The 72089-nt window shown below is 34.4% G+C and overlaps 2 protein-coding genes across 5 annotated transcripts; both read right to left on the bottom strand.

Moving 5' to 3' along the window:
- Positions 1-12734: 12734 nt before the first annotated feature.
- Positions 12735-21035, bottom strand: DTWD1 (DTW domain containing 1). 4 transcript variants are annotated; one of them, XM_032195081.1, is made up of 6 exons: positions 20969-20986; positions 20421-20600; positions 18622-18926; positions 17454-17597; positions 16331-16604; positions 12735-13324 (listed from the first exon to the last, which is right to left on the bottom strand). In XM_032195081.1, exons 2-6 carry the CDS (start codon positions 20494-20496, stop codon positions 13095-13097), a joined length of 1029 nt encoding a protein of 342 aa, XP_032050972.1. In that variant the 5' UTR covers positions 20497-20600; positions 20969-20986; the 3' UTR covers positions 12735-13094. The 4 variants fall into 4 exon arrangements, with proteins under 4 accessions (XP_032050972.1, XP_032050974.1, XP_032050975.1 ...); XM_032195083.1 differs by lacking the exon at positions 20421-20600 and having other exon boundaries at positions 20969-21035; XM_032195084.1 differs by lacking the exon at positions 20421-20600 and having other exon boundaries at positions 18622-18903; positions 20969-21035.
- Positions 21036-44326: 23291 nt separating this feature from the next.
- Positions 44327-71869, bottom strand: FGF7 (fibroblast growth factor 7). The gene is made up of 3 exons (XM_032195210.1): positions 71571-71869; positions 45250-45353; positions 44327-44713 (listed from the first exon to the last, which is right to left on the bottom strand). The coding sequence occupies exons 1-3, from the start codon at positions 71854-71856 to the stop codon at positions 44519-44521; spliced, it is 585 nt and encodes a 194-aa protein (XP_032051101.1). The 5' UTR covers positions 71857-71869; the 3' UTR covers positions 44327-44518.
- Between the last annotated feature and the right edge of the window lie 220 nt (positions 71870-72089).

The following is a 72089-nucleotide window of genomic DNA, read 5'->3' as shown; positions in this document are numbered from 1 at the left end:
GGTAGCCATGACAACGGGTAATGGCCACAAGACAGAGCACAGGAAGTTCTGAACCAAAATGCGAAAGAACTTCTTCACAGTGAGGGTGATGGAGCACTGGAACAGGCTGCCCAGGGAGGTTGTGGAGTCTCCTTCTCTGGAGATATTTAAGGCCCATCTGGACGCCTACCTAGGCAGCCTGCTCTAAGGAACCTGCTTTGGCAGGGGGATTGGACACAATGATCTATCAAGGTCCCTTTCAACCCCTTCAATTCTGTGATTCTGTGATATGCAGAGATAATGAATGAAATGAGTTTCTGCAGAGAAATTGATTCAAGCCAGTACCTATAACTTTTTCAGTTCACTTAAAACATAACAAAAAGAAACAAGGGAAACTAAACAAAACCTGCCAAGGATGAAATATAATTTTTAGGGTTTAGATTAAAATGCCTCTTTGTAATTGAGTTCTCTCTTGTATGCCACTGGTATCTGAATTTTGTTGTTTTCCAATGTTGGTAAGTCAGAGAAATGTGAAAAGCTATTTGGTGTTTCAGGAGAAATGAGTGGCTGCTTTTATCTAACCATGAGGTTTTTGACAATTTAGATTGGTCTTTGTCAGCCAAGGTAAAGCATACTACTGCTGGCAAAATAAAAATGCTTAATGAACAAGGGAAAAATATCAATGTTATTGTAATAAGAATTCTGCCCTTAAACTAGCAGAAACTGCCACGGCTGCTTTGAACAACAGACAACAGAATCTTACCTCAACAGAATGAGGGCAAATTACACCAGCTAGGGAGTTGAGCCACAATGTTATCTTATTTAAATAAACTGCTCACAGAAAATGTATTTTCATAAAATACGGAAGAAAAAAAAAAAAAAAGCCAAAAGATCAGTAAGAATTTAGAGTTTTTTTTTGTTTTGTTTTGTTTTTTTTTTTTTTCCCCTGTTTTTATCAATTTGGTAACAATATAGACATTTTCTTAAAAAGATGAGTAAAGATGAGATTGGGACGTTACTCTCTTTATGTTCCCTCAGTGTTCAACAAGAGAGAAAGTGGCTCCTTCGATACTGATTGAACCACAACTTAGTTATTTCAGAACAATCCTTACTTTGCTGTTAATATAAGTTCTATTTGCCTTTAGATCTAAATCCTTTTTGTACTCTGTATATGTGCAGTACATATGACGGATGGTCTCAGTGAGTGATCTGCATAGAGCCTTCTGTGTTGAACAATTCTGTCAAGTACATTCTCAAGTAGTATTTAAAAGATAGAGGATAACGTAAAGAAATTTTTTCAATTATTTCAATCCTTTCTCTCTCTCCTTATAAGAATATCTGTTACAGGCTGTTTAAGTAGTATTTCTAGTAGCGTTTCTTTGGTTTTCTCCTTGCATCTGGTACACAGAAACAAGACTGCTTCTACACTTGCAGATTTTTTTTTATTATTATTATTTTTTTCAGCTCACTGCTCTTTTTCCCTTTTCTTGTTTTCCTGGTTTGGTATTCACACTGTAGCAGGGTATATGCCAGGGCAGAAACTGCTGTACCTTGTGATGTTTCAGAAATGGACAAGATATAGTTTTCCAGTTAAGGCTTAACACATTATCAGCCTGTCTTGTAGTCAAGCTGTACTAAGTAATTAAACTTGTATTTTCTTATGTATTTTCTTCCCGCTTAAGATTTGTTACTTTGCAGTTTGCCTAGATTTGATTAATTAAGTAGTAGTTTTAATAAATGAGTTATTGAGTAATTATTAAAGAATTAAAAAACAAAATAAAAAGAATCAAATGTTTTGCATAGATAATACCTACTGCATTTTGCTTGGTATGCATAAAACATAATTTTTCATAAAATATACTGTATTGGTAACAAATTTATTGTATTCATATAACATTCTGAAATACCACAGAAGGATGTGTACACTCTTGATGTTGCAGTAGTTGCTGAGAATCATGCTACTGATTTTACTGGAAAAGGAACTGCAGTTGTTTAATGAACGCAGAGCATCATTCTAGCAACCCAAATACCATCAATTTTTTCATCCATTTTTTTGTTGATGGATATAGTAAGGTTTTTTTTTTTTTTTTTTTTTTTTTTTTTTTTTTTTTTGTTCTCTTCCCATTGCTGTGAGGTAATTTCTGACAGCTGTTTACCGGAACTTTTGTTTATGCATGGATGGCTGAACAATGATCTTGAATTGATATGTCAGAATGTATAAGCTGTTAGAGCAAATTTGTTACTTGAATAAGCAACAAGATACTAGGACCAGACAGTATTCACACAGACATACTAAGGGAACTCAAACATTAAACTACTGAACTGTTGTTGAGGGTATGGTCTATTGGTTAAGAAGGTTTGGAGGAAAGGAAACTAGAATGTGATGCTGATTTAATAATGACTCCAGGAGAATGAACAGAACTACAGACCATCAAGATCAACCTTAACTGTGAAAATTGGTTTTCACTGTGCAAACTGAAGAAAAAAAAAAAAGTGGAATTGGCAAGAACATGGATAAACATGCTTGGCGGAGAATCACTGCTGCTTTTGCAAAAGTCACATTTCACAAACCCACTAACAGTTTGATGGATTTGATGAGTATGAGGATAGTGGTGATCTAGTTGATACTGTTGGTACTACAGTTCCAAACTAAGACTTTTTTCATTAGTAGAGTTACACTAGAAATACACCAACCATTCATGAGCACTGTGGCTTGAGGTTTTAGGAATTACTAGCAAGTTTTAGAGCTGTGTTCTACCATCTTAACCCAAGCTGTGGAATCTCTTTGATTACTGAAAATGTTAATTCCTGGACATACAATTGATTGTGTGTGAATGGAGTAGTTCTCATATGCAGAGCAATTGAACTGAGGAACTAAACAAAATAGGGATTGTAGATTTGAAACGTAAGTGAGTAGTGTTGAAATAAACTACATGTTATAACATCATGGACGTCATCCTCAAATTCCACATATGCACTCTATTTAGCCTCAAATGTGCCTTGTGTAAGACTGCCTCTTAAATCTTTAGTGTTTATTTTCATATCTTACACAGAGAATGCACAATTTTTTTTAATAGTTTTCATTAGCACATGTAACTGCCAAGATTCAATTCTAGATTTGAACACCAACAGATGGACCTAATTTTTTCATTTAGATGAAACAACAAACTGTCATCATTTATTGTATGCTTGATTAATGTGCTTTGGTGTTGTCTTGATAACTTGAAGCAGTGGCTTTTCTTTCATAAATAATACATTTTGTAATATACTTCCTTTTTTTGTCTCAGATACAGATTTGGCTCTGAGTGTTAGTGCAAGTGACCCAGTGAACTCAGCAGCACAGGAAGATCCCAATTCTATTATTGCTGGAATGCCAGTACTGGAACTCTGGAAAGCAAAAAAAGGTACTAGAAAACAGTGACAGAACTCATACATTATTAGTTATGGGATGTTTCTTCTCACAAGGCAAGTGCCAACATGTAGAAAGATGAACAAGAAATGTCTTTTCTGAATTGATGCCTCATATGGAAGATGAATATATGTAAATGCAAGTTTAACTGAAAATGTCCATTGCCTACATAGAGAAGGAAGAACATCACAGCATCCTAGGATCTTGGCCACTTCCATAGGACCATTCATATGATGAACAGCTACAGTATTGCGTATTGCCTTTCTTCCTTGAGTCTACAGTGTTATGATTTCATGGACTTCAAGAGACTCAAGATTGTCCTGTTTCTTACCCCTTATATTTTTTTAGTGGGTTCTCCTTTCAAAATGAGCAAAATCACTGTTAGGCTGTGTCCATATTAGAAATTATCGTGCATTTAAGAGTTTGGCAGAATAGTTTTACTGTCAAATACCCTGGCAGCTGCTCCAGTCATTAAGTTTAAACCAGTTCCCCAGATAAAGTAAGCCATGTTACAGGAAAAGGGAAAATTTGGGCAATGCAAAGATTTCTACGCTATGTTCTTTGCCAATGCAATTTTGATGGAAAAGAATGCAAGCATTTTTGTACTCTTAACTGACATAGGTATGCAAATTGAAGCTAACAACTCTAAACATACTTAGACTTGTGTGAGGTTAAAAGAGGAAGTACCACAATCCAACTGCTTCAAGAAGTAGATTGAGTTGCTTTACATGAGTTTTCTGAAAATTGAAGCTGTATCAAGTTACTTCCTTGTCTGCTGTAACTATAATAATAAAAAGACTGCAGTATTGCTTTTTCCCAAGGAAAACCTGTGAACAGAGAAAGCTAGATAGAATGTTTCAATTGCACACTGATCACTCTAAAATACAGTTTCAAGTCAGCTGGAATTCATGATGCGTTTGGCAAGCAATTCAGTCATGAAACTAAATCTCTGAAAATTTTTAAAAGAAAGAAAACTTTTCTGATGTTTTTGAAATACAGTATTTTTAGTTAGCATTAGCAACAACATTTGAGATGAAGTATGTGGTTTTAACTTGAGCAAACTTATTTTCTGGAAGCCACAGTAGTATCCTTTTTCAGAAAAGATGCTGTATATATATATATATACACACACACACTCATATATATATATATATATATATATATATATATATATATATATATATTTAAACTGACAAAGAGCCTGATTCTGCACAATTCATTAGCATCTAACTCCAAAGCAAATACAGAGTTTCAGAAATTGTACTAAGGCTGATCTTTAGGCTGGAAGGATACAATTCAAGCTTGGTTTAAAAAACAACAAAACACATTGATTATATGAGACGCCTAAAATGGTGTACATCCTAGGAATGTTTTATGCAATTCAGTTTTTAATTGAGAAAAATTATGGAACTCAGCTTCTTTAACTCATTGTGGACTCAGGAGTCCTAAAGTATGTTTGAAACCAAGACTTTTAGACATTAACAGATATAGACAGAAATTTGATCAGAAGTTATATCCAATCGATGTGATAATACACTGAAGATTATATTGAGACATAAAATGTTGTTTGTTTGTTTGTTTGTTTGTTTTTTAAACAAAATGAAATGTAGCACAAAATGAAGAGTCTATGTCATTTACCTTGCAGACAACTTGTTTTATTGAAGTTGTGTGATATCTAGATCATGTGGACAAAAATGCATTCTTGCAGAGTAAAGGCCAAGTCTTATCTCAGTTTATAGGACAGAAGGTATATTATGAAATATACAATCATAGTAATAGTTTTTCATGCTGTTTGTAACAAAATTAAAATATTGTAAATACTAGCATAAAACCAGGAATTTGTAAACTAGTAAAATATTGTTAGTCAAAAACCAAAGCATCAGAGAAACAGTGTGTACTGGGTTTACGTGGCAAGGTTTGGGTAGCAGGGGGCCATAAGGGTGGTTTCTGTGAGAAGGATCTAAAAGCTGCCCCATGTTTGGTAAGGGCCCCACTGTTTTCCAGAGCTGAGCCAATAAGCAATGTTGTTTTGCGCCTCTGTGAGAGCATATTTAAGACAGGGAAAAAAAACGCTGCGCCACACAGCAGCTGGGAGAGCGAGAGGAGTGAGGAACAGCCTTGCAGGCACCAAGGTCAGTGAAGAAGGAGGGAGAGAGGTGCTCCAGGTGCCGGAGCACAAGTCCCCAGAGTCCTGTGGTGAGGACCATGGTGAACCCACTCGTGGGATTGTCTTTGCCCAAGGACCAGGGTATACCTGGTGGGTAATGCAGAAAGATGGGGATATCAAGTGTGTGCCTCAGGAAGATTTAACACTGGGAGAAAATTAATCTGTCGTCCAAGTTATGTGTTGTAGGAGGACACTGCAGAACCATGACACAGTGTAACACTGGTTTGATTATTTTATTATTCATTCAGTAGTCAAAAGGCAGCAATGCAAACATCACCATCCATCACATCAATTTTTCATAGAGGGCCATGCATTTGCAGATTCACTATGGGCTGCCATGAACATGATCATGAGACAGATGCATTTTCCTTAACATCAGAGTGGGTGTGCCCTTGCTCCTTTGTCCTCTTCTCTGATAAGCAAATGGTGGATTGTGACCCATTGCATTCCTCTGTGCAGGTGATTCAGAATTTCTGTGTAATTCAATGCTTAATTTCTTTCATTGCATTTTTATTCTTGAATTAATTTGTCATGACCTGTATATCCTTTTGGCCTCTTTTGGCATGCCCTGTTATGCCTGGATGTATGTATTTAACTTTTTGCCTGCAAGGAAATACCCTTTTAACCCCTGTCCAAAGCTACAGTGATAAACGTTTTTGCAATGCCCAGACTCCCAGCAGATTCAGGGCACAATGTCTCCAGTCCCTGCAACAGACTGATGTATGTGTAGTGCCAGAACCCTGAACTGTTTGAAATGTACGCAAGATGTTTTGTTTTCCACGTTATGGCATGCCATGTCCATGAGCTGAACAGCTGTGCCTTATCATGAATGGATGATATTGGCCTCTCAGTTGTTGGGTTTCATGTGGGTTCAGCTGAGTTAGAACTGAAGTAAAATCCCAGTCACTCTGTCAGCATGCTAACAGTCATAATACCCAGTCTGCATGAATGTCATGCCCGGTTTGCAGGAATCACTTGAAGAAAGGAAGATTACCTATCTGAAATTGGCGGTTCTTTGAGAGGTATTGGTGTGCAAAGTCTTTTTGAGTTCATATATTTTGCAAGACACAAAAGAAATACATGTATATGCTTTCCAATAGCAGCAGAGCAAAAAAGGTTCTGATTTAAGCCATACTCTATATTTACAGTTGTGAATGCACAAAGACAACACATCTCAAAGACCTTCAAATTTGTAGGAAGTGTTCCTTTATAATTTAACAATTTTGAAAACCATAATAACTGCTAATTAGTACTAATTTCACAAACTAAATATGCTTGCATTTGTTTGGGGGAGCAACTGATTAGTGTTCTTGCTGTATTCATCATAACTAACTAGTCTTTTTACCAGAGAATGATACACTCAGAGGCATGAATTAACTGAATTTGGGAATATACATGTTCAAGGAAAAGTCAAGAGGTGGACAGAAGACACATGAGGAGAAAAGAGACCTGCATCAAAGGTGTTCATGTTCATGCCTGGTATTAGTCTAAGTCAAGTGCTTGATGTTTGAGGCACTGTTATATTGGTACTGGGGCTTCATAATTTCATAATTATAAGATCAATACCTTTCATTCAGTGAGTGATATATATATTAAATCAATATTCTAGCTTGAAAGTCATTGCTACTGTATCTTCTTAGTGATTTGGAGAACAAGTTATAAATGGTTAGCTCATTCTAAGATCTAATGACCATCTATTAGCAGTCATCAATGCTGATATGTATGAACATGCAATGTAGATTTGTATACCCATTTTATCTATTTAATTTTCTGTTGAACTTTTAGTGTAATCTCATTGTTCCAAGTATTTTTATGTAATTCAAATAGCTACAACTTTTTATTGAATCATGGTCGAAAAGTTGCAAGATAAGATTTTTGCGCAGTTTCCATTACTTGGAAGATTCCATTAAGGTTTTTTAAGAGAAACTTCCATAGTTTGTTCTCGGGTCAAAACAAAAGAAAAACCAAATGCGCCCAATAGTATGCTACTACCACTGTAACATGAGTTTGTAGATAATTATGAATTACTGAGTGCATTTTTTACACAATGATGCATTTATTCAAAACAGATATTATGTTGTTTAATGCAGCTTTTCTATTTCACAGTGATGTATCTTGCAGGTCATCTGAATCATCTGCATGCAGGGAGCTGTTTTCTGCAACAGTGATCAGCTTTTTTCCCCAAATCCAATGTTTAGCGATGCAAAGGAAATGTGATACTTCACAAGACAAGAGTAGGGAACTCCACTGGGCTCACTAGCAGTGATAATCAGAATGGTTAAAAGGTATGAAATATCACTTGTTTTCAGTGTATTGTTTGGAGGCATATCCAGCACTCTGCTTGTATACAACTATTTAAAAAAAAAAAAAAAAAGCCCATTCAAACTTTACAAATGAATTCCTAGGCAGGCTATTCATCTGCATGCCTCAGATATGTGACTGTATCTAATTAAAGTATATACTTGTTTTCTATATGTAACAGATTATCCCTGCATCTTGCTATCTCTGATACTTCATTTTTGCTTCATCTTTCATGTTCCCTAAGACATTAGTAGCGTAGGAGAAAATCTGTAGCCTTTGTCCCAACATATTTATCACTAGAAATGAGATACATGCATAAATATGATTATATACATATATGTATACTTCTGTATAGCTCTTCTGTTCCTGTGTTGGAAATAGAAATTTTGCCATCAGAACCTTTGAAGTAACACTTAGCCTTTAGGTTCCATGCTGGATTCAACTGTCTTATGGGACCAATATTATATAAGCAGAGATGTTATTCTGAGACTTAACATTACAGGTGGGGAAAGTGGAGCACATGGGATCATGGGTAGAGTAGTAACTCAGTCTCAGGAATACTGATAGGTTCTGTCTGCTTTTCTGTGTTACGTTTCTAAACGTTCCATTGCAACACCACTGGTCTGAAAAGTTAACAGTAAAGTCATAGTTGATTTGAATCTGATGATATCACCACTATTGCTGAGGTTAGACAAAGATCTCCATTTTCAGTGATGTGAGAATACAAAGTCTGGTTTGCGTTACAGAAGCAGTTCCCACCTCCTGCTGCGACACTTAAGAAATATTTTTTCATCTGGCAGGTAGTGGTAAAGAAATCACACTGTTATAGGTGTTTTTAAAGTTTAATGTGTTACACAACTTAAATTCTACAGCATCTGATTTCTCTTCAGAAGCCATCTAAAAATGGCAGGAATACATATATGTGATCACAAGTGAACAGGAAGAATGCTGTATTTTTTTCACATAAATACTTTGAATGTTGGTATTACTAAGTGTCACCAGTCAAAATCAGCATTCTTACTAATGACAAAATTTGAAAGCATTAGGATTACATTGAAATAATGTCTCTTGAGACAAGGGATAACATTTTAGAGATTATGTTGAGTCATTCATTACCTTAATGGTAACCTCATATTCTGCTTATCAATAGATCAGCACCTTAATGTCATGTAATCTTTTCATTTTAGTGGGAAAGCTTTCCTGTTTTAACATTGCTACAGTCACCATTAAGCTTTGTTGCAAAACTATTTGGATGAATTCAGCTGATGCACAACTTTTTGAAATACTTTGATGCAGAAGTTAATGGTACCTGAGAGTGTAGTAACTACATTATGGTAAGAGATGGGAAAATACATTTTTTTTCCTCCCCTTATTTTGGTACTCTCAAAGACAGGGTTAGGTGGGTGGATTTTCAGGCCAATTTCTGTTTTATACAATCTTTGCTTACTAGGAAAGACATGATTTTTAAAGCAAAGCATTAAGACAAAAGCCTGAGTGTAAATACTGAAACTCAATGTAAAAGGAAGGTAAGAATGGATTACTTCATAACTGTGCAATTGGAGCTAAAGAAGCCTATGTGACATGTGAAAACCTAATGGACTTGACCTGAAAAAAAATTTCCAGAAGCAGTGGCAAAGGACTTAAATCAGGTAGGATTACAAGTTCTTTGGAAGGTTTTTGCTGTAGATTCAAAGTTGTCATCTCTTTTCCATCTAGGTATATCTTTACCCAATGCACTGCCATGACCCTTTATTCAACCTAGGTTTGGATGACTTTTGTGCTGCCTTCCAGGAAAGGAATTGTTTTCTGAGCTCCTTCTTATTCATTTTGAGAAAAGGATTAAATCTTCCCTCTGACCAAGCATACAGGCATGTTAAAGTGAAACCACTTCACGCTCCTGGCCAAACAAAGAACAATAATACCCACAATAAGCAAAAGCAGATGGCTTCAGTGGCAGGAAATGAATGAGCCAGACTGCAGGTAAAATGGCTCTCTGAACACATCTCAGAGGTTTGTAATGACAGGTTCTTTGTTATCTGGGGCCTCCCCACAGGAGGCCAGATGTCTTCTGTTGTGAAGAGAGATAGATAGAGATGCTCTTCCTTTTCCTCCCCCTGTAACTTATGGCTGTTTAAGTTACTGCTAATGGAAGTAGAAGCCTGTTTTCCCCCTTGCTCTCTGATGTTTTTGGAAACAGACGAGATAGTTAGTGAAGGGGTATTCTGATATGAAAGGAAAGGCCCAGAACTGGCCTTTACCTCCCCATGACCCTCATTTTAAAGAACAGGGAGGTCAGTGCTGCTAATTGCACTTGAAAGGATTAACCACTTGATTGCTTTCATTTGGTGGAACAAAACCATTTGTTAATCTAACAGCTGGAAAAATGTGTAAGAGGTATTGAGACATTTTCAGTGTGAAGTGGATGACTTTGTTGGTTTGGCTTGTACCAGTTTTGAATTTAAATAGAAGTTTTAAATCTTTTTAGAGAGGGGAGAGCAGAAGAAGGGAAAAGTACATCTGCTGCTCAGACAGAACAGATTTGCAGCAGAAGTGACAATAACTACCTTCCTGCCCTTATAAAAGGTTATCACAGGAATCAATAGGCAATTAATTATGGATATTAGATGTATCATTTGGTATGAGAAGAACCTCAGTGTAATGCTAGAGTCACAATGGAAGAAAGAATCTGAACGCAGTTCTTGGATACAGCGTCCAGATTTAAAATCTCTTCTGTACATTGATTTCACCCGAGAATTAAAATTAATTTGCTTTTGGAATAGATTCTTAATTCCCATTGCTCAAATAAAGAGGTATACAAAACTTAAATTTGGAAGCCATCTTTAACGGTATGAAACTGTTTTCCAAAAGTAAAAACGAACAGCTTATATAAGCTTTTATCTGACCTCTACTCCTTAAATAAAAAAACATGTTTTCAGGGAAATATGTCTTGGAAGTAACTTCCCCTTCCCCCAAGATTTTTCTCTCTGGTTCTTGTAAAACATTAGGTCAGTGTGTTCATTTTATTTTTGTTCGCTTAATGTGGGTGAAAGTTTCCTCCTCAAGCTTGTGTGATTTAAAATCAGTTGCATGATTTTTAAAAAATATTACAGCAATCTTTAATAAAAGAACAGATGGAAATGTCAAAAGACTATCAAAATTCATACCAAAGGAAATAGTATTAATCAATGTAAAAAGCCAAAATAACCCAGTAGTAATAACTAAATGAATAAGAAATGTGTTGTTTCAATAGCACTGAGACATGACTGATTTTTCTCACTGCCTGGCATATGAACTCACATTACAGTTGTGCCATATATATATCTATATATACATGCACACAAACACATATACAATTTAAGTGCTCTTTTTCTGACTTCAAGTCTGTGTTCCCTGTAGTCCTGTTGTAGTTCGCATGCTTCATATGTACTCATATAACTTAACTAGCGTTTCTTCTTGCAAACAGGGGAGATGTGTTTTGGTTTTCATTGAATCGCATTTTTATATGCATTTACTTGTGCAGATGCGATTACGAATCCGAAGATAAGTACAACTTATACAAAGAGTATATAATCTGTAGCTTGTTTTAAGCAATGTTTACTTTGATTTCTTCAATATTTTGAAGCATTAAAAAAAAGCATTGAATCAGTTGTTTAAGCCTGTATGGAACGCTAAGTGTAAAAATAGTTTCTTGAAGTTTTTTCAAGGCAGTGTTTCTATGTTTACCAGGCTGAGAGGGTACTCTCCTGGAGAGTATACTACAGATGGTAATATAGCCAGATTTGTAGAGGAAAACAATCAAAGACTTTGCAAATTTTGTTTAAAAAAAACAAAATTTTATTTTTAATCTGGGTCACTTTGACAAGATTTAGTTTTTCTTCAGTAACAGTATTCCAAAATATTTATCCATCTTACATTGTACCTGTAATCAAACATTTTTTGCTATCTTAAGGCTAGAATTTTTACCAACATAAATTTTTGGCATGATAAATTTAGCATGATAAAATGTTATTTATAAAACTCTACTTGTAAAGGTGTAACTTAGGTCTTTTACCTCTGCCAGTATTACCTGTACTGATAGAGCCTGGCAAAGGCACACACACATAACTACATTCACACATGATAACTCTGCCAGCAGTGCTACACATACCAACCAAAATTAAAATCAGCACAACTGAAGTTTTATTTATGCTGTGCAAATCTGCATTATTACTGCAAAAGAAGTAACACTGCAGATTCATGGTCTGCCTAATTTAAGGAAGTCCTGTCAGAAATGTTGCGGTCAGAACCACCGTCTCTCATATTTCTTGTCTCTTTAAATTGCTTTGTCTTAGGTCCTGCAAAAATATCTACATTTTCAGGTAACTCCAACAATGCAATGAGCCCTTTCTGCTGCTTAGAATACAAGCATGTGGCTTCTACAAAATTTTACTATGATATGCCATAATGACAGAGGTTAGTGTTTCCCAAAATAATAATGTCTATAATAATCTTACTTAATAAAAGCTTAAATGCTGTTTGAAGAAGCCTAAAATTATCCAGAAGTTGAGAGTACTCTTAATATAACGGTATGTGGATGGCAATACAGCAATCATGTGCTGTGATTTGTGTACACACGCACAATAATGTTTAAAGAGATGACTCTTTTCTATTACTAGAACGATTTTCCACAGTTAAGTACATCATCACAAAGTGCATCAATTATACTCTGTTCACTTAATGTTGCCTTTCATTTTTCTGCCATTCCCTAACCCCAATTAAGTATCATCCTAATCATTTCAGTAAGGTTTATTGTTACAAAACTGAAATCAGACTTACTGGGTAAAACACACAAAGCATCTGAAACAAAATTAATAATAAAAAAGCTAGCATGATAATTACTTTTTTTTTTTTTTTAATTAGGGAAATCCTTATGGGATGAGGGCCAAGTACTCCAATCTCCATCTCATGAAATACTCATTGTGATTAGCAATTAGCAGATGAGGTCTGAGCTTCAAACACAGTAGTATTTAGTAAAGCATGAGTGTTTTAAGTAATTTTAATCAGACTGCTCATCTAAGTAGTTCTACAGTCTTGTGTGTTTGACATGAGGTCTTTTGCTTGCTTTTGAAGCAGCATTATATCTATTTCTAACAGTACAATCTATTTCCACATTTCAGTAAGATAAAAATAGTTACATGTGTTCAGTTCATTACAAAAGAAACAAAATAAAATGTTACCTATAGACAGAGACATCTTAATTTATTCTTTTCCTTTACAACACTTGGCATTTTTAATCATTGAGTACATAAATGAAAAGAAAAAAAGCAGGTTATCATATTGTCCCTTGTAGTTCTCTTTCAAAACCTCCTGGTGATAGTCCACAAAGAAGTAATAAATTGCTTCTATCGTGGAAAGGTATGTATCTGGCTTTCCTTTCTGATGACGCCAAAAGCAAGTTTTCCTTGTTTTCAACTCGACTTGTAGCAACCCTATTAAGAAAAAAATACTGACACGTAAGACAAAATGGACTGGTAGACAGGATGTCAAGCAAAGCCTTCAGTTCTTCTGGTTTTGGCTTTGCTGCTAGCCTGCTAGATGCCTTAATGTAAATAATTTCCCTCCCTCTACTGTCATTTTTGTTTGAAAAATGAGGGTGATCATTTTATCCTTCTTCATGCACCACTCTGAAATTCGATGAAAGCGCTGCAAAATTTGGTTACAGTCCCCAGACTTGCAAGTAAAACCTACAGGATATTATTTTGCTTCTTTCAGCCTCACAGCATTTAGGAAACTGCAGTTTGGATGCAGGGTCTGATCGGATGGCAAAAGTGAATCTCACACCTACAAAGACTTAGTATTCATAAAATGATTAACTTCATCTCTTGCAAAGTTAGTAACTTTCTAGTATAAAACAATCTCTGTCAGTTTTGCTGAACTCAGAGAAATATCTGTTTGCTAAAAGCCAGATTCTTGTAATTAATGTTTGTTAAGTAACTGTAATGTCCCTGGGATTACTCAGAAGAAAGAATGACAGAATCTGGTCATTAATTTTATTAGAAACTAGACGTATTTCCACTTGAGATGAAAGCAGGAAACTTGGTGTGTATGGCATATGATTTTTTTTTTTTATCTACTGCAGTCTGTAAATGTTTTTATTAATCAGATGAATTTTAAACAATTATCTTCATTTTTATGCTCCTTAAAATGCATATACTATTTAAACCAAAAAACACTTTAATATGTAATCACTCTGTATACAGGGTGGACAATGAGATAAAGAAATAGCATATACACCAGGCAATAATAATATAATTGTGTTATAAAATTTATCTGTTTCTAAACATTAAAATCAGATATGAAGGTTGTGTCATGGGGTGGCTTGGTATAAGTAATAGTGTAAGTAAAAACATTATGGTCTGTGCTTGGAGGTTACGGACAGGTAAGTTTGGACAGAAGTTTCAGTAAAGTCCAAATGAAAAATAAGGTAATCTAATTATTGCATCTTATTTTACTATACACAAGTATTTTATACGTATGTATAGTAAAATAATAATATGTATACGTATAAATTATATTTGTTGTTTGTTTCCCTAAAAAGGTTTAATTCCATGCCTTTCCTTACTTTGAATAAGGGTAGCCCTTATTCCACTATGCATGAAGGAAAAGAAGTGAAGTCTCAGACCTAATCAAAGTGAAAACTTTCATAGAATCCAGTGAAGTTTTCACTTCAACAGCAGTGAACTGAATTTAGGGGATGATTCCTCTAGTGTAAATTCCCACCTATTTGTGGTTTGAATATAAGCATAGGTTCACTGAAGTCAAAACCACTGATGCTACTGAATGTAACAAATGCACGATCAGTTACTTTCAAACACAGAATTCTAGGAGTTTTAGAGAAAAAAAAAATAGAGGGGCTTAAGGATTACAGTTTACTAAGCATGTTTCTGTCATCTGTACTGTATCTGTATAGCCAAAGGCAATGTTTTCTTACAAACACTTGTTGTTCATAAGAAAGTTTGAACTACTGGGGAAATCAACATGTTGGTTTTGCTTTTTTAGCAACCACATACTTTAAGCTCATGAGAAATGAATATTTCTGTGTATCTGAGATCAACCAAAATGGTAATACTTTTAAATCTGGTTAGATACTGAATATAACCTACATTCCCTTACAAAATTATTCTCCTGTATCTTCTAGCAGGCAATACCTTTTCGAGTGATCTTCCACCTTACCTTACACCTCTGTTTTTTCCCATATGCTGCGTCCTATTATCACAAAATAGTCCCTGTGCTCCCTCCACTGTAATAATAACTGAATGCTTACAGTTTTGTTAATCCTGCATTAATCATATTTAGTCACTTATTTTACATCTAAGAGACTTATCAACAAAATGCATCTAAGTTATAAGGCTTTCATATGTGCTGAAGCCTCTCTGAGCCTTCAGTCACCTCTTTGTCCCTACAGCTTGTATATAGTGGACTGGGACATTGACTAGTTCAAGAAACCCTAGTGCTGGTAAAGGCTACCACTTTCTTGAAGAAATGAAAGCAAGCACAGAAACTTAAAAAAGCAAACAACAAAAAAATAGATCTATGATTCAGCCTTGTACAAGAGAACAAGCTAATAAAGTAAGACATTTTGCTAATACAAAATGAATCAAATTTACAGAAAAAATACCAAAGCAATCTGTTCCTGTAACAGCCATCTTGATGTTGCCAATATGCTTCATCACTCTCATGAGAAAGTAATTATTAACATTAGATGCAACTGTTCCTCTTCTGGTCTAGTGATCACTTGTAATGAAATAATCAATCCTAGACATTACCAACTTTCAAGTATTTCCTGCTTTTAATGCAACTGGTTTGGTTTTGGTTTCTAAAGATACATTATACCACTTTTCCAAGAAGATAAAAAAGTATTTTTTGTCAAAGTTTTTAAGGCTATCTGATTTTAAGATTAATGGACTCAATTGCTTTTTCTTGCAGTACGATTAGCTAGATTTACTTCATATATGAATGCAGGCTTACAAACCACCCTCTTTAGTTTAGTTACCCCTTCTCCTATCACTACACTCCCTGACAGAAAGTCCCTCTCATCTTTCCTGTAATCCCCTTTTAGGAACTGGAAGGCTGCTCTTTCCATACTGTTCTGTCTTTTCCAGATAGAACAACCCTAACTTTTTCAGCCTGTCTTCACAGAAGAGTGTTCCAGCCCTCTGAACATTTTTGTGACCCTCTTCTGGACCTGCTCTAACAGGTCCATGTCTTTCTTGTACTGGGAAGTGCTGCACATGGGTCCCACCAGGGCAGATCAGAAGGGGAGAATCACCCCCTTGACCTAAGGGCTACACTTCTTTTGATGCAGCCCAGCATACGATTGTCTGCATTTATAAGATTTGTATTATTTGTTATCATCTTCATATCATTTATGATTTACATACACAGGTATTTCATTAAACCATTACTATAGCAGTAACTACTTATTTATTTATTACCTTGAAGTCGTTCATCAGTTATTATTTTGTTAGTTTGATTCCAGGTACTGTCAATAAATATTATTTTCTTCAGTCCAGTGCTTTCATTCCTGTTGCTTGCGATAAATTCACTTAGGTTTTCTTCTTCTTTAGGTTCTATTTTTGCTTGCTTAAGAAATGGCTCTCTGGAACAGTCATCGTCATTGTCACAAACAGCTTTCTTACTGTGTTTTTGGAGATGGAAAGCAATATCTTTTACTGAAACTGAATTGGAGCCAGGAAAGATAAGTGCTATCTAAATGAAGAAAACAAAAAAAATCTCAGTATTACCAAAATCTAGTATGCTAATAGAACACTAGGAATTGTTTCACTGAAGCACTGAAACTTTCCATCCCCACCCACAAACATTAAGTAGAAGAGGAGAGTATCTTTTCAAATATTGTAATATTTTAGAAATATTTTATCTTTTGTCATCTAAAAGGATAAAGGATGGTATTCAAATAAAGAGTAAAGACATCATACATTTTTAATTAAGTGTCACATCTGTGCCTTTAGTACCAATTCTAATGCTTCTGTACAAGTTTTTTCATCAAAGACAACGAATGGCGTCATATCTGAAGGAGCTCTATTTCACTTGTTGCTGCAATATATGGGGCAAGAAGGCCATAAAGAACAGCTTCTACCTTGATTTCATTCATAGATTCTAGATCAGAAGAAATAATCTTTTCTTTCCTTCTGTCTATTGTAGGTCCCACAAATGCTTTACAACAGAAAGTGATTTGCTTTACTTCATTTTTTTTTTTTCAGTAGCTTCTTGTGGCATTCAGAATCTGTGGCTTGGAAAGCCCAGAATATGAAGTCACTGTAGTCTCTTCTCATTTTTGCCTGCCTTGTCCATTGTTCTTTCTGGTTTTTTTTTTTTTTTTTTTCATCTCTCTGCCTCTGTACCAACTATTCCTTCCTTGATGTCTCATTCCTTGAGGAAAATAACATCTCTTTGAGATACATACACTTTTTTCTTTTCAATGTAGTCAAATAATAATGGATTGGATGTGTAAATCTTAGATTTCAGATTAACTTCAATTTAAATTAGCATATAAATGCAAGTTAATATCTCACTTGTTATTTATATGAAATTTCTTACTTCATGTCTTTTTTCTTTGTATTCTGGAATGCAAGGGTATTTATAGATAGTAACATCATCAGGTGCCAGGAGCTTAGCATGTACAGCGGTGCTTTTGCCATCTGTTTCATTTGGGTGTTTAATAATGTCAATCTTCAAAGGTAACTACAGTAAGAAAGAAAAATATTTATGATCACATATGTATACACAAAAGCTTATACAAAATCCAGGAGAAATCCTATGGGCAGGTAATTAATGTATTTCCTTTAAATAGTTTTACCATGATACTTTTAAGTCAATTTAGAACTAAACTAGAGACAAGCAACAAGACTCACTTGTTACTTTCTCTCAATTCATGTAAATACCTAAGTACGCAATGAATGCAATTTGGAACACTGCAACAGTAGTGTGGTTAAAAGCCCTAGAAATAGGATCAAATGATAAACAAAATACGGGCTTAAGTTTAGCAATATTATGATCCTAAATATGAATACTCATCTGTATTAGGTATTCAACTTATCACAAAAACAGCCATTTAATTGAAACATACCTAAAGCCAATAGCTCCAATTTCCATAGTACTTCTAAAGTTCTTTCACAACACTTTCAGAGTAGTGTCTTCAAAATGCATTTTAGTTCCTAAATGATTTTGGAAAACATATATCTATCACCTTTGATGGTTTCCCCAGATATTGTAACTGAAGATTGTTATGCTTATTTATATTTTAAGAGCGGTTATCTGAATTATAACCATGACATTTAGATATGCCTTCTAGCACACATTTTATGTAACATTTATTCTTGTTTATGAACAAATAACACTTTTGTTCACAATGCATGGTGTTCTGGCCAGTGTTCTTATAAACTGAAGAATGAAGGTAAAGAAACTTGAAAACTAACTGTAAACGGCCATTTGCATGAGACATTGAGTGACTTCAGCTTATCTTCTATATATTAGGTACATAAACATTTACAGGAAGAGTGGAACATTATCAGTGCTTGTACATGTAATTCCTCAAATACAGTAATTTTATCTAACTGCAGCTTGTTCATATATTACCACTACTGTGTTAGAGATTACTGTTCATAAAGATTGAATCAGAAAAGAAATAGTCAGGGACAGTCTGTTCTCCATCCCTGGTAACTAAAAGGCACAAGAATATTAGAAAAGATGCATAAGAAATATTAACCTTCACAGTCGGAATTTCTTTGGTAGGGACAGTTTCAACAGGAACAAAGCATGTATAACAGTAAAACATCCTTGAACTATTGCATCGTGGGCATTTTGATCTCCCACTTTTTTGTGCCTTTTCAAGTACTTTATGTGATGCCAACTGTAATTGTTGAAGTGGGTTATCTTGAAATGATGATGGAGTCTGCGATTCTAGACTTCCCAAACATTCTCTATTTCTTTTTGGTCCTTGAGCGTTTTCTTCATTCAAAAACGTAGATGAATTTAAAGACATGCTTAGCTGAAACAGACGATATGATGTACCTGTTAAATAAAAATCCATTATACTACGCACAAATTTATAGGAAATGATTCTATATGATCCTACTTAACAAAAAAATACTTAAAGGTATTTTCTATAACAGAAAAAGAAAAAATAATCTGGTTCACTTATTATAGTACCAAGAACTTCAAACAGATTTCAGGAGAGCATAATGTACACAGCTAGAAAGAACGTGAGCTCCATGTTCTTAATGTACATGTACATACATTCATAATTTTACCCAGATAACTAATTCTGTTCACTTGTGCAGAATTATATTTTTTTTCTGTTGGTAGGACCTGTCTAAAAGCTTGTAAAAGCACTGGTTGACAATTGTTACCTGCATGAGCAGTTCCATTACTTACCAGTATGACTACTGACAAGGAATTAAATGTCTACAGGACAGAAAGCCATAAGAGATAAGTTAACTACACAGACTTGGATCTCTATGCTGAATTTTATTGTGTATGGGCAGGCCAAACTACCTGAATGAAATCCCTCTTGACAGAGCTTTGTGAGATAAAAGAAGCTTTCCAGGAGCAAGGCTTGAGGCTGAAAAAATTTTTGCAAAAGCAAACACATGGCTTTGGTACTCCGTATCCTAGATAGTAAGTGCTGACAGTCTAGATTCATTCTGCAGGTTCATATTGATTTAATAACACTGACAGAATATTTTTTTTCATGCTTTCTTCATGACATTGTCTCACCCTTTGAGGCTGGCGTAACGTTTTCTCTGTGTGCTCTGAATAACATATCAGAATCTCAACTGTATACCTGATCCAGGTGGAATCAGTATTGCTTTGTGCAGAGGTTTGTGTTTTCAGGCACAGCTTTAGTGAAACCCTTTTGACTAGGTTACTCAAGGTCTTCCCTGGTCTTCAAAGCAGTCCATATTCATGACCCTGAGCAGCCTTCAGCAGTTATGAACTGCCTTCTGCGCTTGGTGCTGCACCATTTACAATGAAAGCAGTCATCCCTCATATTTGCTTATGGCTACTTTACATTGCCTTTTATGTCAGGAATCACGCTTGTGAAATGATCTAACAAAACAGTTATGCTTGACAAAAACAAACAATAATTCCTGAGATGTGATCCAAAATGAATTGTTTAGATAAAAACAAATGTAATTTACTTGACATACAACAAAAACAAAATAGCTAATTTCCATTATAAATTTAAATTAACTAATCCCAGAAAAATTAGTTGCTATTTTCTGGTAAAAATAAATACTTATGCATGCATTGGTATCTCCCCCTGCTCCAGTGACAAGCTTTAACTTTCGAAAGATCAGGGATGGCCATTACAATAAACACCAAATCATACCAAAAACACCAAAGCATACAGATTCTTTAGTGCAATTTGCCTTTAAGTATCTCAGAGAAAGCCAAGGGAGAAACATCCACTATGTCTCAGTGATAGCTTGCTGTGCCTCTACTAACATGTATAATTATCCTCAAGAAGCAAAAAGGCCCTGTAACTTGACAGACATTCCCTACCTGCAAACCGATTCTTTTTGATAGGATGCCTTACAGAACTGCAGCGTTTAACTGTGATGCCCCAAAACACCTTCATTGTTGCTACTGATAAGAGCTGTGCTGTTGAAATGGCACGGGAAAACCTCTGTTGTCTCAGAATAACAGCTGTTCAAAATGTTACTTCACAATATGTACAGCAGACTTCTCCAAAGAAGGAGGAAAAAAAAAATAAAAGAAAAAAAGAAAAAAAGAACAAGACAACAATGCAGTTTACACCATCTGTAAGATCCAAATCCTGATTCAGACAGCAAGTTGCAAGAATGCAAATAACCACTCCATCTGTAGTTAATCTCCAAAACCCGGGAAATATCACTTGCGGGGGTCTCCCTCCGCATCCTGCTTGCAATTCGGAATTTAAATCTCGCAGGTTTTTTGCCACCGCCTGCCCCGGCCTCGCGGAGGCCGCAAAGGCCTCGGAGGGCGGCCGTGGCCTGGAGCTGCCCCGCGCCGCGCTCCCTCCCCAGCCCCGGGCGGCGAGGTGCGGGCCTCGGCCCCGCGGCGCTCCTCACCCGCGCAGGGCCCGGCCCGGCCCCGCTCCGCGCCTCGCCGCTCCCTCCGCTGCGGCCTCCGCGGCCCCCCGAGGCCCCGGAACGGAAGTGCCGGGCTGCGGCAGCCGCGGAGTGCGGGGACGTAAGGACGTGAGCGGCAGGGCGGTGGCGGGGAGCGGTTGCTAAGGGGCCTTAGCAACGGCACGCGCGGGCCTGTGGGCAGCGCGGTCTGGCTGACAGACTGTCTGTCTGTCTAACAGACTGATGGACTGACTGACAGACACACTGACTGGCTGACTAGCTGTCTGTCTGGCTCACTGACTCCTTCCCACAGAACCGTGTCCTCACTGCGGCCTGAAGTTGTGAGGTCTTCGCACACCTCCCTGGCCCTTCATCTGCCTCCAGCTCAGGGCTTTGCCCCGTTTCTTGTGAGCAGCAGCAGAGCGGGACCATCTTAGCAGCCCAGACGCTGAGGTGTCGTTTTTAACGGCCAGGCCTCCTGCCCTGAACGGGCTCTGCCCCATTTCTATGTTTTGTGCTAAAAAAACGTGAACAGAAACCACACACATCCCATTACCTGCAGCGAGAGATTTTTTTTTTTTTTTTTTTTTATTCCGGGGTTTTGCACTCCCTATGAAATTGACACCCTCGTTTTAATCGCCGTGAGGCAGTGTCTCCAGGGGAGGCAGTACTGCCCCGTGGGCTCTGGTTGCTCCCTGGCACCCCTGCTTGTGGTGGAAGGTTTTGGTCCCTTGTTAACTCCTGGAATGCTAGTTTACTTCACTTTTTTTTTTTTTTTACCCTGAACTTTTTTCACCTAGTCTACTTAAGTAGTACTTGTGGTTGACACCAAGCGCTGAAGAATTTTGCTGTGGTATTTCTTTTTTGTTGTTTTACGTTTCTCTCTAAACAGGGACTTCGGACCTTTTCCTTGGAACTCTTTGACCTGATTAAGGATGTTGCTCTACAGTAACATCCAATATTCTGTGTTTAGTAACTGAATTTTTAGGTTGAAATGACTGAACTGAAGCAGTAATTTTGGTGTAGAAAATATTTCTCTTGACTCGGTCAAATAAAGTTTGTGATATATTAATTACAATAGCCTTAGGGGAAAAAATTAACGTTATAGGCAGATTTCATGCCAAACTTTGATCTCAGTTACATCCCTAAAACCTCATTGACCTCAGTGGTATTGCAGTCAATGGCAGAGGATATCTACCAGAATTCTGTTATTTGTTTTGCTTTGAGTTGATTTGTTTTTCATGCTAGCAGTATGTAATACATTGCAGTAGTAAGAAAAAAGTCTACCTTTCATGATGCATATATTTTTTTCTTCTCATGCTGTGACAACACCTCTTGATATGCAGTTGTTAATTATGTTGGAATGACAAATGTTTGACACAGAGAAGACTTTTGTAATAGCTTCTAAAATTCTTTCTTGCCAAATTATTTATAGTTGGTTTTACTAAACATCCTATTTCCTACTTTGCTTAAATGATTTCCCTGGATGCTTAATCCAGAGAGGAGCTTTTTGGGAACAACAGAGCTCATCATTTAAAGGCTGGATCTGAAATCTGAATTACTGCTTTGTATTTTATACTGTGCAGTTATGTGCACCTGAAAGCTCTGATATTAACAAAACAAAACCATTCTTCAAAATTGTTGTTATATTGTTTCTGTTTCAAGTTCTTAATTTCACAAGTTATTAAAAATATGTACGTATATATATATTTAAACAGGTATTTCTCAAATTTGGTTTCTGCTCAGACATAGTAACAGTGTAAATTTGTGTTTGTGTTTTTAATTGTGCTGAAATTGGGATATACTAGTTGACTGATTTCATTAAGACTTCTGCTAATCTGCTTCCCTCACATTGCTTGCAACTCCTGAACAAAAACTGAATATATAAAAACAGCACGACCAGGTGATGGGGACATTCGCTTTGTGTGTGTGTGTGCATTTTATAAGTACATTAAAAATATCATAAATATTTTGTGTGGAGATATTTAGAAGAAAATGGAAGTTTTGCATCTATGATTATTTTCTATGATTACTGAAAAACTGAGTATTTTTCACATTTTCAGCATGTTTCTATTAAGATTGTGGGGTGATTCTTCTGTTTATTGCAAGAAATGACCATGAGCATGCTCTATGTAAGCTACGGTGATTGCTTTGACTGTCAATTTTAATTATCTAAAGTTTAAATACGTGCTGATATGTGTTATCTTAGTTTTTTTTAAGGCATTCTGGCAAGGACAATTCTTACCGTATGTCAGTAGAAAAATGCAAAAGCCTCCTTTGACTTTTGAAGAATTCTTACAGTCTCAAGGTTTGGTGAGTCTGAGTGCTTATTATTTTAACTACCCATGTGTATGGTGAAGTGAATGTGCAGGAGTGGGGTCGTGAGCAAAGCCATGTGAATATAAATATTGAGAACTGAGTTTGAACATAGATTGTATTTCCTAGACCCTCAGGCAGTGGAAACTAAGAGGTCTGTAGAAATGGCAAATCTTCAAGAGAGCAACCTTTCTGTTGTTAACTTTCCTTTTTCTCAAAGATAAACCATGGAGAAAATTTTTGTCTGCTGTATAGAAGTTTTGTACTCTTGGAATCATGCTTGAGTGATGACACAGACCCAAGCTTTGCTTAAAATATTTGATTGGTCCACAGCATTACTAACATAACACAAAGTCCTGAGTCCTGAGGCAAAACATTCTGATGAGTATGACAAGGGGAATAGCTAGTTTTGTTTTTTAATGAGCTTTCTTTGTTTTCTTGTACTGATAAGACTGTTAGGAAATCTTTCAATATGACTTTATATTTTGTTAAAGAATTTAATGTAATGTGGATATCAGTGATTCTTCCAAATTACATTATTTTTGGAGGAAACAGAAAATTCTTTTTGACCTACCTACATTATTTGCAAATCAAAGCCTCACTCAAAGCCTTTAACTACAGAACTATGAGAAAAATTGATCTTCTGCATCGAACCAAAAATTTTTTTCTTACAGAAACAATGACACAACAATGTGTAAAAATATTTTGACAAGTGGAACATTTCCTTATAAGAATTTAATTTTTATTTAAAAGACATGTTTTTAAGAGGAGCAATCTTACATTAAAAAGATGAAACATTTTAATTAGGGATAACATCAAAACAAAATATGATTATGTTTTAATTTTCTAATTGGTTTTACTTACCTTTCCTTTTTTACACTAAAATGAACACGTGTATTAACAGTTTGCTTTCCGTTTGATTTGGGGGTGGTAGTGGTGAATAATTTGTCTTGCTGTCCTACTATTATGATAGAACATATCATTGTCTTTCAGCTGTATTAGAGGTTTTAAAAACAGATTGACTACTCTGTATTAACGCTTCCTAAGTTATTTCAGGAAAGTAACCAAGTTGATGATTAACTTCAAAAGACTACTACTGGTTTCAACAATTTGTTCTAATATTTAAGCTACTGGTTTAAATTCTTTGCTAGACCAAGGAGCAGAGTTTCTTCTTATGCTTCCAAGACTGTTCTCAACAGATGGAAGGCATTACCATCCCTTCAGAGAACTTAAATTGAACGTGATTTTATTTGTCTGTTTAGAAACATAACAACCTTTTTTTCCTTCAGTTATCTCCCTTTCTAACTGAAAAGTTATAGTCTTTTTAATTACTCTGTGTATGCTCTAATGGCCTCCCTGGCCTATTTCTGTTTTTCTCTCTTTTTGAGATGATATAATCACCTCTGGATGCAGGACATGGGACAGGAGGAAACTGCAGTCTATGTTAATAATGTTGCCAACATTAGAAGTTCTTATGAGATATACGTAAAATGCGTTTATGCCAGTATTACAAATCTTTATTCAAAATAAATTTCACAGGTTTTAATCTTTTAATTTGTATTATATTCAAAAATAACTATTTTTACTATGTATCGATTACAGAACAGCTGGCCAAGGTGCGTCTCTCTGGATGAGCCTCATTCTTTGGTGGATAAGTTACAAAAAGACTGTTCCTTCAATGCTCTATCTAAATCTCTGTATGAACATGTTCCATTGAACGTCAGCTCACTCTCAGATTTGGAGAACAGAATAAAATCATGCATCACTGATCTAAAGAAACATGCTGAAAAAATATCTTCATTACAGTGTGGACCAGCATATCTAGAGGAACAGCTTATTGACCTTGAACAGAGTAACAGTCATTTTATATTTTTCAAATAGCAACTATAGTTAGAAAATGAGGAAAAAAAAATCTAATACCTTTAAAAAGCCTACATAACTGGTGATTTCTGCCTACTTCTTGGAAACAGCTTGGAGTAATAGCCAAAGAAATTAAGACTGCATATGTAGATACAAATTGGAGGTTAACAGCTTGCTAAATTCTAGAAATTTAAGTAAAATAAAATGTGCACATTACAAATTTTCTAGGTACTATTTAAATGAAAGGTGCTGTTCCAGATCATTGTTTTCAGCTTTTCCTCAGTTTGTAAGTGTGAAGTGTTAAATTTGTAATTAAAAAAAAATCTAATAAGCTAAAGTTCCAGTTCTGCCTAGATCTTATGAACATTTTGTTTCATGCCTAACCAAAGTGACTACGAAAACATGTCATTCTCCACAGATGTTGGTGTTATAAAGAAAATATGAGACATATAGAAAGATAAAAATAGGTATTTTTAAGCTTTCCAATCATTCCAGTGATGCAGTGGGATGATACAGTGTGTTAAGTTTTATGCATGTAAACATTTAGATGTAGATCCAGATATTTGAAAAGTCTTTTCCTGATTAAATTTTAATCCATAAAGTCATCAATCCAGACCCTATTTCTAGCTAAAACTTGCCTTTTTTTTAAAGAGATTACTTCTGAGCAAACTGATGCAGAAAAACTACTGACTCGGACAAGTGAGATGCAGAAAGTGAAGGTATATTCTTATTTTTAATTCTATTTAATGGTTAAATGAGAAAGACAAAATTTACAAATCTTTTCCTTGGATCCAGAAGTGAGATTACATTTATCTCTGTATCCTTGTGGGAAAAACAAAACAAAACAAAACAATAACAACAACAAAAAAACTTGAAAAATGTTTTTTCTTTGTTATCTCCAAGGATATTTTGTAATACATATAACTTTCAGTTTTAAACCATTGCTCCTAGTCTCAAGTAAATTCACATTTCATTTTATGAATTGTCTTAGCTGAAAATACTATTTATATAATTCAGTTAAATAGCATTAATTTTGAATTATGAATTTAAACATTTTTCAGTTTGCCAACTACATTGTTGAGGAATCAAAAGGTAGAAACGTAGAGGTGAGCTTTATTACATTAATTATATTTTTAAAACTACATAGTATTTTGTCTTATGAATATTCTTCAAACTGGAAATCAGAGAAATACCTCCGATACCAAAGGGAAAGAAAACTCTTGAGATTCACTCATTCAGAATTCAGTATCAATTTTTTTAGACTATATTATTTTAGATATATTGCATAATGGAAATTCCACATAGTATAAATATGGCGATTAATATTATTCATTTGACATATTACAGTCACATCTTTGGAGACTAGTGTCTGTGACTTTCCAGTGTGCTAGGCGAGGGACTTGAAGAAGAACAAATGTGTCTCTTGATTGTTTGGAATGTCTCAACCCTAATAGGCCTTGGTTGTTGGTTAAACTCTGGGCATAATCAGGCATAAATGAATTCTTATATTTGAATGTGGTATTTGAAATACTAATGTGAATACTCCCCAAACTGGGCCATAAATTAGTAATAACCCATAGAGTTAATATGTTGAGGGATGCAAAAATTTTAACATAAGGAAATATATTTGTAGCTTGGCTTATTAAAGTTCAGCTTTATGGACAATCAAAAGTTTGTGCATGACTGGAAACTCATACCAGAGCTGACAAGACAGAGCAGATATAGTCAAAGTGGCCAAGAAATAGTTAATATCATCTGAAATTGAAAAAAAATAATATATATAGGTTGAAAGAAGCAAAAAGCACAACAACTATAAAAAACAAACAAACAAACAAACAAACAAACAAAAAACATGGAATTAAATTAGTCATATTTTCTGATAGAAAATAAAGTTTTGAGGAAGTAGAAATCCACAAGAAACAAACTGTATCAAAGACTGCAGTGGTCATTTCATGTATTTTGACTGATTCTTAGTGTAATAAAATAAAGCAACTACTAAAGAAAATATTTTATAGAATGGCATCACCAGCAAGTGAACACATCTGTTATAGAATAGTCTTTAGGTTTTACTTTAGAAAAGAAAAAAAAAAGTTTACATTTGAAATAGTTTTTTCTTACTTTAGGAAAAAAAAAAAGTATATGTTTGAAATAGTATTTTCTCTGTACATTAACACAAAGGGAACATGATAATCAGCTTTAGTTACTAAAGGTTTTTCTTTTCTTTTTAGAACTGTAACTACCCTGGTTTCAAGATAAAACAACTTTTAGAATTACCAAGACATTTGGAAGCTCCAAAACTTTGGAACTTAGTTATAAAAGCTCAGCATTTCCAAGTATGTACTGTTTGTTTCAGTAGCCTAATCAGAAGCTGCTGATAAGGAGTATTGCAAATATTTTGACTCATTCATCGTGTTTCATTTTCATACATGTTTTAGTATTGCTGTTAGCATTTCTTGAAGTTACAAAACTGACAAATCTAGGAGCTTTTTATGTTTAGGAGTCATTATTGTTGGAGGATTCTTCTTGCTGCCCTGTCCTTTGTCCCAGAGTTGACCAATAATGAAAGTACTAAAATAAATAATGATAAACTAATATTAAACTTAAAAAGAATTTCAAAACCAAGGTAAACCCAGAATTACAATATAGAATATGCTTTTTGTTTTGTTTTGTTTTTTGTTTGTTTGTTTGTTTTGTTTTGTTTTCATTCCCCTTTGGCATGTATGTTACACATCATCTTAAATTGCATGCTTTTTTTGTTTTGTTTGGTGTTTTTTTTTGCATACTCTAGTATATCCTTGTCTCCCACCTGAGGGCCTAAAAAGTGAAGATACTCCTTATACTTTGTATATGACCTGCAACAGAAAAATGTGAGAAAGATGCTTCATGTGTACTGTTAATTAATGCTAGTTAACAGTTCTGTTTTGTCAGGCAAGGAAGGATTTATTTGACAATATGCTAATTCCTTTGGTGTGCATGCACCCATCTTTTATATGACTGATGTGAGGTAATTTTTCTATGTAAAGGTAAAGCTTTTCCACCTGGACTAAATTAGCCATGAGATTTGTAAATGACAGTTTACAGTATTATTGTAACACTAACCCTTCTATTCTATTTTTTTACTGGTTTCAGTGGGAATTAGCAATGTCTTTAAATTCTTCAGTTATTTCCCTAGCAGACATATGAGAAGGCATATTCTTTGTGTGTGAATTCAGTGCTTTCAGTAATGTTTGAAAAATAGGGGTAATTTAGAGCTATGTTTCTCCTGTGTATGTGATCAGCTTCAGGTAGTGATCTCTATTCCTGTCGCCAGTTAGTTGACCCAGGATAACATTTTCCTTGAATAAGTCATTTTGTAGTAGAGTAGAGTAAGAATTCATGGCACTGTGAAAGGCCAAGATACAGTACATTAGATTCTTTTTCTAGTTTTCCCTTGAAGTGGAAGTTTTTAATCCATAATTAATATTTATTTTTAAAATGCAAATATTTAATGTAATCTAATACAAATTAGATAATTAAACATACTTAGCATATAAATTTAATGACAAGGGGAAAAGTAATTTATTTTAAGGATGAATTTAGATTCTAATTATAGAAACATTTTAAAAATTTGATAACTTAAGTGGATATAAAAAATTGCTTCATTATGTAGCATCAGTAGGATTGCATTGCTAAAGAAATATGTATAAAGAAAAAGAACAGATTCCTAAAAGTAATATGAGTCTAGTTGTTACTAACATAAAACTGTCACTAATTTGGATTACTGGTGTCATCAGATACTCTGAAATCAAGACTTTTGATCCATTTTTCATAACAAGAATTTATTATTAATCAAAAGAAAAAAATACTTTTGTGACTATGAAAATTACCTTATCATTAAATAGTATTATACATACTGAATTTCACAATCTATGTTCACAGAATCACATAATCGTCTAGTTTGGAAGAGACCTCCAAGATCACCTAGTCCAACCTCTGAGCTAACACTAACCAGTCCTCCACTAAACCATATCACTAAGCTCTACACCTAAACATCTTTTAAAGACCTCCAGGGATGGTGACTCCACCACTTCCCTGGGCAGCCCATTCCAATGCCTAACAACCTTTTCAATTAAGTTCTTCCTAATATCCAACCTCAACCTCCCCTGGCGCAACTTTAGCTCATTCCCCCTCATCCTGTTACCAGGCACAGGGGAGAACAGACCAAACCCCACCTCGCTACAGCCTCCTTTAAGGTACCTGTAGAGAGCAATAAGGTCGCCCCTGAGCCTCCTTTTCTCCAGGCTGAACAAGCCCAGCTCCCTCAGCCACTCCTCATAAGACTTGTTCTCCAGACCCCTCACCAGCTTCGTTGCCCTTCTCTGGACTTGCTTGAGTACCTCGATGTCCTTCTTGTAATGAGGGGCCCAAAACTGAACACAGTACTCGAGGTGCGGCCTCACCAGAGCCAAGTACAGGGGGACGATCACTTCCCTAGCCCTGCTGGCCACCCTGCTTCTTATGCAAGCCAGGATGCCATTGGCCTTCTTGACCACCTGAGCACACTGCTGGCTCACATTCAGCTGACTATCCACCATCACTCCCAGGTCCTTCTCTGCCAGGCAGCTCTCCAACCACTCATCTCCCAGCCTGTAGCTCTGCTTGGGGCTGTTGTGCTCCAGGTGCAGGACCCGGCACTTGGCCTTGTTGAACCTCATACAGTTGGCCTCAGCCCATCGGTGCAGCCTATCCAGATCCTCCTGCAGAGCTTTCCTACCCTTGAGCAGATCAACACACGCACCTAACTTGGTGTCATCTGCAAACTTACTGAGGGTGCACTCGATCCCCTCATCCAGATCATAGATAAAGATATTAAAGAGGACCGGCCCCAGCACTGAGCCTTGGGGGGCTCCACTAGTGACTGGCCTCCAACTGGATTTGACTCCATTCACCACAACTCTTCGGGCCCGGCTATCCAGCCAGTTTTTAACCCAACAAAGAATATGCCAGTCCAAGCCATGAGCAGCCAGTTTCTTGAGGAGAATGTTGTGGAGAACGGTGTCAAAAGCCTTACTGAAGTCAAGGTAGACCACATCCACAGCCTTTCCCTCATCTACTAAGTGCGTCACTTTGTCATAGAAGGAGATCAGGTTCATCAAACAGGACCTGCCTTTCATAAACCCATGCTGACTGGGCCTGATTGCCTGCTTCTCCTGCAAATGCCACGTGATGACACTCAAGATAATCTACTCTATGAGCTTCCCTGGCACTGAGGTCAAACTAACAGGCCTATAGTTCCCCGGGTCTATCCTGTTAAAACAGTTGAAGAATATTGGAAATGTTATGTTATTTATATATTACATTTTTCTGAATGAATATACTTATAAAGGAAAGAAACTGTCAATTCTTGTCATTTGTCCCAGTCCAAATACTGTCACACTGAGTAGTGCAGTGTGGAGGATGGATTTAAATTTCAGATAACTGAGCAGCTTTGATAATTTCTGTCTAAATAGTGGCCCACTGACAAGACACAAAGCATATCTGTGAATGAGTGTAACTTTTCTGAGTAAAAATATTTAAATACAAACAGAAATATTCTTGTTTAAGTTGAAAGTACAATATCAATACAGAAATAATCTCTAGTCCTACAAAGTATAAAACTGTTTTTTTGTTGTTGTTGTTTTGTTTTGTTTTGTTTTGTTTTGTTGTTTTTTTGTTTTTTCATAAACCCTAATGTTAATGTCTTGGAGCTCAAAGACTGGTTGCTGACCTTACTATTTAGACTGGATAAAAGTCTCATATGAGTTTATAATCTACAGCTATTCCTAATAGCTCTGTTTTTAGTACGAAGCTAGAACCTCATAGAGCTTTCTGAATACCACATTTTTTAAAAAGTCATTGTAGGACTGGTTTAAAATTTTTGTTTGAATATGTGCAAATGTACAGAGCTAACCAAGATGCAAGGAATATCAAGATCATGTTAGTGCTTCTGCACAGAGTTCTGACACAATTTAGAATCAGTGCTTGCCTCCTAATGTCAAAGTTAATCCAGTGTCTGTATCTGCTTTGCTGTTGTGGTAATTTACAATATTTGTGATTTTAAATATTTTTAATCGTGTTAGGATTTTAATGTAACAAATGTGACTTGCTGTCTTATTCATTCTGTATACTTTAGTTTTTGTCTTTTTGGATAATATATATATATCCAATAATATATTTTTATATATTTAAACTTTTAGTTTAAGGTTTACAGAAAATAAAAGCACTAAACTGCTGAGAGATTTGCAGGTATCCAGCAAATGCAGATCAGTCCCCATATTTTGATAACTTAATGCTGAGGTACCCAAAGGTACCTTTTCTTCTCAGTAAAAGCTAAGCATTTCCTTTGCAAGCTTTTTTCCCATCAGTATTTCCTTGAACTGAAAGAAGTTTCCTACTTTCTTGTAGACTGTGTTCGAAATGAAAATCTTTGTACTTTTTGTCTATTTTTGTTGTTGTTGTTTTTAAATCTCAATATAATAAATGTTTTACTGTTGTTTTGACAGAAAGACATTCTTAAAGTTTGGAGAAGCTTGTTTCTCTCAAAATCATCTATTTCAGTGTTTCAGGATTCTTTTTGGTGGTGGTTTCTCCAAAAGTTTAAGGTACGAATGAATTTAAAGCATTCTTTGGTCTGTTATTATCCAAGAAATAATCTATAGATTCTGTAAGTAGAAAAATGCAACAAGTTACTAATTAAGATTAATTACATCAAATGTAGGTCCAAGACTAACTTTACATGTACCTTTAAACAGCAGTAGTTGAGCACATGATGAGCTACTTTAGTTAGCAGGTGTATACCACGATGCTTACAATGCCTTTAGATCAAAATTGTCTACACAGTTGTAACGGTGCTAGGACTTACATAGGATATGATTTTGCAATATTTAGGTTACAAACATAATGCATGTATTCTATTATCTTGGGTAGTCACAATTATTAAGAAGAAAAGGAAAATACTCACATGGTAGGAGACTATGATTATGTACACCGGTTTTGATTCAGTACAGCACTTAGAGTCCATCTTAATTATTAGCTGATATACTTAACATACGCTTCAGATAACTCATGTTCTTAAGTGCTATTCTGAATCAGGAACTACTACAATATACTACAAAAAAAAAAAAAAAAAAACTCTTAATACATTTAGAACAAAATATTGTAGGAAGAGGTGGAATTATTTTAGGAATAAGTGGTGCTCCTTTGCATTGTCAATGCCTCCCATCATATGTGAATAAACATGAGCTTCAGTAATCTCTTGCATCAGTATATTAGCACACAACAATATCTGAATTTACGCTGATGTATTCTCTCCTGATTTGTTTTTTCCCTTTGAAGCCTAACCAAGAAGATCAAGACCACTTTTTTGATAGAATTGCAGAAAACTTTGTGGTGCTTTTTCTTCTTGTTCCCATTGAGGCTAAAGACACTTTTTTTCAGGTAAATGAACACTTACGTAGTATTTTCAATGATATGTATAGAGATACTATATTTGGGCTCATAAAACTATTAACATGTCACATAAACAAATTTACATGTAATCAGTTTGGCAGCATTTGGTACAAAATAGAACTGGAGATACATGCATGTAAGTAGAAGAGAGGAAACAAATATTGAAGAAAAGAGAGAACTTATCACTTCTTTATCAAAAGTCAAATTTTGGCTCACATAGTGCATGAATAATACAATATTAAAAGATGAGATATTTCCAATTTTCTTGTTTTTAATTAACTATTGTGATTAGCTAAATATTAACAAATTAATATACTTAATATGTTATTAATGTAATGCTTTATTCTGCATCCTAATTTTAGCCCTAAGCGACTCATTCAAAGTACATAATTTGTTTAAATTAGTATTGTCTAGCCGAGTCTTATCTGGGGACTTAGACTTATACATTGGCTAAGCAAATTATTGAGTTCCCAAATCAGTTCCCTTACAGATGATACTGTTGCCTAAAGTTTCACAGAAGTAATAAAAGGTTGTACTTTTTTTTTTTTTTTAGCAGAATGGTTTTGCAATTACTACACTTCACTTTAATATTTTTACATTAACTAAAAAAAAAAATGTAATATGAAAGCTCTTCTTGTCACCTGGGTAGATACAGTGTTATTCTTATTTTGGTAGGTGTATCCTGACTGTTTGTCACAAGTCATCTATGTCACGTTCTGTGAAGCATTTCCTGAATCCATTAAAAATTTTGATGATGATTTTAAGGATGGATTGGTAGACTTAATTTTTCAGTGGATATCAGGTACTGGTAGTTGTTCTTTTGTGTTTTATTTTTTTATGAGACATATTTTGTCCAGGCCACCAGATGTACATTTCAGTGAGAATCTAATGCTTTTTTCCCTAGTAATGATATACATATATAGAAAATTCAGTACTGGGAATACTATTGTCAAAGCTGCCAGTCTGTGCTCAGGTGATAATGCTGGTAATAGCACTGATAACAATATCTTTATTATTTTTATTATTGGTATATAAATATGAATAAACAGTGTAAAACAGTAGTCTGGAAAGAAGACAAAGAATCTGAGCTGGATATCCATGACATTATTTCTCTTTCTAGTTTAAGAAAAAATAAAACTGGATCTGACATTTCAAAGTGTTTTTGGCAAAACAATGTCAAACAAAGTACGTAACCTACTTTAAACTATGCTGTATAAATGTCTTGGCAAACCTGTTTAGTATTCTATTGTCTGAACGCAGCTGATCCTGTGGAAGCATACTACATTCTAATTATTTATTTGCATGGTGAGATAAGCTGAACTGGACCTTCCGGTGTTCAATAGTGAGGAAGTCTTGCTGAGAATGTGAGACATTTCACAGAACCTGCTTGTCTTTCTATCTCTCTATCATGATACAATCTACCTACACTTTTGGAAATGTTCCTGTATAAGATGATTGTATATCCTGATAAGATTATGTATAAGATGAGAATTAAATATTTTCCCCATTAAATGAAGCTATTTCAAGGGCAAAGTTAAATCTGAAAATCTAGTCCCCCTTATTCATGTTGTATTAGAACTATATGAGCTCTGATGTCTCTGTCTTTCAAAGTTTGTATGTCTCAAAGTTTGAGTGGATAGGAATTGATAATCTTTTTAGAGGTGGTGATTATCAGGATGACACTGAAAAGAAAGTACTCTATTTTTAAGGTTATATACAGTCTGTAATCCAGCCCAGTCATTGCTTTACTGCAGTGACTGTTCTGGAATAACTGTTTTAGCTGTAAAAGTGCTTAACTATTGCAGAATTATCCAGCAAGGATATAATCGTATCTGAAGACATAGCTTATAATTGAACTGATGAATGCAGATTTAATTTCACTGCTTTCTTTATGATATCCTGTAGGAGAAATATTTTGGAAGAATCTATGGTAAGCACATAAATGCAGTCAGGATACAAGTCTTAAAATTCAAGCCCTGAGAAAAACTGTACTTATTACCAGAAAAGCTGCTGAACATAGTAATTATATATATATATATATTTTAGTTAAACAGAAGACTAGGAGATCATTCCTTGATCTCCCTATAGAAAAAACAGTCAGTTTGTATAAAATATTCTTACAGTGCTTTGACTGTACCTATACTAGAAGCTTCTCTTGCAATAGTATTGTGATCAAATATCTGTATTTACTGTCTTAACAGTAAGAGTTTATGATTCTTAGATTTTATACGTTACTTAATATCCATTCCAAAACTTAGATTTAGAGCAGATTTCTATCTTTAGTGCTCATTTATTCAGGTTTCATAACAATGTGGAATTCATTATCTTGTATGTTGAAGCTGATTGACAAATGCAATAGAAATATGTTTTTGAAGTAGACACAAAATACAAAAACATTTTCTCAAAACCTTTCTCTGTGTCAGTCACCATTTCTTGGGCAGAATTTTCTTTTTAGTTACAGACAGAGAAAATTATGTATGGAAAAAAATACCCTGAAAAATCTAATTTAGAGAAGGTTTACGTATTTCAAGGTTATGTGCACCAAACCTCAAGTGGGCCTTTAACTTGGAAGAGCTGGATAAACCCACAGTAGAGTCTGTAATGTGTAACCACTATAAAGAGATGATGGACAGAATTAACCAAAATTTAGTCAGACTGAAAAACAAAACAAAACAAAACATAACAACAACAACAACAAAACCCCAAGAAACTAGAAGACTATTGCTATGGCAGAGATTCTGTATCTGCATGAAATTTATAGTGTGAGAGCTGTGCAAAATTCTACTGGAATGAATACTGAAAACCACTGAGTAAAGTAAATTATGTATTGCTGCCAGAGTAATTCACAACCTCACCAAAAAATATGCAAATGTATTAAATTACTGGAATTGGAACAACCACAAAATACGGATATTCGTTCATGTGCAAAACCAAGCAGAAGTAGAAAGGAGATAGCAAAATCTGTCCATAAAGATGCTGGTTTACTTTAAATATATGGCTATATTTCAGTTAAACAGGCGTGGCTCCTAAGCTTAAGGTTGAGCATGGGCATAAAAATTTGAACATTGGAGTCAGGAAAGAAATAAAATAATTTTAATTTAATTTGGAAAGATTCATGGGGTAATTTTCAGAAGTAACACCAACATTTTTCTAAATTTAATTTTTGTTTTCCAGGTCTGAAACCAAGGAAATGTGTATGGGAGAAATGGAATCTTGAGAGCTTTAAGGCTTCCACAGTAAATCCTAATAGTGAAGGTGCTACTGCTAACATACAGGCTCGTGGATCTGCCAGATCCGCAGCAGCCTGTAAGTCTTGTAAACATTTTTTATCTCATAATGCATGTTACTTTGTGAATATTGGAATGTAACTTATAGTAGATTGCAAAATCTAATTGTCAGCATAAATTACTAGTAATATTTTTATTTTGCACAGAATCAAAATGTTGTAGCAATTTATGATAAATTGTGGATCAACTCTAAGCATATATCCTCCCATATACTGACGCTTGTATTTTATTGTAAACAATTTTACAAGGTATTTAAAGAAGTTGCCGAAGCTAAGACTCAGCTAGTAAAATCTGATGGTTTCAGTAGGTCATGTCCTCTACTACTTATGACTGTTCCCATTCCTTTCTCTTGCTGCTGGCTCTCACTTACGCTGTCTTCCCCTTTGTCTTCCCTGTCGTGGTGGACCAGATCTTTGGCTGCAATATTCTTTGATATTAGACCACTGTTTTTTCTCACTACTTCTGTATTAACATCTTATCTCAAGCTTTTTGTGCTGATGCTTCTAGCTTGCTCCCTTTTTGAATGTGTGATCCGACATTTTATTTCTTCAAGCTGGCTAGATTCTTCTATCATATTTCCCATGTCTAAAGTTTCAGTTTTCCTTCCGGAAGTTACAGCCATTGTTTTAGGCTGCCAGTCTTCTCTTGCTACTTTTAGTCTTCCTTCTGCCCCAACTTTTCCCATCTTTGCCTTTTTTTTCCCCCTCCTTTTTTTTTTTTTTTTTTTTTTTTAATGGGCTCATCCTAATTCTGGATTTAGATCACTATCCAGTCACCAAGGTAAGGAAACCTTATTTTTATTGCAAAACAATTCAGATGAAAACTCATAAATTTGCATCAAAGGTGTCATTTAAGGCAGTGAAGTCTGTGATTCTTTGGTTGTGCATTTTCTAGTGTATGATTGGCTATATAAAATAGAAATTCTTAGCCAGTCTTAAGCTGAAGAATGATTTTAGGAATTTTTAGTGATGGAATCTATGTGAATGGGCTAAGATATCTCTGTGCAATTTTTTTCCTGCTCCCCACCCTCTATCATTTTCAATATTACACTGACAAGTTTTCTTTAAACTTATGTTAAACGTTTAAGAAAAGGTAGTGGTTTGTACTCGTTAACGTTTAGGAGAGAAAGTTTGGAACATGCTGTACTCAGGAAACCTTGAATTAGTGAAATTCTGTGGACATGTAAGAGACAGGGAAGTGTTCTAGTGTGTGCCATCATTCTCACAAAGCTTTCTCTTGTAATGTAGATTTAAGAGAACGGTGTGGATTTTTCCTAGTGGGGTGGGCTATCTAAGCAACAAGGAGAGTTGCTTGATAACAATCTGAAGGATTTGGTCTCTACAAATTACAGCTTTGTAGAATCTTTGTATGGATTGGCTACATACACCTGTGGCTAAATAAAGTGAATAATTTCACTTTCACTTACATATTGTCTGTTAGCTTTCCTAAATCATTTTCCTTTTTTACTTTAGTACTTCTTCTCAAGTACAATTGGGAAAAAATAAAAGAAAGCAAAAACTGCTGTTTCTTTTAAATTGAAAGTCTGTGTTATTTTCATCAAGTTATGGTTTTGAAAGGAAATTCTTGTTTACCAAATCCATTTCTGGTGTGTTGCTCTGTTTGCAGTACAGTTTTTAGAAACAGAAATATATCTATGTTGTTGAAGACAATTGTCAGATAAACATTTGGGTATAAAATACAATATGCTTTTAGAAAACCTAAAACCAGTGGAAACATCTGCATGACTTATAAATTCCAATGGTTTTGTTCTGGTATAATCATATTTCCTTTGCCCTTTGAACCTTATAGTACTTTGCTAGTATATGAAAACAACAATATGAAACTGAGTAGAAAGTGATTATTTGTGCAGCAGGTTCAATAAATCACCTCAGCTGTTGATTATAATAATAATTCTAGCCTGAGGTTATTTTAATGGCAGTAATTTTTGAAGTCACTGAAGCTATGTGGTCTTAATACTTCGCTCCAAAAGAAGATAGAACGACTTGTTTTTTCCTATGAAAATAAAATAAAAGGGAGCAGCCTTACTATTTTAACTCTTCCTATTAATATCCTGCTCTGTGCTCTACCACATTGCTTTAAGCTTGCAGGACGCTCTCACTTTTGTTTAATAATCTCTTGTTCTTACTTAAAACTGCTGAGAAGCTTCTTGCTTTCCCAGATCCTCTCTGTTGCCTAATTTCCAGTGAGATCAATAGGAATTGATTGTATAGGCAAGTTAGCTATCTTACACAAGAATTTAGTGTCCTACACAAGAATTGAGTGTCCATGGTTTCCACATGTTCTCTTTCCTCTGGAGGTTGCATGTAGTGTTCCTGTACTATGCAATACACTTATTACTATGGTCCTGTACTATGCATACACAGCAACTCATTTAGACATAACAAGCTAGCCTTGTTAGCTAGCATGAAAACACAGAACAATCTGGCTGTGACAGAGTGGTGTCCTGTACACTGACAGAAATGTGAGTCTGGGTAGAAACTCAGCAACATCCTCTTTGCTGACTAGAGCCCTGCTGAGATTATTATGGCAGTGTAAAACTAGTGTGGCCATATTTTTTAATGTATTAGCAGCACATATCAGACTTGTACCTGTTTTTCTTATGTAGGGAATAGGACATCGAGAGTGACTTGCTTAAAGTTATATGAGAAATCTGTAGCAGAACCAAGTTTCAAAGGCTGGTAGATGAATCATGACTCAGCAGCCACTAGCCAATGACTTGCTTTATGTCCATTAAAACTGGTGCTGTCCAAGGTAATAGTAAATGGCGTTTATGTGTAGACAACCTGTTGTAACTGTGAAGGGAGTCTGTCCTGAGTTCTGACTAAAACATGTAACATTATTATTTAAAAAAAAATAAAAAAGCAACATGTTTATAATGGGAATGTGGGAATGAAGATAATACTGAATTAGTTAGAATAGGGAGGGAGATCCTTCCCCTGGAGTACTGCATCCAGTTCTGAGCTTCCAAGGACAAGGGAGACATGGACTAAAGAGAGGCAATGAAATAAAGGTCACATTGATGATAAAGGGACTGGAGCATCTTATATGAGGAAAGGATGAGAGAACTGGCATTCTTCAGCCTGGAGAAGGCAAGGCTTCTGGAGGATTTTATCAATGTTTATAAAAACCTGAAGGGAGTGTGCAAAGAAGCTGGCTCCAGACTCTTTAATGGTGCCTGGTGTCAGGCAGTGGGCACAAACTGAAACATGGGATGTTCTGCCTGAACATCAGGAAGCGCTTCCTTATTGTGTAGGTGACAGAGCAATGGAGCTCTCCTTGGGGTCTCCCTCCTTGGAGATCTTCAAAAGCCCTGAGGACATGGTTGCGGGCAACCTGCTGTAGTGGGGGCGTTGGACCAGATGACCTCCAGAGGTGCCTTCCACCATGCCTCAACAATTCTGTGATTTTGTGATTCTGTGTTGCACTTCAGTCTGAAAGCACTGTAAAATTTATGTGACAAGCATATGCATATTCATTCAAAGTAATATTTTCTGGTTACTGCTGAAGGAACATTATTCTCATCAGGAAGTAATTTCCTCTGAGTTGAGTTCTTTTTTTTCCCTCTGTGTTATGAGTCAAACTTGTCAAGTGCTGGGCCTCTTAGTAAAACCGTTTCCTAATAAAACAAACCAATATTGGTAAACTAGAATCTGCCTTCTAAACAGAACTGAAGGAAATAGTCTTCTTTATTTAGGTCTGAAAAGTAAGCAGTTACAGAATTTCATTGTCTGGAATGAGATTTACAAGTTAGCTTTCCTCAGACAGGTATTGCAAAGCTATCTACAGAGCTCAAGTTTTAATTCTTGGTAACTTTAATGATATGTGGTTGATTGTTTGACAATTTTTATAATTAAATTCTGCAATTGTATTCTATGTAAGACTGTTAATTTAAATGTACACTGCTAAAAAGCTTTTCCAGAAATTTTACTATCTGAATATCATTAAAGTTAATAGAACGTCATGTTAAAATATTTTCCCTTCTGAGTTTCTGGTTTAAATACAGTCCTAATCTTCTGCTAACAGCGCAGAGAAATTATTTTTTTTCTCTTAATAAGTTCTGCTTCTTTCCTGTTTTAAATAAAAAAATAAATAACTGTTAACATTTTAAAACTCATCTAGTGATGTAAACAGTTGAATTTTTGGTTCTTGTTATTAAATATTAATATAAAAAGTATAATAGTTATTTATGAGTATGTATCTCTACTCTGATTAGGAGAGTTTCCCTGATTTTGTAAGAATCAACTAACCTACCATTTTCATTTTCTGCATATGTTAAATGTTATGGAATTTGTATGTTTTTAAAAAAATATCAAGGAGTTAAATTACATAGGCTTATGAAATGTTTAGACCATTCAAATACTGGTTGCTGAGTGTGAAATGCTGGTGTTTTCTTATTACTCTATTGATTTAATGTGAACTTAAATTTTGTTCCATCTTATTTATAAAGAAAATGCCTCTTTTCTTCAGATAGTCATTTAAAATGTAGGCAAGTGTATTTCAATTATTATTGACTTGATTAATCATTTAGTAATCTGATTATTGCAGATGACATGCATGGTGTTGGTTTAAAGTACAGAAAAGTATAGATACAGAATCACAGAATCACAGAATCACAGAATTTCTAGGTTGGAAGAGACCTCAAGATCATCGAGTCCAACCTCTGACCTAACGCTAGCAGTCCCCACTAAACCATATCCCTAAGCTCTACATCTAAACGTCTTTTAAAGACCTCCAGGGATGGTGACTCCACCACTTCCCTGGGCAGCCTGTTCCAATGCCTAACAACCCTTTCAGTAAAGATCTTCCTAATATCCAACCTAAAACTCCCCTGGCTCAACTTAAGCCCATTCCCCCTTGTCCTGTCACCAGGCACGTGGGAGAACAGACCAACCCCCACCTCGCTACAGCCTCCCTTGAGGTACCTATAGAGAGCGATAAGGTCGCCCCTGAGCCTCCTCTTCTCCAGGCTGAACAAGCCCAGCTCCCTCAGCCGCTCCTCACAGGACTTGTTCTCCAGGCCCCTCACCAGCTTCATCGCCCTTCTCTGCACCCGCTCAAGCACCTCGATGTCCTTCTTGTAGCGAGGGGCCCAAAACTGAACACAGTACTCGAGGTGCGGCCCCACCAGAGCCGAATACAGGGGGACGATCACCTCCCTAGCCCTGCTGGTCACACTGTTTCTGATACAAGCCAGGATGCCATTGGCCTTCTTGGCCAGCTGAGCACACTGCTGGCTCATATTCAGCCGACTATCCACCATCACTCCCAGGTCCTTCTCTGCCTGGCAGCTCTCCAACCATTCCTCTCCCAGCCTGTAGCTCTGCTTGGGGTTATTGCGCCCCAGGTGCAGGACCCGGCACTTGGCCTTGTTGAACTTCATGCAGTTCATACTTTTTTCATACAGAAAACTAAATGTGAGGCTGTATTATACCATAACACATCTCATCTTTTAAAGGTCATGGAAATTGTCCAATTGTCATTATCTCTTGTTTTATGGAATGCATTTACATCACTTTGCATACCTATAACGGTATAAAAATTATTATAGATCTACTACAAGGCAAATGTGTAATTATCTTCCTAACATAGAAAATGTGTTTTATGTAGTTGCTCAAATAAGTTGAACTTTGAATTCTATATGGCTATTTTAAGAAAAAATAACTTTAATCTAGAATCATGGGCTTATTTGGGTTGGAAGGATGAAAGAGGTCACTTGATCAATCTCCTGCTCAAAGTGGGGCTCACACTGAATTCAGGCTGATTTGCTTAATCTTTGTCCAGTCAGGTCTTGAAAGTCTCCAAGGATAGAGATTCTGCAGTCTCCTATAAGATTCCCCAAGTGAGATTAGCTCATTTCTGTGTCACAGTGTATTTATCAACACTAATACAAAAGATAAGAAATAAGAAAAACCTTGTTAATTAAAATTCAGAGCCTGTGTAATGGAACAGTTTCTGGGAAATGTGAGTAGTTGTTGAAGGTAGCTAAATAGAATGGCTGTTTAAACCACAGGAGTTTATATTTCAGTTCTGAAACACAGTCTATTTATATTTTGTAATATCTGTGGTAAACAAACAATAAAGCTAGATTAAAACCAAGGTATCTGTAGCAATAACAAAGAAATTACAGTGTACAATGGCTTTTGTATCCCATTTTCTTTGGGTTTTCTTGAACTTTTAGTGTTATAAAGGTTAATACCAAATCATATCCTCAAAGGTATATCTGTTTGTTTTCATAAGAATCATTTAACCTCCCGTATGGTATATTGCATGATGGAAGTTGAGACTGGATCGTAGTATAATGGATATGAAAGGCTTTTATTGGGATTTCTGGCATTTATTTGAATAATACTTGTTAAACTCTAGTAGAATCTCTCCTTTGTTTGATTCATCCTCATCTTTTAATAGTTTGCTACTGCTGGTCATTGCTATGAACATTCTCTCTTTTTAGCAGTAGACCCTTTTTTATGGAGGCAGCTGAAAATTTATTTGTTTCTAGAAGAGATTTTCTAAGTTAAAAGTACTGTGAAAATTGATCAAGATGATCTGATCCAGCTTTTCTGTTCACCTTTTCCATAAGATACTGGAATAAAACAAACAAGGATATGTCCTAACCTTTAAGACTGTTTGTTCAAAAGTTGAAAGAAATTTCTTAGTTTGATAGTACAGTCTTATGTTTAGTGAACAAGTAATAGATAAACTGGCAAAAGCATAGCGAAACTTTACAGATGTAGCTGTGTTGACAATTTTTTCTGCATAGATTAGTTTATATCTACACTTTGATGTTTGATATTAGCAAGTCAAAAATCACAAATTATTTCCAAATCACGGTATCTGTTAAACAAGTACTTCTTAAAAAGTATATATTTGTTAAAGAGAATTGTTGCAGACAGTTTTGCTTGAGTGCAGTTACAAAGAAGTGACTTGATATGTAGAAAAAAAATGATTGGCTCTTGTCACTTGTAATGAAAAGTAGAGCATATAAATCCATTGGTAACTGACTTGACTCCATCCCAAGTTTGTAGTGATCATCCAGGATCTGTTTTAGCTAAGTTTTGGTGATCTTTAAGCAGAAATTGCAATACCAAGAAAACTGTAGGCAAACTGAACAGATATAACTCTTTAGTCATGTAGGGCTTAGCTGAACACTTTAATAGCTAGAAAAGTAAAATGTCTCTTCTTCATCAGGTCACATGGATCTTAGCTGAAGGTTCAGATCAGTTATATAGGCTCTTACATAGTTCTGTACTTGTGAGTATAGGTTTCACCATTTGAGGATTTATTCAGTACCTGTTGCAACTATCTTTTACCTAGTATAACTCTGAGCTTCCTATTAAATTCAATTAGCATGAGTGTGCGGTGAAGATTTTTGTACGTTTTTGCATTGTTTCCTTTGAGATGTCCATTGTGCGATTTGCTGCAGGCTGTCATTTTTGTCTGCCATCCAATGTATGTTGGCAAGAGGGTTGTGTACTAGACTTTGTGTCTGGTCACAGAAAAAAATTCATGCATCTCAGCCAGACCATTTTGTTATTCCTTTAGAATTAAAAGCATATGAAACAGATGCAGCTTAATAAGTTTTTTTTTTCTTTTTTTATAAATAACTTAAATATATTTATATTTAAATAACTTAAAACAATGAAGTTCAAATACAACTTAAAATAAAGTTTAATGCTGTAACAACAGAAAAAGCATGTATAAGGATAAAAAAACAACAACAAAACAAACAAACAAAAAAACAAAAACAAAAACAAACAAACAAAAACATTAAAAGCTGTATGCCCTAACAGGAATTATACAAACGATAGGATATGTTACATAAAATACCTTAATATGTCTGAATTTTTGCTTCATCGTTATATAAAATGTTACTTTGTGAAAAGTGAGATGAAGTACATTATTTATTCCTATTCTTTTTTTACATACACTATTTTGAAACATCTTTTAGAGCAGCATTAAGTATTTGTTTCATTAATAGATAGGAACATTTTGTAGTAGAGTAAACTTATTTTTTCCAAACTAACTCTTTTATCTGAATACAACAATAGACATTTAAAAGATTATATATTTTTCTTCATATAGTTTATGTATAGGATAGCAGTTTCTTGGGGGAAGTATTTAAAATACTGCTCAGCCTCCACACTTCCTATTGACTTGATAATCTGACAACTCATTCCAGCAGCCTTAAAGTCTGACATATTTTACACAACATTATCATCTGCTTATTATTATTATAGCAGCCATATTTAAGAAACAGATAGATTTTTTTATTATTTTTTATTTTTTTAAATAAAATATTATCAGATAATCAAGTCATGACTTATTCTTCAGGGTAAATTAATTTAAGAAACTACCCAGTTACAATGACTAAGATAATGATTGTACAACTCTTTAGAATTCTTTACAGCTTTTAGTTAACAAATCTCGTTTTGTGTATATTTTCAAATCTTTTCCATGTAGTCTCTTAAAAATAAACATAAATGCGCAAGTCCAGCTTGTTCAGTTTCTCAGTAGTATTCCAGCCTCTCTTGATACCTTGTCAAATAGTCTTCTTTAAAAATAATCTTCCTGCTGGAACTAGTTCTTTATAGATCATGTTTTATTAGGATATTGCCAGAGGAAGAAAGTGGGATGCTCTGTGTTCTTTCTTTGTTTTTTTACCTTTCATAGGAACACCTTTGTGGTTTAGTGTAACAAACATCTCTTTTCCTTTGTGTGTCCATTTTGCAGAAGCATATGTATTATAATGGTTTTCTTCAATTAGTTCTATGAAGTTGCAATCCTCATTGCATACTTTCTGTTGAGAGTAAATAATTTAGAGTAAAGTAAGTACATGTCTTTCTTAAAAAGAATCATACAATAATTAGATTGGGGAAGATGGGAGAAGAATATGCATCATACAATCCACATATTAATATTATTAACATATATTAATTGAATAAGAAAGCTAAATAAATAATAATATTAGTAGTAATATTAGTTAAGTATAAGTAACTTCAGAAAATGTAACTTTTACTTCAGTAAACTTTGGCTTAGGAAATCTGAGTATTGGATAGTATAGCTTTGTACATTCCCCATTAATATTTCACATTTTAAAAAAGTATACAAATTCTGATCCCTGATTTTTTAAGTGGGCATGAAAGTTAGGTATGTGTTGGATACATTTTAAGATGTTAGAAATGTATTTTATACAAACTGTATTTTATACAAACTATTTCATATGAAGCTGTAGGTGCTACAGCTAAAAATACATTTCTTTAAAGATTGTACATGATCATTGTTGGAAAAGTCAGCATGATTGTTAGACAACTGAAGAGAATTTAGAATCCATACCTTTCCATAGAGTCTTCCTGACTTGTTCATTGCTAGAAAGTATTCACTTTCCACTCCTTTGATTGCCACTATTCCAACTGCCACTGTTCTGATTTCTAGAATACCTGCAAAGTTACACAGTAAGTACTGTAAAATGTCTGTTTATTCTCTAGTCAATTTATAAGATTTATTTAAATGAATATACTTCTGTGCTTATTGAATATCCACATCAGTAGTTCTTAGAAAACAGAAAAAACATGTATTTATTCATGTGAAGAAAGGGCTAGATTTTTTAAATCTTCTTTATGAGACCACATCTGCATACGGCCACTTAAAAATTACATGATAAATTTTAAATGTCTACTGAAATTGCCATGTTAATACAAGCAACATTTACATTTTCAAAGAACCATTGTATCTTAGAATTTATTATACTCAGGATTCATTTGAAAGAATTATATACATAGCATAGCCATCAAGGTTCATAGAATTTGTGTAAAGCCTTGATTTTGAAGACTGATGTAGCTGTATCACTGCCTTGAACAAGTGTAAACCTTAGAACCTGCAAGTGATAGAAAACAGACCATAGTGACTTAAATAAGATAAAGTATTTGCTTGACCTTTGTATGCTTCTATGACTGATAGAAATGGCAAAGTTACCTGTATTTGAAAATAATTAAAAGTTTCACCAAGAACTTATTTATTCAAAAACAGAAGACATTTGGTGTTTTTCTACAAATTTCTATAAATTACTTTATTTTCACGTGGATGATGTATATCTGCAACACCTTTCTATAGTTCCTACAATACATATAAGTTACCTGCAATATAAAAATATATTTAGGTTAAAAAAACAAACAAACAAAAAAGACAGAAAAGGCAGGGAGTTGGTACATGGTATTAAGGAACGCCAGGTTGTCTTCAAGCTTAAGTATAATTATTTTTTTTTGTTTTAAGCAATAGTTTATAATTATACCTGTGTGGAAGGGGGAGCAAAGGAGAGTGGTGTTAGTTTGTCACCTGAAAGATGACCTTCCTTCCAAACAAAACATTTCCTTTCTTTCTCTTTCACTTTTTTATTGACTCATTACAGCTACGACATATCATATTTTTTTTCATTAATTAGTTTTCGTTTGGTTAGTTTTGTTTTGTTTGATTTTGTTTTGTTTTGTTTTTAAAGGCATGAATATTGCTGGTATTTCTCTTTCCCTATATTTTTTTACTATATCCTATTGTCCTTTCCTTTCTCTTCTGTTCCGTTTTGCTCTTCTTCCTTTTCCTTGGTATTACTGATGGATCAGTCCTAGCTTGTTATTGCTTACTCTTGGTGTGTCCCCTGCTGGGCATTCATCTCTCTGAACACATTTACTTCTTTACGCTAAGCCAACTTTAAGTAAAGCTTTTAGAATTCCTTGACAAGTTCCACTCTGCTGCAGGCCTAGCAACAATTCTTAAAAAGGGTAATTTCTAACTGAAACTTACAAAAATTATATTAACTTTCATTTAAATTTCTCTTTAGAGAAACCACAGTGAGGCTGAAAAACAGATGAAAATCTGCATCTAGCCAAACAAAGAATATAAGAGTGGACGGGATCTCTGGGTCATCAAGTCCAGTGCTCTGCTAGCCTGGGAATTGCATCAGATAATTCTCTTTTCATAAACTTTTCCAATACTAAATTGGAGTTGTTATTTCTTTGCCCCAGTGTTTCCGCCAAAGTCTGTTCCAGAGTTTGATTTATTTTAATGGCTAGAGACTCTGTAGTAATTTGCAATCTGCATTTTTTCAGCAACAGTTTATATCCATTTGTTCTTCTGCCTGTGCTGGCCATTATCTTAAGGAGTTGTTTTTTTTTGTTTGTTTGTTTTTTGTTTTTTTTTGTTTGTTTGTTTGTTTGTTTTTAAGTCTATGTTTGAATTTTCTATTTATACAGAACTAAAAAAATGAAAGATTCAGAATAACTTTGTAAAACAAATCATGCTAATAGGAACTGAGTTTCCTTCAGTAAGCTGCTGTTGCCTGAAGTCACAGAAGTAAGAAATAGTACTACTTTTAAAAACGAAATGCCAAAAGCTTTTGCCTAAAGCAATATTATTATTAGAATTTTTATATTATTTTAGATATTTTTTTTTCTGTTTAATGAAGTGGAAGTTGACATACTACTTGTAGAAATTACTATATTTTGGTTTGGGGTACTTGTTTTTTCTGCTTTATTCTCATCCAAAGATGTTTTTAGGTCTTTTAATCCCACTTTTCTAAGGTGTTCTCTGTGCATCTTTCCATAAATTTTAGTGAGGGAACTAAACTCTCTCTGACATGAACTCTCCAATATATATGTAACATAAAAAACGTTGTACTATTAGCAAAGTTAAAGACAAATAAAAGAGACCATTAAGAGGTCAGTGGAAATATTGCTTGTGTACTTGTGATTCTCTTCACAGAATGCTCTAGCCTATCACAGGCAATGCAAGTACTCGTTTTTCTGTTCCCAGATCTAGATCATGTCTCTTCTGTTCTGTTGTGTCTTAATCAATCCTCAAAGGAGAAACTACCATGATTTTTTCCCTTTTCAGCAAAGCACTTTTGTGATTTAGGTCTCTCAAGCAGCATCTCACATGCACTTTCTTACTTGATCTGCAAGTGAATCATCACTAAGTTCCTCATTCTATTTTAAGGCATGTGACCCAAGTTAGTTAGCAATAAGACAGCATATTGTAAGCCCCCTTTTCTTCGTCTTGAGTCTCTGCCTCAGTAATTCTGTTCATTTCAGAAATGTAGAACTACTACAATAAATTATATTTTTAAATAAAAGCATATAGGAAATTGAAATATTTCTAGGAAACTTTGGGGAAAGTATGACATTATGGTTATTTATAACTGTGATAGCTGATGTTAACTGAGAATTTCATCAGTGATCTTTCAGTATATAGTATTTTGTGTGGAACTCGCTTGTTCTGTTAATTACAAAGTGCCATCATGTACATAAATGAAGTCAAAATGCTTTCCTTTATTTCCTTTATGTACAGAAGCTATAGAGATTTCTATGGTTGAGAAGTCGTATACTGGAAGTTTTTTAGTTTATCTGTATCAGCATTTCTTGTATCACATATGTAAATTTCTCATCCAGTATTGAAGGTCTCCCACCAGGAAGAATATTTGAGTAATATTAAATTTAATACAGACAGAGCTTTCACTAGTTTAACTGTTTTACATGGTGCTTCTGAACATACTAGATCCATAAGGTAACCAGCCATTCCTCTAGACCTGTTATGCACTTGATATGCATCAAGTTCTTTGATGAAATAGTTAAAGGAATCTTTAATACTTATTTACAAGATACTATCACTGTGAAACTTCTAAACTCCTTGATTTAAACACAGCACAAACTTTGAGGTTAAAGAGATGTGCATAATGGAAATCACTGTCTCTTCAAATTATAATTTCATAATGTATTTAAATATAAAAATGAGCTTTTATATTATTAATAATTTTGTCACTAAAGCAGGGAATTGCTAGAGAATATACAAAAGAATAAAATATAAAATCCCTAAAATAAAGTGATTTGATTTGTCCTTCCTCATTTAATTTTCATTCAGAATCTGTATTAAGCCAACATATCACATTATACTACACCATATGGCACTGTAATCGCATTGGTCTGTCTTTATTTTGTATGTGTTCTTGATACTCCGTTACTACAAGAAAAATTACATAATAGCAAAAAGACAGATTTGTTTGTTTGTTTGTTTGTTTGTTTTCAAATAGGAATCTAATACGTCAGTAGGTGTCAAGAGGTAATAACTCTGTTCAACCAGAGGTTTGGTCAGCTACCAATATTTCCTGTTTCTTCTGTCTGTTCTGTATTATCTGCTACTGGGGATTCTTGCCAACAGGATGTGGGGCTAAATTAAATTTGGATCTGAGCTGATATGGTTATATCCTTATATTCTTAGTGTATACGTTTCATAATACAGTTTTGACTGTTACATTCAGCCAAGTCTGTGAATAAGATCTTTCTATGAGATCTTTTCAGGTTTTCTTTTGTTCTTCTTCTGTTTTAAACTCTCCTTTTATCTCTCTCTCTCTCTTTTTTTTTTTTTTTCTTTTTTTTTTTTTTTTTTTAATTCTGTACCATTAAGTCTTTAATGGGACTCAACAGTAACGACATTTAGTTTACTGGGAAGTAACCTAATAATCTTGTTTTTCTACAAATGCAGGAAGATGATTGATTCTGAGTAACTGATAGTTTTAAAATTACCAACAAAATAGCAGTATACTCTAAAGATTAGCTTTATCAGCTTTGCAAGGATGGTAACCTGAGTCAAGCAAATCTCTCCAAAGCTAAAGAGTGTTTTTTCTAATACACCACTTTCAACTGCCCTTAAGACATGAATTTACATGAATGAAAACGTATTACTTTCATTACTCCTCTGCTATGAACAGTGTAGCTGACCTTTAAGTCTTCATGCTTAATTGTAGTTAGCTGGTTGACTGGAAGAAGGTAAATATCTGTATCCACAGAAAAATGATAATAGAAGTAAACCACTAAACCTACTATGCTGTGTAACATTTGTAGGCACTTTTACACCTAAAGGGTATACACCACACAAAAAGAAAAAATACTAAACTGGCTTATATGTGGGATTTATCTTTGTCAGTTTCTAAATGTTTATGTAGCATCAGATTCTTCAGAGAAATGACGACGAACTAAAATGCACAGTCAGAAGACCTTGTAAGGATAACCTCAATGTAATAGTATACAATTCACTGCCATATTTTATCAAGTCCATTCTTAGATGCTTCCTTTTGAAGTAAGAACTTCTCATCCTTTCAATATCTATTCATGAAAAAGGAAAAAAGCTTCCAATCTAGTATAGGAAAGAGAAAATTATTATATGTAAATCATTCCATTTAAGTACTCTTTTGATATTTTAATAAATTCAGAATTTATTTAAAGATATGCTTAAATTGGTAAGATGCTGCTGATGAGAAGTCAACATGGCCAAACTACAAAGAGGTCTTATATATCATCAGATAAAAATGAAAATATAAACTATGTTTTTCAGTTTTTACTTTCTAAAGGATCCATGTAAAAATTTAGAAGGGGATTAAAAGAAGACTTGAATACACCACGAAATAACTGGGAAAAAATCAAATTAAAGCCAGAAAGAGAAAAAAAAAATAAAAAAAAGAAAGAAAATGGGCATATAAAACTGAAAACAACTGTAATTTCTATTAAGTCAGCATGAAATTCCAAACAATTCTATATGGTTGTATGGTCGGTGTATCCAGTATAGCTTAAAATTCCCAAAGTGAATGAAGTTTCCTGCAGAGATGAAATTCTGTATGCTGTACTTAAAGGACACTCAGCTGAGATGGACTATAATTTCTCTTTAGAAGAAGGTGATTATGGGTGTTGGCAACAGTCTTTTAACCACTTGGGGAAAATGAAGTATCAGATAGTTGATATAAAACACGTTAGGGGAAGAAAAAGAAGAGAAAAAAAAAAAAAAAAAAATACAAAAAGCAGCCCTTTAAGTTGACACAGCAGTTTTAGTAGGTAGATTTTTATTTTTTTTTAATTTTTTGGCAATAATTGCATAATAAATTAGGTGAGTTTCCTGGCATTGTGGTCTAGAATGACAGTTTCTCTCAGTGCTTTAGACACTTGTACTTACGGACTTCATGGCTATGACCTGGAGGACAGGACAGTACCTTGGGCTGGAAATTTATGTGGAAAAATTGGCATTTTACTATATCAATTATACAAAATTGAGCATTCTCATGTGAGATCTTTATTTATTTGTTTATTTATTTATTTTTCCTGGGCCAGTGGTATTTGATAGTTTTGTTTTGAATCACCTGGGGCTTCTTTGGAAAAGAACAGAGAACAAAACTACTGAGCTAGATAGATATCTTTTCACATGCTAGGGAACTGCCTCAGTATGATGGGTGATAAGATTGTTCAGGAAGATTTAGGAGGAGTTTTTAAAGTATACTGTATTCAGTCCCTCATCAGCTGGAGTTGTTTCTAAATGTTTCATATGTTGCTGATATCCTCTGGATGTCTCATGTTTCTGGTCACTACTTTTCTATTTGTTAGTATCAGAATTTCTGTAGACATTAATACAAAGAGAAATTTTGGCATTCAGTACATTTTTCAGTAAGGCCAACAGCAATTTCATCCGGGTGTTTTTTTCTGTTCTGTTGGGTACGTATGTTTCATGTATATTATATATGAATGTGATATTCTTTCTTACAAGAGAGAGGTTAATTTTTTCCTACTGCTAATAAGACTTCTGTAGTCTTCTAAATGCTGGAAAAAAGGGAAATGGGGATTTTTAACAAAAGAAAAGTAAAATCAAAAGTCCAGAAGCTAGTTATTATTATATATTATTATCATTTCCTTTTAAGGAACCAGCTAACATATTATACCTAAGACTGATTTTTAAAATATTCTAAATGCTTTAAAATACCAATACCATTTTTTAATCTACTTTTTTTTTTTTTTTTTTTTTTTTTTTTTTAATATTTGCAGTACTTTATTTCTTGTGGCCTCTCTGTGCAGTGAAGTGGAAAAAACATTCTGTTGCTGATTTTTAGGGGTTAGGAGGCTGGCACTGACAGCTAAGCACTTGCAAAGAATGTGCTTGTGAAACACCCTTTCCTAGGCAGGATTGTCTTGAGATAAAGTACGTGAAATCTCAAATACAAAAAGAGGGGGTAGAAAAAACTTGGATGGAGAATAAGTCAAAACAAAATGAAACTTCTAAAATATGTCTGACTTGTGTTTCTAATTAGATTTGGAGTACATATTTATGAATTCAAGTGACCTTTAGAGAGATGATTCAAGGCCAAGAAAAATGCTCTCGTCATTGCTTACAAGATGATATTTTATGGTATTTAATGCAATTTGTTCTTTTGATTTGGGATTTAATAAGTTAATATTTGTGCCTCTTAAAGCAAGAAAGTACAGATCATGATTGTCAAGCACTGAGAATTCTGGAAAACTTTCATGGTGTTATTAGTGCATGTGTGCATTCAGTGAGGGAGCACAGTAAATACATTAGCTGGCTTATTGCATTTGAAATGTTTTTCCAGAGAAGTCTACTGGTATTTGTTTTCTGAAAGTGAATGAGTAGTTTCATTGTGTAGTTTTGCAAGTTACTGGTTTCAAGAATATTTATCCCCTTGTATTTCTTAAAAGAAAAAAATATATGTATGTATGTATATGCAAAGCATTAGTTTGTGCTTACTATTTTAGTTCCCAGTAATATTTTTAAACACATATGTTTTAAAGTTTGTTTTCAGGTAGAGCAATTTCTGTGCTCATTCCCTCTCAAATCTAACAGTAAAAAATTCACAACAAACAAAGCTATTGATTTAAGAGATACTGTAATATTTAAGTCTTTTTCTACTATCCACCCATTATTAAATTACAATTGATAGAATGTCAAATTTTCATTTGTATTTTGTACTCTCCTTAACAAGAGAGTAAAAGAGTTTCCGAGGCAGTACCTCATAGAACACATGTTCTTATGCTTAGTAAGAAAAAATAGGTAAAAAGTGTATGTCATAATAATTTTCACAGCAGAGATGAGATTGGTCCCTCCATACTCAGGAGTTTTCTGTCTGTATATATGTTTTGAATATACCATTAATTACGGTAACAGAAAACAAGGTGTCATACATGTCTTATCAGGTACATACATCCATACATTCATTATCACTTTTTTTTTTTTTTTTTTTTTTTTTTTTTCCCCTCTAATGCTCCTGCTTCTCTGCATGATACTCAGAACATGGACTTTATGGTGTAAACACATGTAAATTATGTTGCTATTTATGGCAGAGACCAATATGAAAGTATGAAAGACTAAAAAGCTGTTATTTCAAGTCTGTGTGCTGTTTCCATGCATGCATTTGCTGTGCATGCATAGACTATCTGAAGCACTCTAGGTATGAAGAGGACTGTAAAAGTGTGAAAGTCCTGTCAAGGACTTTCAGTAGAACGGCTGAATCTACTGCTTCAGTGAGGTGCCAGACATCTGGATACCATGGACAAATACCCAAAGCACTTAAAACTCCAGCTTCACTCCCGTTTGTAATTTCCAGACAGGAAAGTTGTAATTGTCTGAGGAAGCATGACCAACAATGGAGAGGTATTCCTAGAGGACCTGATACAACGTATTTTCAGGTCAAGCATCCTCAAGAAGCAATATTTATTTATAAGACAGCCTGCATGCAGAACATCTGTTTAGTTAAGCATCAGTGGCTGATGTTTAATTATTTTGTTTGTTTGTTTTGCAATTCATTGGGCACAAGAACAGTAGACATACTTAATAAAAATAGTGCACTAATTGCTAAACAGAAGTTAATCGAAATATTTTTGTACTTTGTTGGATTTTCATGTATTGGTTATTTTAAAGATTTCTTACTTGACATTATACGGTTCATAAATTTCTCCACTGTTAATACTAAAAACTGATTAAAACAGTTAATTGCTAGATAGAGCAACTTCATAATAAGCCATTGTCCTGGGGATACTCAGCAGCTGACAGTTATGTTAGTTACAGAATTTGTGCTGTGTCAAGGTATCTGAAAGAAACTGCTGACTTGATAATTCCATGAAGATAGCATAAAACATGTAAGATAAGAACAGAACAGAGGGGAGAAGATAGAGTAGGGAACTGAAATGTCTGTTCAGATTGATAAATGTAAAGCAGTGTTCATTGTTTTACAACACTCAGTAAAGCTTACCTCCACTACATACGGTAGTGGAGTAGTGTGGATTTTAGTAACGATATTGTGGTGAATAGAGAACTGAAGAGAAATAGCTTAGAATTTCTAAGGGTGTTTTCCATTGTTATACTGTATTGTTTGGGTTTGGTTTCATGTTGGCTTTCTGCTCATGTTGGTGGGTTAGATAGGATTGTAAAACAAATGCTTCCTTTTTCATCCTAAATGACAGAATAAGAAGAATTGATCTTAGCTATTCTGACCCTAAATTGCCTCCTCTCCTCTAAATGTCACTTTGGAACATTAGTGCTTTGGACCACTGTCTTTCCAATATTTCTGTTGATTTGATCTTCAAAACCAAAAGGGTGTGACAATTTTCTCTAAAGTAGATTGTGAAACTATGGAAATTTCAGTTTAAAGGTCTGACATGTGAACAGTAGGATATAGTATCAACAACTGAATAAAATGCTGTCCCAGTCAGTCATTCACTTGTGCATTTCTTGTTAAACTTATTTAGAACCTGTCACTTTTGCTGATCTCTGCTGTGCATTTCATAAAAATATTTTCTTGATCAGCTTCTCATATAGCACATAGTCATTTCTCATTTTTGCTGGAAACTGTTTCCCTTCAATAAAAACTGCCATGGAGCTAAACATATGGTTACAATGAAAATATATATATATATATTTAGAATTAATAGTGTCCTATAAAATCCAAATCTTAATCCCCTATCTTAAAAAGCACTCTTTTATTAAAGTATTAATATTTATTGATATTAATATTAATATTTACTGATACTAAAAATGGAAAAAAGTGTGATAAGCCTGTTCACAAAAACAAAACTGTTTCAAACCACTATGAAAATTAATGATTTAATAGTTTAGAGCTGAATGTGTACAACAAATCGAACTCAAATCAGTGATATCTCTTACTTAAGTCTGTTGTGCTAATTTCGCTAGAATAAATGATCTATCTTAGTTTTGCAGATTTCTTGGATCTAGCTTCAGAATAGTGTAACTGTATGTAAAACTGCTGATTAACCTTTTCACAGCAAAATGAGATACATTCATTTAGTGGTACAAAACTTCCCAGTTTTAGAGTTTCAGTCCCTACAACTATTTTAATAATCTAAAATTTGGAAAATTTCACATAAGACCAGAGCCACAGGTCTCTCCAAATTTTTCTGTAAAGTAAAGCTACAAATAAATTACCTTGTTCTTCAATATTTGTTATTATCCAGTATTTTTATCTAATAAAGAGATGGTGTCTTAATATTATTCCTGTGCCACAGGCAATTAAATTTCCTTACCTCTTTCCTGTGTAGAGTTAGGCATCATAGTTGTCATAAAATTAGTCATGTCTTTTCTGTGGAAGACTTTTTTTTCTGATTTTCTAAGAAATGTAGTCCATATTCAGATATCTTTTGTGTGTATAAGAAATTGAATTATATGTTATCTGTTCTATGTTCTGAATAAATTCAATTCCAAGTGCATTTTATGTGATATTACAGCTTATTACTGGTATAAACTGGTTGCAGGCAGTAGTAAAGATAGCATAACATGGTACTGTGCTCTGAACTCATTTTTTCTGAATGAAGTATCCCATCACCCTCAAGGTCTAGCTGTTTTGTTCTGCATCATGTAGTTTCTCTAGCTGCTCCTGTGGCAGCTTTTCTGGCCCACTGACGTGGGCTTGGGAGAATGAGTGCTGTAGCTAGATGCTGGACACAAATAATGACAAAACTCCCTTCCTATTTTTCAGGGTTATTTAGAACTGTACTAAAATATATTTTTAATAGTGAAAATGTTTCCCAATGCGGCTAGGAACTGAATTACTTAAATAAAATTGAGAAAGTAAACACACAAGAGAGAAGCTGGCTGCAGTATTCCAGAGCTTAATTTTATACTTAAGGGCCTCTGGCATAGGAGCAAATGTATTTAGATGATTTTAAAGTTCGAACTGTAAGATTTTGTTTCATGCAGTTAGGAGAGCATTTAATTCATAAACACTGCAATCCCTATTGGAATAGATACATCTTTTCCTCCTCTAAGTACTTTTATAAAATGTAGGGCAAGCACTACCCAATTGAATACATTTTAGTTAGATTTCTAAATCAGATTTGCTACCTGGGGCAGGAATAGCTGACAACAGACATCTAAATACATCAATTACAGTGTCTACAAGAACACAAGTAGGCAGTAAATAATTCCTTTCAAGGTACAAAATGTAAGAATCTGATAAGAAAACCATCCTAACCCCTTGCTGCACCACAGAGTGGGAAGTGATAAAAACCATCTGGCTCATTCTTTCTGCCTTCAAAACATTGTTGGACATATAAATATATGATATAGCCCCTCAAATCGTTCTGGCTTGCTGCTGACAAATAGTTTAGATTTTAGTTGAATGTTTAAAAGGAATATTAGACCAAACACTGAACACTAAGCAAGCAGAAAGAGAAAATGAAAAAACATAAATAAAAACAACTCAAAATACAGATCAACCAGATCATCTAATTTAATCCATCTAATCTAATCTCATCTAATCCAGATCATCTAATCTAATTCCAATAAATAAATCTTTTTTTTTCATAGCTTTTTTACCTGATATTTTCCTGTCTTAGTATATTGATCAAAATGTACATCAATTATCCAATAATCCTTTTTTTTTTTTTCCTAAATAGCTTAATAACTCCTTGTCTTTATTTAATCTGATATCATTAATTTACTTCTATTTACACACCATTTTAACAGTCCAAAAATTTTGTGTAAGATGTAAAACTGACTCTAAGAAAATCAGTAGGATATTTGCCATTGATTTACACACAGGCAGATTTTTTAAACCTCTGTTTTTATTTACACGATAAAATGTTTATAAATGTTTTACTTTCCTCGTTAATCTTTAGTTCTCTTCTAGCTTTATGATGCCACATCAAAACCCATCTTTTTTCTTTTTTTCTTTTCAGCTTTGACTTCAAATGTTAGGATGTAGAGGGAAATGAGGTGGTAACCATTTTGAGTTTGGTGATAGAAATGCTTATGCATTATCTACCAAGTTTTGCTCACGTGCATATTATCATGAAGCAAGTGTGAAGACAAATGCAGCTAGTGTCATGTAAATATTTTCTATGGTGAATACTGTTTGTGTCAGATTCTGATATGGGCTTGGTTTGTATACAGATACTTTGGGTATATAACTAATTGTTTTTATTTTAGTAGAATATGCTGACAGATCTTATTTTCCAGAACAATTGTGTCATAACAGTACTTGTGGTGGCCATGAAACCTGATTCCAGTAGCAACTGGGATTGCTCATTACAGTATAGAAGGTAATAAGCATCATCTGTCACAGGTCCACAGCCTTTCTGTGCTTTGGTCTTCTCAAGTGTTGCATGTAAATAATGTCCTAGAATTTTAGTTGAAATTACTTGTACCCTTAAAAGTAGAAAGAAAGAACTAAGGGCTGCACACATTCCAGGGTGTTGTGACAGTAGTATCTTCTGAAGAGAATTTATTGGTCATAGCTAAAATGTAAAATGTAATGGAATAAAGTTAGCAGACTAAACAGTTAACAGAGCATAGGTTTAGCCAAATTATATGAAAAAAAAAAAAATCTTTAAAGCACAACACATTTTTATTATGCATTATTTGTTAGTATATATATATATACACATATAAACAGTTTCCCTTGCTTTTGTTCTAATTGTTATATGCCAAGTGCAGTTACCTTTATTTCAATTACATTATGATTGTTTAGATCAGTTAAGGATATATTAAATGGAAACCATGAAGCTAGAAAGCTGCCTTGTGTCATTATCAGCCGTCCTTTGCATTACCTCAGATAGCCCCACCTACAGGCTTGTTTAAAAGGAGGATTTTCATGAATGTACTACTGCCAAACTCCACCTTTGTTACTGAAACATCCTTAAAAACCTAGCTCTTAGTGATCAAGTCCTTTAAAAAAATTCTTTAATCACTTTGACAGAAATTAAACTAAAACTTCAATTTTAAAACATTAGTAAAATTGTTATGCCATAACAGTGGTCTCTCAATAAACTACATAAAACTATTTAAAATGGGATAGAAACTACTTCAATTTCTTTACCAACTAAGGAATATGTTCTGTGGCCCTGAACTGCAGAAGGAAAGATGTGAGTTTTTCTTTGCCTGCAGTAGTTTTCTTGGCTCTCAGCACACGGATACTATATCGCTATTTTGTGACTGCTGATAATAAAGTTGTCTATGACCAGTCTGTTAAAATGTTTAATATCTTAAATTCAGATTCATGCTGGCAGCCATATTATTATATTGGTAGAATTCCAAATTTCCATCTGTGACAATATCAAACAGCCAATTTGATAAACTACAGTGCAGTCACTGGCATAAGCATTAAGACATACTTTTCTCTTGATCTTAAGACAAATGGAAGATTTCATGCCACTCAAGCATTTGATAACAGCTTTAGACAACAGCCTTTGGGAATGCCTCACTTTTTAATTTCTTTGTGACAATTTACATAATTCTTATTTTGCTTTTATATGTATTGATGTCTTGAAGTTTAGTGAGCTCCACAGAAGTAATACATAAGCAATCTGTACCAGAATACATGGACCACTTTAAAATCTGGAAAGAAGCTGGCCTATAATATGTAGATATTTGAAAATGCATTTCAGCTAATAGGTTTAAACAAGAACCTTGTTCAAGCAAGGAAAGTAAAATGTTCTCTGTAAGGAAGCAGAGTAACATGGCAGAGATTTCTACTATAGGTTCATAGAGCAAGAGGACTCAGATGAATCTTGGTGGGTTTTTAATATTAGGATGTGAACTGGGAAGCTGAAGCTATACATACAAATAAAGGGTTTGCCTCAGTTTAATTTTTCTTTAGTGGATGATTTGCATTAAGATTTTATAAATTTGTGTTTATGAAATTCGGTTTACAGGTCTTTTTTTTTTTTTTGTTTCTGCATTGTATTTATGATTGTTTCTTCTCCTTATGAAGTAAGGAGATTATTTCTTCTCTTACTAGTGATTGTAACATAAAAGAAAAAGTTACTGTGTAATATTAAACTCTACAGGAAATTTTAGAACTGAGTTGAAGACCATGAAATTATGCCAGCACGGAGCTTGGCTGTAACCATACTAATACGTTCTAAAATTATATATAAATTCTTGTTCTTGGTAAAGAATTTGTTATGCTATTTGCTGTGACTGAAACAATTATGTCTATTCCAAGCACTTAATGTAGTGAATAAACCTTTTCTTTTTAAAAATATTTGTGACTTCAGCTGTATTGCAACAAGAAGCAGGAGAAATAGTATCAAAATTGACCAGGAAGGTCTGTTTTTACCATACAGAATGAAACAAAGTACTACTGCTGTTCTTAACTTGCTCCTTTTGTGCCACCTGCGTGACTATAAGTGTATACATGACTCATATCTGAATGCAAATGTTACACTGTAAAAGATGTGTACAAAAATAGATTATATTATTTCTACTGTTAAATTTATTCAGTGTAAATAATCCAATCAGTTTCTACTTGGTATAGATATGTGGACCTGTGGTTTTAATATAGGTCCAAAAACTTAGTATAAACTTCCATTTGTATCTTCTATGCAGAAATATACTTTTCAACATATATTTGAGGAGTTATATCCAGATATTTTTCAAATTGAATATCATCAGTTGGGTGTATTATGATGTACTGTGCCCTTAAGCGTGTACCTTCAGTAGAATAATAGAGATAGCTGTTGGTAAGCTAGATAAGTAATTCTGACTTGAAAGTCAAGAAGAGATTAATGGTATTAATGGTGGAAGAAGAATTTCATTTTTCTTTATGCCTAGTCTGTATTGCCAATTTTATGAAACTCCATTTTAAAGTAAAAGCACGTGGATTTGCAAAAGCAATAGTTATTATTTGGCATCCTTCAGATTGACTCCTCAGTCCATTAGAAGGCATCAGTATCAAAACTCTTGCTGATTTCAATAGAGCCAGGCTTTTACAAACTGACTGTATTTTTCTCTTTCTTAATATGGGTCTTTCAACTCCTGAGCAAACTTTTCCTGATGAATCACAGGGATAGATAGCTTTTCCACTAGTGAGTAACTTAACTCCTCCACAGCTGTGCAATTTTTTTTCCTACTTTCAAAAGCAACTATTTAGACTGTTATTGATAGTTCTTTATAGTTGATCATTATGTCTGCAAGAGTAGAACACCCATATCTTGACTATATGTTGAAAAGAGAGTTAATGCTGTACTTCTCTACAATTACTTTCTCATGTTGATTACATCTCTGCATTGTTGAGAATGTTTCAATCAAATATCATAAACACTAAGAAAGGAATATTTTTTTTAGGCAGAAACCTATGTTAATGAAATAAACATGGCACAGCTCAACAGAAACTAAATCAGTATTTTTTATTTACTTTATTTTATTTGTACAATACCACCTATGAGATAAACTGCAGCACACCATAGATGACATATACATAATTTGCCAGGGGTAACTAACAGAGACTAAGAGGAGAACAAAAAAAGAAGCATCCCCCTCTGATGGGTCTAGAGCTGGAATAAAGTAAATTTTTTCTAGGAGTTGTAACTAACTCCTAGGAACAGGAGCTTTAACTAGTAATTACACTTAAGTTGAAGTCATCTGAAAGTATCCATACCTGCACTGTTGAAGTGTGAATAAGACAGTATACTAAGTTGTGAGCAAAGGTCATCATTATTTACAGTGCTATATACAGGCAGAAATACTGTGCATTTTCCTGCCTTGCCTACAGTGGGATGAGAACACATTCTAGTTTTGGAATTCACATAATTTTCTTTGAGGAAACAAGCATAATTACCTTCTTGTGTACCATGTACAAAACTGAAGTTTGTTATATTTTCTCATATACCACAAACAAAAAGGCATCACAGATACAAACAAATAGTGAACAGCTAATGTGAAGAGGTGGAAAGGGAAGGAAAGAGGTTTGTTTGTTTAATGATAGTCATGCATTTTAATTTAGCCCCAGCAGGTTAAAAAAAAAATAATAATAAGTATATCTTATGGATACAAGATTGTCACTTGCAAGTGATTAGGAGGCCAGGAAATGCAGGTTTTATTACTTATTTTGTCTCAGTGGATAACAATGTCTACTTTCACTCTTTTGAAAATATCACCTGAAGTAATTTAGAAATGTAAGTACCATATATATATGCTGTGAGGTTTAGGCTTAAGTATTCCTTTTGGAAATGTAACTTGAAATATCACTCAAGTGCTTGTCATCACTTCTAGAAAATTGTCTTTGAGATGTCTACAGATCTTGTCTGAAAAGGAGAAAGTATGTATATAATACCTGCTCATATTTATAAAATATTTTGCTATATAAGAAGAAAAAATTGGATTAATTTTCACTTTGCTCTTGCCCAAGATAGGTATGTATAACATTCCAAATGTTAAAACAATTTTGAATAATTTCTCCACAATAATTGTCATAAATACATCATTATCACTAGATCATTTTGTGCTTAAATGATATAGGCACTGGAACTCATCACATCCTCTTAAATAGTCTGGTTGGATCAGAGCTAGGCTGTTCACCACCTTACTAAATTAGGATTTTTATGCCTGCTGTTTTATGAGTCATATGAAAAATCACATGCGTTTTGTCTAAATGATGCTAGTTTTACCATCTTAGTATAGACCGGTTTTGCTTCCAGTGTCCCTTTTGGATGAAAGTGCCATTTTAGAAATCATAATTAAATCATTCAGAACATGCCCTAAAACAATATGATTAAAATAGATGTATTCAAATTCAAAACTCTGGATTACTTAGTTAAGAAAATTAGCAGAGCATGATTTCCTTGAAAGATGTGGTAATAGTTTCCTAGAAAAATGTGGCAATCTTTTTTTTTTTTCTTTAATTTTGTTGCATGACAGTTATTTGCAGTATTATAGACTGAATTTCTCAAGCCACACAGAGAAGCAGACAGAATAGAAGGCATACTAAGTAATTTTAATTTGATGTTTACATTCAAGTAGCCTGAGCACCATTTTGCTCATTTGAACATTCTGACTGAAATGGGTGTACAATAATTTAGAAGAATAGTTGTACTAACGGTGTATTGTTTTTGCTGCTCAAGATTAAATGCATTTAAAGGGACGTGTGAAAGCAGCCTGGAATTCTTGCTGTTTATAATTTATGTAGGCTCTCCTTAGCTTACACTCAAAATTCTTGTAACACTTGTTTTCCTTTGAGCTAATGAATATTAACTACAAACTCCAACACCAGTTCACCCAATGTATGGCTGTTACATTGGCGGTAAGGTAGAGGAATATGCCAGACCACTTTTACTGTAGAACCTCAGTAAGAAAACTTGTCTCTTGACTGCTGAGACTGCTTAGACTGAATAGGAGCACTCTAAAACAGAGTACCGCTACTGTAGGGGTGGCAGGATGTGAAAGAGAGCAAAACACAGGTGTTTTGAACATGATTACATGAGTAAGTGGAAGGAAGGAGAGGCTAACAGTGAGCAAGGGGGGTTTGTTACAGGGAAAAGGCTCCCGCATCGGATCTCTTTATGGCTTTCTCTACATTTCTTATCTGATGAGGTAGGGGGTAGTATTTGTTTCTTGAGTGGATGAATACTTTTTTTGGAATCATAATTATGAAAAAAAAAATCTTTTTTTTTTTTTTTTTTTTTTTTTTTTTATGACTTGTACAGTATCTTAGAGTCTTCTAAAGAAATACTCACTTGCCCTGGGTCTCATGTACCTTCTCTTCAGTTTTGGTTATAAATCTGTGTTGGAAATATTGGCCAGGATCTCCATGCTTAGTTAAAGAAATAGAAGGTTCATTTAGAAGAATGGAGCTTGCTTGAAATGGGATAATCACTTTTGTCACCTGCTAATTTGCACGTAGCCTCTTTTGCTGAATACCAATTCCCTGTCCCCAAATATTGTTTATTTGTCATGCTTGTAGCTCATATGTCAGGTGTTTATTATGTGGTAGAGATTTTCTTTTTGTACTTCTATGGAATTATATTGGTAAGTTGTGCTAAACTAATACAAGCAATAGTGCTGGGTAGTGTACAGTGAATCTCACTGTGGACCAACATCTTTCACTGTCCTTATGTGGGGTTGTGATAATATACTAAGTGATATGGTTGTGATGAGTTGAAGGCTTCTCAGGTGCAGTTTCCCCCCATGAGCAAACATGACGGACTGTTGATGAGGAAGATTTTGTACTTGCTTGTAAGGCAGCCGTAGCAAGCAAATCTCATTGTTTGAATCTCATTACTAGATTCACATAGCTGTTTCCTAAATCCCTGTAAAATCTCACCAATGAGGACTCAGTTGCTTGGATTTCTGTTTCATCATGCAGCCCCTAAGCTGTTCCGGTGGAAATAAATTAGGAGGGTGGAACTGAAGTTGCTTTTGCTGGTGAAAGGTGTACTCTCCAATTGTATTAGTACTGTCTGCACTCCCTAGGATTCAGTTATCTTTACCATTTTCCTTCTGAGTGTCTGTCAGGGAGTACAACTCTTGTTTTCACAAAGCCCTTGCTGCAGAAGCTACAGGGGGAGTGAATGGAATCTGCTCTGTGCTGCCTTCTCTTGAGTTGGCGAACACCCCAATTTTCTACCAAATCCATTGGCTCAATGGCTAGCTAGAAAGCCTGACCATTGTCCCTCTCAGAGTTCATGTAAGCCACTCAAGTTCAAACCTACCATCATCATACAACGGTGTGTACCTGTTATTCAAAAGGGTCAGAAAGCTTCTGTAGTGGGCACTTCCACACACCTGACAAGCACTTGATACTTTACATTTGCCACTGTATTGCTTACAGCTGTGCATGCAAACAGCCCATAGAACTATGACACCTGAGCAGCTCTGGGACTTTGACCCAGACCAGATCCATATCCGACCTTTTCAAGATCTGATGTTGACTGTGAGTTTTCTGACTAGTATCTTCAGCTGTATGTTCATATAATAATCTATGTCTGTAAGAGTCAAAATTTCTCAATTTACATGTATTTACTGTAAACAGTCCCTTCTGATTGAAGTATTAAATCACACTTGACATTTAAAGGTCATAATAAAAGCTTATAAAATTAGCACACATGATCAATGAAAATATTAGCATGGGCTTTCTTTTATTTTGAAGATGTGGCTTTCTAGTTAGACAAATTCCTGTTTGTCAAAATGACCAAGGACAAGTCTGATCATCATCTTTTTAGTCTATAGCACCTCCTGGTGTTTATTAATACATTAAAAAAAAGCAAAGCAGCTTACCAAAAATAGAAGTTAGGCGTGGCATATGTGCTATTAAAGGTTGAAGTACTAATGCCGCAAGACTCGGAAAAAAAACTACAAGTAATAGAGGTATTCACAAGATATTTTGGTTGTAGTGGTGGACTTGAGTGATATTTGTTGCTCCCCCTGTTTTAGAAGTTATTTTGGTGCTATGAAATGGACATGTTATCTGTGTTTTCATTTATGGTTTTTCATTGATCTGTCCATGTTCTGACTGTGGTTAAATTTGAAAGATGACATCTTGTAGGAAGCTGTCAGTGTTTTTAATTGAATATCTGTATTCTTTTATCATTTCAGCCTGTTGTTTTTAGTTTGAATTGTCAGATTCCTGCTATAACTTCATAAGAGCAAGTATTCACTTGGAATTAATTGAAATAGTTCTTCTGATGCTAACTTGGATTTACTCGTCTCTTTGTCTGATTCAGCCTGTTTTAGAACATTTCAGTGTTCTGTTGATAAAATGTTCAGGTCATAAACAGTGTGTGTATACTGTAAACAAATCCCACTATGATTTAATCCTCATCTTGTTATTTGTTTCCAAAGCTAAATAACAGTCAAGAGAATGTATTGATTGCATTGGTATTTTTATTACTTTTTTGTGTGTGTTTTCACGAAGTTGTGGGCCACATCTGTGAATATCCATTTCCAACTTTTCAACACCAATTGTTACAAAGAATTTTTTCCATTTGTATAAATGATGTCATGTGTTATGAAAGCTTTAAAGTGTGACAATTCAGTGCTATGATTGTTAGCCTCTGTTATTGTCATAGGAATCTTCACTGTTAACTTTTCCTTAGTACTGTTTCTAAATTACATACACCAGGAGGCTAACTTGACCTTTCCATCAGCTCATATCCAGAAGTAAAAATAAAGTCAAAGGTCAAAAAAGACAATTGAAATACAGTTGCCAAATATAATCATAGACAGCCAATTATGTAATGAAAGCAGTGTGCCACCCAAGGAGAGTAACAGCCTTCATTTGCCTAAACTTCTTCTGTTTTAATGAAGAAAACATTCCAAAATATACTGCTAGCTGGTATATCTTGCAGTGTGGAATGGTATAATTACATGATTTAGGATGTCTTGATCTTCCTGAGCTTTAAGAAAGATGTAGGGGGATAAATCAGCTTTGCATAGTACTCCAGAATCCTAGAAATGTAAAAAAAAATAATAAAAAAAAAAAATTCGCTTTCAGATACTCAAACAATACAGAAAGCTAGAAGCTATGAAGGGATGTGTCTGGAGTTTGGTTTTGTGTTGTAAGAAAGGCTGTATAAGGAATTGTCTACCAAAATCTTTTTATCTACATGGAAAATTGCTTCATTAAGATTTGAGTTCTGTGTTTTTCTGTCTAGCTGTTGCCTTTGTTTATTTTAGTTAATTAATATTCTATTAGTCAATATTCTATAATAAAAGTATTTAATGTCTAGAACATTAGCACACAATTCTTTTGTAGGCTTGGAATTTTTTTCACTAATCATTTTTGAAGCTCTTAACATAGGGGTGTGTAATTTGTCTTTTGTAGAGACCCAGAGAGGTTGAAGAATTTTCCCAGAGTCTGTAAGCAAGTTGCTTAAAAACTTGGATTAGCCTCAAGTCTCTTGAGTCTCAGGTCAGGGCTACTTCAGCAAATTTTCTTCAGGATGGAGCAATAACATGCTTAGTGATACAATACTGTTTGTTTGTGTGTGTGTGTTTTGTTTTTGTTTGTTTGTTTGTTTTTTCATTGATAAATTTTAAATAGTGGAGGAAAATGTGGGGGTGAAAACCTGCATTTTTATCTTTTAAAATATATTCATTACCACCTTATGCAGCCAGCTGCTAGACTTAATTGATGGTTCCATAAAAATGTAACATTTCTCACTTCTGATAAATCTCAATATTGAGAGATTCAGAAAAACTCAATACACGTCTGAATTATAAAGGTGTATCAAAGACACATGAATCATTTTAAGCACAATGTATGTAAACTCAACCTATTTTTTTTCTGCTAATCACATCTCTCAGCTCATCCTTTTGAAGCACAAACAGACATGGCCCTGTCAGTATATTCTAGCTTCTGAAGCTGCTGACTGTGCCCGAGCCCAGAGGCTTGATTCTCCCCTCACAAAGCTTATGCAATCACCTCCTGTTCAGAGTGAGAAGAATGTTGAGTATGAACTGCTACTGTTCTGATTTCACATCTATTTTTCCTCTGGTAAATACCACACCAAAGACAAGGTGATGGAGATTCAGGAGGTAAATTCAGAAGTAATTAACACTTTTTAGTGTGTTTCATGGCACAATGTCAGTTGAACTCTGGTCTGGGCATTGATAAGTGAGCTCTCAAGAATCTTGCTGCGGTAGTTCGACTTAATTCCCTCCTTTCTTCTCCTCACTTCCCCCAGAGGCTACTGTTATCAAACAAGTCAGTAAAAGCAGGAAGACAGCCATGCCCCAGCTGCTTCAGTAAATATCTTTGCTTAAACTTAACCATCTTCAGCAGCAATTGATAGTGAAAAGCTGGGATTTGTGGTAAGATATGGGCAAGGAATAGACAGTGTCTCTTCTGCAGGTTCAAACTTGAGGGGCTAGTAATTACCACCAGTGCTAGACAAAGAACTAGAGATAGGGAAAGAGTAGGGAAATCTGTTATATTTAGATCTAATTAATCCCCTGTATGAGAGAATGTCATCATTGGCCATGTTGGCTGTTATTGGAAGCTATGTATATGTTGTCATTTGAACAAAATCTCTTTCTATTCTAATGATTGAAAAGATTAGCAGTGAAGCAAAAGCACTTTCACTTTAGTGTGGGTTTGTCTTCTACTTAGGCCAATTCATTGGCTGAACCAACAAACTCTTGAAAAATCAAGAATGCAGCTGCAGAGTCAGGCTTTACAGCTGGAGCTTGCTAACACTTAATTGAATCTAGTGCATCAATACCTGCCTTGAGTTACCTAATTTTCAAATATTTTATCTTCTTGCTCCTTTATTTAATGTGTATATAAACAACAGAAATAAAATTTGGTGCATATAAACAACAGAAATAAAATTTGGTGCAACAGCATAGCATACGTAGCCTGACATCTGTTTTTCCCTAAGAAGTATATATAAAATGCTATTGGAAGTACTTTTGATTTCTAAGAAGGTTTGAATATTTAACCACTAAGATGCATATAAACTGCATTTTGTTAGCAGTTTACGGTTTGTTTGAACAAAACTGAATTAGAGTTCATTTAATGATGCTGAACACTTATTTGTTGGATTTTGATCAAAAGAGAAGTAGTTTTCAAAAGAACTTTATTCCAAGATTTCAGCCCATTTTGTGCCAAGATGTCACTAGGCTATCTTTTATTTTCTTATATTTTTGGTTGGCTGTCTCCACTGAGAAGAGGAAGAAATAGGCACTTTCTGGGTTTAGAGCACACATGGAATATGATAGGATCAGACATGTTAGGATTCAGGTTCCAGGAAGGCTTTTCTTGTAACTAAGAGGCCCTTTGAAGTCTTTAAAATGAGATTCCAAAGGCAACAGAGCATGGAAAGTCCTAAATGCATCATCCAGTTGTAGTTTTAAATCCTCTCAGATAGAAGCAAAATAAACTCTGATTTTTGCTTTCCTTTTTCCGGAACAAAACCAAATAATTCATGTGAAATTCTGTTCACATGCAAAATGGAATTAAAAGCTAAGCAGCAATATGGAGAGATTTATTTTTTGTCAGAGACAGAGAATTAACAAAATGCCATAGTATCTTCATGATCTGCTCAGGCACTCTTCTTACAATCATGAATTTTGGAAGTCTATTTTGTGTGCTAACTTAGATTATGTTATGTGAACAAGATACAAAATTTACTTTTGAATAAAAAGCCAATAGTTTATGTGTGGACAAGGTATAAGAAGTGATTGTCAAAGAAAAAAGGTGTTATGAGTAATGACAGATTTTTCTGGATGGCCTTGTATCTTGGCTGCTTGGCTTCTTGTTTTAGTTTTTCAGTGTGTGGCAATTCTCACTCTACATTTTAGTTTTCAGACTGAAAGCAGAGCTGTTTCTATCAGGTGCAAGGAGATTTCCTCTGCTTATTGGAAATTTGCTTTGTTTACTCTTGAGTTATTTGTTTATTTTACTATTGTATTATATCAGTTTTGTGTTCACCAGAAGGCTCTACTGCTTTTTGAAATGTGCACAGAATAATTTTCTTTGGGTAACTAATGAGGTCATCACTGTTGTAAACAGGACTCATCAATTTGCTTTTATTGACACAGTACACACTTTTTTTGGGCAAAACAGTTAACTTCTATTGTATTTTTAAACAAGTGTATGATGAATACAGGTTAATTACAATCAGTAAAGATTTCTTCCAGTATTAAGTTTGAGAATTTCAGTCCATATACATTTAATACAGTGGCTCTTAAATTAGCATCTTAAGATTTTTTTTCAGGTGTTACCTTTATAAGATATCTATAAAATATGTATATATTTATTCCGTAACTTAATAGAGAAGTTTAGAACACAAAGACTTTAATTTCTCACTATCTTTGCATTCTTATATTCGTGGTTCTGACTGATGAGACAAACTCTGCAAATTTTTGGCACTTGCCAAGATTATGATGTAGAATGATGAGTCTATCATTTTACAGACATTTCTAATTGTGAAAATTGTTTCACAATTCATGGGCTGAAAACAAGTAATGTACTCTGTCTGCAAGACTGTCAGTGCAGCTTCTTTTATGAAGTCGTTATGGTTAAAAATGTGATTTTTTTCATGTTTTTATTTTAGTAACACATGTAAACGATACAAAATGGAACTTATTAGTGGAAAACTAGGATAAAATATGAAGATACTCCTAATAAGAGCAGTGTTTTTCATACTGTGTTGATCAATTTTGCTGCAACTGTTCTGGGATTCAATCCTGTGAAACAGGTTTAATTTACATTTTACTAATGTAAAACTTCCAGAACTGAAGTTCACAGAACAAGAATGCTTGAACACACAAATTGATCCATCTTAGTAATGGATATAATTTTTAAATGTTGATTTTCAGAAGCCCTGGATAAAAATATCCAGTTTAGTCTTCTAATGTTTAAAAAAAAAAAAAAAAAAAATAGGGAAAGCAGGTTAGTGTCTTTTTTTCCCCCCTCATACCACTTTTGTTAAGTGTATTTTAGTATAGAACCATAAACACATCTTCAAAAAGGCCTTTTACATATTTTGTTGATTAGAGGATATGACAAAAAATGTTGTGTTTTTTTATGATAGTTTTGAGTTTCTCTGAGAATGTGTTCTCATTTTTCAAGTTTCTTTTGCTTATATTTCCCTATTCTGCTTATCCAACAAAAGCATTATTTCCTAATGTAGAATTGCTAAATTCAAGCAAGAGACCTAAGTTTAAGATGGTGGGAGTTTTCCCATATACTTTAGTTAAATTTAATGGAGACATTTCATTGTAGTGTGTCTCAGTTACCAGATAAACCCTTCGAGTATTGATTGTTATTTTTCTCCTGATTTGCTTTACATTTACCAGAAAGTGTTCAAAAAAAAAAATCAGTAAATTTTAATAAAGTGCTCAGAAAACTCTACAAGAAAACGGTTTGCCTTTAGTACAAGATGATCTGATATTCTCTAGTGGTTTTACTACAGAACATTTCAGGGTATCATTAGTGTGCTTCAGCAACATGGAATCCTGCAGAGAATTGAGAAACTTGAATTTGAAATAATGCTAAATTACTAACCAAGTTCTTAGTTTAGTAGCATGGAACCGCAAAAGAGCAAATGTATGAAATTGTTCAGCTCTATATACTGCCACAATCTTTTCAAAGTATTTGTTTGTAAATAATAACAGGAAAAAAAAATGGGCACAGAGGATATTCACTTATATGCGAAAACTCAGAAGAAATTACTTCAATAGTTTTTTCCAGTTATTTTTGTGGGAGCAACATTCACTTCCAAACTACCCCTATGGATCTCTATTGTAACAATGTTTTCCTGAAACTCAATGGGAGTCTTCTTGAATATGGACCAAATAATTCATTTGGCTGCTGGCCATATGAATGAGCAATAGGGTTTGCACTACGTAATAGAGTAGAAAGAAAGGAGACATATGGAAACAAATTTCAAAAGAAATGGTAACATTAATCAATGAAGTTTTAGCCACATAAGTTGTCAAATACTTAATGTAATCATGAAGTAAAGAAATAAACTTTGAAGCTCACTATCTAGGTGCTTAACATGGAGGAGTGCTATTTTTACAGAAAATATGCAGTCAACTTCAGCTGAAAGCTGAATCACACTAAGAACAGTTCTTGAAGTTTACTTTTTATTTATATTTCGCTGCTGTTATTAAAAAAATACAATGACATGCAACCTATATTAAAACTGTATTTAATAGCATCTTTGGAAAAGGTTTGATCTTTCAGATGACTATAAACACTAGACCAGCAAGTCTCTGGCACTTTTTCCTTCTAATTTTGTTTTGAAACATGCAATATAATCTTAAGTATTTTTGTTATATTTAAAAAAAATATATATATATATATAATCTTTTAAAGTTTGTCATATTTCTCTAAATATGCAGTATATGTGTAATAACATGAAAGCCAAAGTGTCAGGAATAGTGATTGTAAAACTGATGCCTTCAAGTAGTTGTAAATTGAAGTTATATAGTGTATGTGTGAAAAACACAGATTAGTACAACAATTCTTTTGCCAGTTCAAAAGTTGTATTTGGTACAGCTTTGCAAAATATTATATGTCCATTCTCTGTAGATGAGTCATCTTTTTGGAAGAAAGAGGAGAGAATATTTTTTCATCATCATGATCATTGTAATAATGAACTGCAGAAACTATAATAGATTTTGTTCCTGGCTTGGCAAGCTATCTAAAAGATTTTGCAAGACAGTTTACATAATTCTTTCCATTGAACTTTCTAGTATTGCATATATTTTAATTGTGAACTCAAATATACAGAACTTTTAGGTAGTTTGTGGACTATATAAGCGTGGCTTAATGTTTCGTAAGTATTTTATGAGCAGAGTTTGTGGTTATACATTTTAATTCTTACAACCTAATTCACTTGTTAAAATAGGCTCTGTTTGCTAATAGTTACCAGCTGTAACTAATACATTAGCAGATCTACAATGTAGTGTTTAAAATGACGCATCTCAAAATCAATAACAAATGTCCTGCTGTAGGATTAATTGGAAAACTTGTCTTATACAATGGTCAGTACATTATACAAAATTCTTTTGAAATTACTGTAAATCAAGGAATGGGGAAACAATGGTGCCTAAAAACTTAGAAGTCAAATAGGAAAAGCAAAGATATTACTTACTGTAGTTGTTGTTTGCTTCTCTTGTCCCTTTTACTTTGCCTCGCTTATCAATCCTCATATACCACTGAGTTCGACAGAAAAGTCTTCTTACTCTTACATCCCCCCCTTCCATATAATCATAGCTTCTGGTATGTCGCTCAGGGCTGGAACAGTTCACATTTGTAGCCATTTGCTCTGGAGTCATGTCATTGCAAGCTAAAGATATAGTGCCCATTAGAAAGATAATGTAAAAGTATGATCTGTAGAGCAAAATTGGCAGGATCCATGTCAGTATCCATTTGTGCATTATAGTGCAGTGTTCTGGGTGTTCATGAACAACATAATGAAAATTAAATCTCAAGTAGACTGTTGCTGTTAGGTCACCGACCTGCCTTCTGTCTTTACGAGTTACAGATTCATTTAAACGAGATAGTTCCCTCTTCTAGAATTCTGATCGTTTATTCCTTAATAGTTAATGGCGAAATAGAAGAGCTTCTTAAAAATCTCTTCAGTCAGAATATCCTTTAAAGACACAAGTTA

Source organism: Aythya fuligula, chromosome 11 (genome assembly GCF_009819795.1).
Source record: "Aythya fuligula isolate bAytFul2 chromosome 11, bAytFul2.pri, whole genome shotgun sequence".
Classification (NCBI taxonomy): domain Eukaryota; kingdom Metazoa; phylum Chordata; class Aves; order Anseriformes; family Anatidae; genus Aythya; species Aythya fuligula.
The sequence above is the reverse complement of the archived record's forward strand: the minus strand, read 5'-3'. Positions and strand labels throughout refer to the sequence as shown.

Coding starts and splice junctions, on each gene's coding strand:
- FGF7 (XM_032195210.1), bottom strand. CDS start 71,856: ATGCACAAATGGATACTGACATGGATCCTGCCAATTTTGCTCTACAGA. Junction 45,354..71,570: donor AGAAGCAAACAACAACTACA/GTAAGTAATATC, acceptor GTAACTTTGCAG/GTATTCTAGAAATCAGAACA. Junction 44,714..45,249: donor CAGGAAGACTCTATGGAAAG/GTATGGATTCTA, acceptor TACTCTCAACAG/AAAGTATGCAATGAGGATTG.
- DTWD1 (XM_032195081.1), bottom strand. CDS start 20,496: ATGAAGGTGTTTTGGGGCATCACAGTTAAACGCTGCAGTTCTGTAAGG. Junction 18,927..20,420: donor CAAAAAGAATCGGTTTGCAG/GTAGGGAATGTC, acceptor TTTATTTAACAG/GTACATCATATCGTCTGTTT. Junction 16,605..17,453: donor ACAAAGAAAAAAGACATGAA/GTAAGAAATTTC, acceptor TTCTTCATTTAG/ATAGCACTTATCTTTCCTGG.